Raw genomic sequence first — 72089 nt, 5'->3', positions numbered from 1 at the left:
GGGTATGAATCATCCTGACCTGCACGCTGGGTCGGCTCCCCGACCTACATCTATCCGCTATTATCCATGGTTTGAACGTCCCGACCTGCACGCTGGGTCTGCTCCCCGACCTGCATCGCCTCATCGGAAGTCTTATTCGGTATATCCATCCCATCAATAAGAGGGCCCCCTAGTCGCACCCAACCCCTGGTTATACCTGACCCATGGGTCCGATCCTCAATTGAATTTGGCCCTGTGGGTCAGGTCCGTTTTTGATTCCCTTTGAGATCAGATCCGGCCCAACTCGTAAATACCGTCCTTTGACCAGTTCATCAACTGAAGCTTTGACTTTAGCCACGTGGGCCGGAATCTTGATCTCCTTGTAATTCTGATTCCTGACCTCCACGATGGCGTGACTTTTGACCAGCCACGGAGGCTAGACTTTTGACCTCCAGGCGGGTGTAACTTTTGACTAGCCACGGGGGCTAGACTTCTGACCTCCATGCTGGCATGACTTTTGACCCTTCTATGGCTTTGACTCCGCGCCATATCATCTCACAAACCCCACAATCATGCACCATATCACTTCACATTCCCTCTTTATTGCCTATTTCCATATCCTCCTCTGTTGAGAGATAAATCATTCACCACTGTGGACTTACCGTATAAGGCTAAAAGAAGTTCAGCATGTCACAGTCCCTTCTTGAGACTACTGCTCTACCAACAGCATCTATGGATTTACCTGTTGCTCTCTAGAAAGGTGCACATGAGGAGGAGAAAAAAGCTCTTGAGGGGGTAGCTGAGCTCCCTTTGGATCAACAAAGACCTTGTATTCACCTTTCCTACCTATGAATCGTCCTTTAGTCATATCACCCTATCAACCAGTGCAGATACCCTACAACCTTAATCACTAGACCCACGTTTACCTTGAACCACCAAAACCATCTACTCTTGTTCACCTTGCCAATTTTAGCTTATCTGAATTTCTATTCCTCAGGCGAATTAAACCTTCTTCTAACTTAGCTTAGCCAAATCTCTTTAAACTTACCTGTTTTAGCCATGTTACCAACCAAAGTTCAATCTAGGCTCTTAAAAGGCTAACAAATTTTAATATTCTGTTTTCATTTTTACCAGACATTATTTTAATCTGAAGGGTTGATGTAACTCCTGCCAATCTATTCTCTTGTCTACTTGTCTTCACTGTGGTTCATTGATTAAAGAGAAAGCTCGGCAATCTCAGTTACCTAGTGTTTGTGAAATGAGAATTCGACGATTTCATCTTTTTTTTTCCGTTGTCTCTGTTATCATGTGCACTACATAAAGCAATTAGTACCTCTAAACTAGATTAATTACTCGACCACTTTATCCACTACATTCACTGCATGCTATAGAACTATCCAGTACTTACATTACAATTTACAAACAAGTTGCATTCCTTGATGTCCATCTTGCTGATAAGCTAGTTTGTTGAGGTGACAACAAAATTGGCTTGATAGGATAGCTACAATGTCTATTTGAGTATTTTATATATATATATATATATAAACAAAATTGAAAAACATAGTGATGCAGTGCAAAAGTAGGTTAGAAACTCTTGATGGGTGACTCATATTTAAATGAAAATTAATAATACGAGTGATGTCATGAAAAAAAAATCTGTTAATTTTTTTTCAAAAGTCTATTATGATTTTTTATAATAAAATTCTGTTACAATTTTTCATAATAGAATTCTGTTATAATTTTTTATAACAGGATTCTGTTGTGAAAAATCACAACCGGCATAACAGAATTTTATTACGATTTTCATAATTGCGGTTTTTCATTATAGAAATATGTACGATTGTATCAGGTCTGGGATTTAGACATTATTTATCGGGATTATTATAAATCTATTGGATTACGAGAATCATTTAATGTGATTCTTTTGAGTAGAGAAAATTCTAATAAAACTTCGGTCATTTTTGTGGAGTAGACACATCGTCGAACCACGGTAACTCTGTTGGGGCAATTTCCCTAAGTCAAGTTTGACCAGTTTGACTAAGCTTGAGTTGAGTTAAGCATGAGTCAGGATTTGAGTTTTGATGTTTGACAATATAAGGAGATTGCTGGAACAATCGTCCGGTTATGGAGATGGTCAAAGGGTTGACCAGGTTGGTGAGAATACAAGTCAAGTAGATCAAGGTTGACAGGAGACTTGACTGAGAAAGTCCTAACTGGATGTTAGACATTTGAGAAAGTCCTGGTGAGGAGCCAGGCAACGGGAAAGTCCTAGTGAGGAGCTAGGCAGGAGAAAGTCCTAGTGAGGAGCTAGGTAGTTGGAAAGTCCAAGTGTGATCTTAGCAAAGGAGAAAGTCCTGGTGAGGAGCCAGGCAACGGGAAAGTCCTAGTGAGGAGCTAGGCAGGAGAAAGTCCTGGTGAGGAGTCAAACAGTTGGGAAGTCCAAGTGTGATCTTGGCAAAGGAGAAAGTCCTGGTGAGGAGCCAGGTAATTGAGAAGTCCAAGCATGTGGTCTTTGTTGGTTGCTACTCGGAAAACCTAATGGTTCCTCTGTACAAAAATTTTGTACAAAGGTCTGAACCTTTTCCTAGCTACCATGTGTTCTTTTAAATTAAACTCGGATTGCCTGCGGAACTTAACACGTTTGATCCTAAGTTTAATTTATTTGTTCTTTTAGGTTTGACTTGGATCTCCTGCGGAACTTAACACGTTCGATCCAAATCACCTAGGTTATTAATTCCATTAAATATTAATTTCTAAAATTGGCTTCCAGGACTGTATGACGAGGCACATGGCCTTCTTGGATATGGGAACAACCACCACCGCCTAGACAAAGCCTTTTAAGGAAAGCTAATATTTAATTTCCTTAAATAACTTTAGGTCAACCAAAAGGAACAATCAAATCACAAGGAAAAGAAAAATAAAAGAACACAACATCGAAAACTAATTCGAAATACTAGAAACGCATGTCTCCTGTATTTGGTATTTTTACATGGAGATAAAATTAACATGATGCGGAAAACTATATTAGTTATACCTTACTTAGTAGCTAATGACCTCTTGATCTTCTACCGTATTCCTCTTCTAATCCCGGACGTTGTGTGGGCAACGATCTTCCGAGACGAGAACCACCAAGGCACCTTCTTCTTCTTTGCAAGGTTCGGCCACCACATGACTCCAAGGAAGGATGAGGTTCGGCCACTACCACCAAGCTCCAAGGGATGCAAGAGCGAAGCCTCCTTTCTCTCCTTTTCTCCAAGCTAGATCCGGCCACCACAAGAACTCCAAGAGAACAAGATGGTTCGGCCACAAGAAGGAGAAGAGAGAAGAGGAAGAGGCCGGCCACCAAGGAAGAGAGGGAGGAATAGAGTCGTTCACCATGAAGGCACCTCTACCCCCTCTTTTATAATCATTGATCTTGGCAAATAAGGAAATTTAAATAAAAACTTCCTTAATTCTTTTGCCAGGAAAAGGAAAAATTTATTTAATTAAAAATAATTTTTCTTTTCATTATAACATAGCCGGCCACTTATTTCCCCAAATCAAGGAGAGTTTTAATTAAACAAGAATTAAAACTTCCTAATTTATTTCCGGAAATTTATAAAAATTTCTCCAATAACTTTTATCCCTTCATGATTGGTTTATAAAAAGGAAATTTAATAAATTAAAATCTTTCTTTTAAACATGTGGATAAAAAGAAAGTTATCTCTAAAAATTAAAATCTCTTTTAATCTACAAATAAGGAAAGATATCAAATCTTTTCTTAATCTTTTGTAGAAACTTATAAAAGAGAATATTTAATTTTAAACTCTCTTTTAAATCATGAACATGGTTAAAAAGGAAAGTTTTCTTAAAATTTAAAATCCACCTTTTAATCAACAAATAAGGAAATATTTCAAATTTTTAAACTCTCTTTTAAACATGTAGATGATTTACAAATAAGGAAAGTTTTTACCAAAAATTTAAACCATCCTTTTAATCTACAAATAAGGAAAGAGATTAATCTCTTCTCTTAATCTTTTGTAGAAAGTTATAAAAGGAAATTTTTAATTTTATAAACTCTCTTTTAAAAACATGATATCCACATAAGAAATAATTTTAATAAAAATCCTTTTTAATATTCTAGTGGTCGACCACCAACTTGGCTCATCCACTTGGTCTTGGCCGGCCCTAGCTTGGGTTCCAAGCTAGCTTGGCCGGCCCCATTGGATGGGTAAGAAGGTGGGTATGTGGTGGGTATAAATCTCTATACACAAGAGGCTACGATAGGGACCGAGAGAAGGAATTGGTTTTGGTCTCCCGATGAAATTAAGCATCCCGTGTTCGCTCTGAACACACAACTTAATTTCATCAATAATAATTCATTCCACTAAAGAACTATTATTGAACTACCGCACCAATCCCAAATTACATTTTGGGCTTCTTCTTATTATGAGTGTGTTAGTCTCCCTGTGTTTAAGATGTCGAATGTCCACTAATTAAGTGAGTTACTGACAACTCATTTAATTAATATCTTAGTCCAAGAGTAGTACCACTCAACCTTATCGTCATGTCGGACTAAGTCCACCTGCAGGGTTTAACATGACAATCCTTATGAACTCCTCTTGGGGACATTATCAACCTAGATCACTAGGACACAATTTCCTTCTATAATCAACAACACACACTATAAGTGATATCATTTCCCAACTTATCGGGGTTATTGATTTATCGAACTAAATCTCACTCATTGATAAATTAAAGAAATAAATATCAAATATATGTGCTTGTTATTATATTAGGATTAAGAGCACACACTACCATAATAACTGAGATCTTTGTTCCTTCATAAAGTCAGTATAAAAGGAACGACCTCTAATGGTCCTACTCAATACACTCTAAGTGTACTAGTGTAATTATATAGTTAAGATAAACTAATACTTAATTACACTACGACCTTCCAATGTTGTGTTCCTTTCCATCTTGGTCGTGAGCTACTGTTTATAATTTATAAGGTACTGATAACATGATCCTCTGTGTGTGACACCACACACCATGTTATCTACAATATAAATTAATTGAACAACTACATTTATCATAAATGTAGACATTTGACCAATGTGATTCTTATTTCTAGATAAATATTTATACCAAAAGCTAGACTTTTAGTATACATCCTAACAGTCTTGGCAAGGTAAGTCCTGGTATGACTTGGCAAGGAAGACCCGACAACTATGATGAGGCCGAAGGAAGCTCCTGAAGGCAAGGTGTGAAGGATGGGGAGATATCCGAGGGACGCATGGCTGATGGAGGAGGCTAGAAGGCTAGTTCGAGATTGGTCAGGTGTGGCCAAATGCTAGGCATGGAGACCCAACAGGTCACGGTTGACCGGAAGTTGGGTTTGGGACTTTGGACTTGAGTTTGAGTCAAGTCCAGGCTAGTCAATCGATCGGGAGATCGATTGAACCAGGGTCCAATCGATCAACTGATCGATTGGAGTGTGCTGCGGTTGTAGGAAGGCCCAATCGATCGGTCGATCGATTGGGATGTGGAATCTCGAGCACAGAGGCTTTCCCAATCGATCGGGCGATCGATTGGGAGCTGCCAATCGATCAGTCGATCGATTGGGCAGCAGAATCTCTCACGCGGATGCGAGAGCACAGAAAGGTTCTGAATCGATCGGGCGATCGATTCAGGAAGTCCCAATCGATCGATCGATCGATTGGGAAGTGACAGTTACGCAGGATGCAGGTGATAGATGACTGCGATGGAGCGACGCTGATGTGACAATCGATTGGGGATGAATTCGATCGATTGGGAGCACTGTTTAAAGCCTGGGCGAAGCGTTTTCTTCGCCAGATCTTTGCGATCTCTTTCCTGTGAGCTTACAGCGATCTTCAGCGACTTTTTCCGATCTTCTCCGCCAGTTTTTGAAGGCTCTTGGGAGTGCTCTCTCAAGGTTCAAGAGGCAACAACAAGCAACAAGTAAGCAAGAAGAAGTAGTGTTTTCATTTGTATTTTGTACTCTCTTCTTTTATTTTTGTTTGTGTTATTGCGTGAGTTTGTACGAGGCTTCTCCACCTCCGGCTGCGACCGAGAAGGAGTGTTTCATTAGTGGAGATAGCGTCGTGTGTGGATCCTTGGATTAGTGACCTCATCTTGAGGTGGATACCAAGTAAACCCTAGGTGTGGATGCTTGTTAGTCACCTCATCTTCTTACTTCGTGCAATCTCTCTTTCTCTCTTCCTCTTTTTACGCGTTAGAGGTTGAGAGTTGTTACCCCCTATTTGCGCAACAATTGGTATTAAAGCGAGGTTTTTACGGATTTCTTTAACATATGGGAATGACTTTTACGAAGTTTGATATGGTGAAATTTGACGGAACCGAGAACTTCAGATTATGGCAGAGAAGGGTCAAAGACTTATTAGTGCAATAAGACATGATGAAGGCGCTAGGAGTAAGAAAACCGGAAAGCAGGCAGAGATCAGATTAAGAAGAACTTCAGGCGAAGGCAGTGACAACAATCAAACTTTGTCTTACTGATCGGATGATGTGATGTATCATGTCATAGATGAGGATTCATTAGTGGCAGTTTGGCAAAAGTTGGAAAGTCAGTAAATGTCAAAATCACTGATAAATGAATTGTATCTTAAGCGGAAATTCTTCAAGCTGAAGATGATAGAGGAAACCGATCTGAGCCAACACATCAACGTATTCAACTAGATTGTGAGCGATTTGAAAGAGATTGATGTGAAGATCGAAGACGAAAACAAGGCGTTGATGTTATTGAATTCTCTAGAATTTGGTTACTACTTTGATGTGTGGTAAGGAAACTCTTAAATTGGAAGAAATCACAGGTACAATGCTAGGTTTTTCACCAAAGAAAAAAAAATAAGCGATGAAATTTCTCAAAGAGAATGACTTGTGATAAATAGCAACCAAGAGCGTGGTAGGAGTAAATCTCGACATAGATATGGTAATAACAATAAAACTCGTGCTACAAATATGGATTCAAAGGTTATATCAAGAGAGATTATCTAGAGATAAAGAAACATGTTGCAGGAACAAAGGTAGTTCAGCAAAGTCTGCAAATATGGTTAAAAAAATTCAAAAAGCGGTGATAGAGATATTCTATCAATTATGTCGAGTTCAGATCAATTGATGGATATATGAATTTTAGACTCTGCATGTTTATATCACATGACTCCAAACAAGGAGTAGTTTGACACTTATAAGATAGTAGATTCTGGTTCAGTATTAATGGAAAATAATGTGTCATGCAAAGTTATCGGCATAGGAAACGTCAGAATCAGGATGTTTGATGGTATGATTAGAACCCTATGTGACATCAGATATATACCAAAGCTATGGAAGAATTTAATCTCACTAGGCACACTAGATGATATTGGTTATAGGAGCTCTGGCGGTAATAAAAGGATAAAAATTAACAGGGAACATCTATAAGTTGATAGGGACTACAATGATGGGTGGAATCGCCTTGGTGGAGTCTGAATCAGATAGTATTATCTTGTGACATATGCGAATAGGGTATATGGGTGAACGTGGGATGCTAGAACCTCATAAGAGAAATTTGTTGAAGGGTGTCAAGACATGCAAGCTTAAATTATGTAAATTATGTGTTTTTGGGAAATAGAGCAAACTACAATTTAAGACAGTAACAAATAAGATGGAGAGGATTCTGGACTATGTACAGACAGATATCTTGGGACCAGCTAGTATAGTATCACGTGGAAATACTTGTATTTTATGAGTTTTATTGATGATTACTCTGTAACTCCCAAAAATTCTCCAATTATTTTTAGAAATATTCTATGATTTTTCTGGAATTTTTAGATATTTTTCCGAAATTTTCCGAGTAGCGGAAGCCGCAAAAATAATTAGAACCGCAAAATAGCTTAGGCGGGAATCGAACCCGAGACCTATGGCTTAGGGATAATGTTGGGAACCAGTTGAACCCAGCAAGGCCGTGCTGAAAGGAAAGGGAGACGATTTAATTTATATTAGAGTTGGGCCGGAATTACCACTTAATATAAATAGAAGGTTTAAGTGGGGTTTGGGTTTTCTTTTATTGGTTCGGCAAAACCCTTCCTCTCCAAAGCCTCACGCCGACACCTTCCTCTTCCTCCTCCTCTCTCGGCGCCCAAGCCCCAAGGGCTCTCGGATCATCTTCCGGCGACGACTCCAACACGAAAAAGGTTCTTCTCCGCGAGAGGAACGCGAAGACGCGAGCGGATCGTCGAGAAGATCATCTCCACCGGAATTCTAACGGATAGAATCGTAAGAAATTACGAACAGGAGGTAAGAAACCCCTCACCTGCAGTATAATAGCTTCCGTTTGAGTTGTATGCTTTAGTTAGGATGTATGCGGTTTTTATCGATATCTAGGGTGTATTTAACTCTCTTCGCAGATTAGGGACTTAGTTGAGCACCTTTAGATGGGCCGGGCATGTCTTCTCTCTTCAGATAGGAGGTTAGATGTTGTCGGGTGCCTAGAGGTGGTCTCCCTAATAAGGAAAAGAGTTAGAGCATCCCAGGTGTTCGATAAAATAGCTAGTTTAGTAAAAATGCACCATAGGCATTTAACAGCTCAGTTAGATACTTTAGAGGTATCTATTCAGTATTCTCAGTTTATTACAGCTTATATGGATCAGATATCCAATGGGTGGGCTCCCACAGTCGTCTCTAGGTTTAGATAACCTAGCTCTAGGTTCAGATAACCTAGAAACAATAGAATAAGCAGGTATTAGCTATTTCAGTATTTTATTTTCAGTGACACTGTACTGGATCAGATATCCATCGGGTTGGACTCCCACAGTCGTCCCTAGGTTTAGATAACCTAGTTAACCCTACTAAATTCGGGACTTGCAAACCCGGGTCTAGTTAGGGATGCGCGCACAGCAAGTACAGTTGCCGGGCCCAAACAGCATGATTATGTATTTTCACTTATTATGAATTAGTTTTCAAAACTCAAAATTAGTTATGTTAGTTGAGTTTGGATTCAGTATCAGTTTAGCTTCAGTTTAGCTTATTATATGTTCAGCCAGTTTTTCTATGATTGGGTATGATAGCTCTATGTTCAGTTCATGTACACATGCTTTAGATGATAGTATGCCATGACTAGCTTTGATTGTTATGTATTGTATGATAGTATGCCATGTTTTAGTTCAATCGGCACATATTTCAAACAGCATGTTTTAAAAGCATAGTGCATCGAATGTATGTTTTTGTGAGGTAGATGGAATCAAAGATCTTTAGGGAACTTAAACATTCTAGCTTAGAAATATGAACTTTTAGTATTTTGCTTTTTATGCATTTTAAGTTGTTCAATGCTAGAAATTAAAGAACCATGCACTATAACAAGTTAGATTGCTAGTCTTATGTTATTAGAATGTTTATTATGCATTAGATAGTTGTAGTGTGAGGTTTTGGCACGAACCAGTGCTGAAATCAGAGTTCTGATACGAAATCAGAGTTCTGATACGAAATCAGAAACTCCTGATCGGTCAGCAGATCGATCAGGGGGTCTCGGATCGGTCGGTAGACCGATCAGGGAGCTGGTTTCGGCAGTCCTAACTCTCTGTTCGCAGCTGGATTGTTCGACAGATCGATCCAGCCGCGAAGCTGCGCCCAGCAGGCAGACGCACGGAGGCTCACTGATCGGTCAGTCCGATCGATCAGCGGGGTCCTGGATCGGTCGGCAGACCGATCCAGGTGCGTACAGAAGCTCTAGTGAATCATGGATCGGTCAGTCGACCGATCCAAGGGTTCTTCCCCGTGCCAGTGTCAGTGGACCGGTCCGTGGACCGATCAGAAGTCCGGTATCAGGGGGAAATACCTCCCCTAGCATGTGTACAATTATTAGGTACATGTAGAACATTCAGTTTCAGCGTTCCCAGCAATTAGATTAGCAAATTTTTAAATTAGATCAGTTTTCCGCACAGTTAGCCAGCATATAGACAGCATAACTGTAGGGACCGGCCTTACAGCCTAGTACCCAGAAGGTGGGTCGTTACATACTCACAAAAGATCTGGGTATGCTTTATGCGTCATAAGTCAGAAACTTTTGTAAAGTGTAAACTGTGAAAAACTGAAGTGGAGAACCAAAGGGAAAGAAAGATCAAATGTCTTAGGTCAAATAATGGGATTAAATGTACAAATTCAAAGTTTTAGGAATTTTGTGAGCAACATAGGATAATGAGGTATTTCTTGGCTCAACAGACACCTTAGTAGAGCGGGGTGACGGAAAGGTTGAACAAAATAATCATTGGGAAACTAAGATGTCTCAGGTTGAATGCAGAGCTAGCAAAGAATTTCTGGGCGAAAGTGATTAACATAACATGTTATCTCATTAATCGATCACCAAGGGCAATACCAGAAGGAAAAATATCAGAGAAAGCATAGATTGGAAATCCAGAAGATTACTCTCTTCTTTGAGTTTTTGGATGTCCAACATATATGCACATATCCAATGAGGAAAGATAAAAAATGGATACAAAGTCAAAGCAGTGCATTTTTTGGGGGTATCAAAAAAAAGTTAAAAGCTTCAAGCTTTGAGATCCTAAGGAAAAAAAGGTGCTGATAAGCAGAGATATGGTGTTTGACGAGAAGGCTATGCTATAATGTACTCATGTTGTTTGACGAAAAGGCTATACTATAATGTACTCAAGAAGAAGGGAAGGAAATACCACAAAGCAACATGGAGAAAAATGTTGTTCAGGTGAAGCTAGAGACTCAAGACTTTGATGATTTTAGCTCATAACACACTGAGCATCGCACTATAATTTATGGCAGAACGAGAAGAATCATAAAGCCACCCACCAAATAAGAATTCAAAAACTTGATATCTTATGAGTTTATCACTAGTAGCGGAGACCTAGATCTTTTTAGGAAGTGGTACCAACTCTAAGAATGACAAGTGGACAGGTACTATGATGGGGGAGATGAAGTCGTTGCATAAGAACTAAACGTGGAATCTAGTGAAACTTCCTAAAGGAAAAAAAGCTATAGGGTGCAAGTGGATATTTAAGAAGGAAGAAGCAATGTTAAAGGGAGAAGTGAAGTTCAAGGCTTAGTTAGTAGCAAAGGAGTATTCACAAAGAAAGGGAATTGAGTATGAAGAAATTTTCTCTCCAGTAGTAATATACATCAATTAGAGCGGTGTTGGCTTTCGTCATACATCATAATTTGCATCTGAAGCAAATGGATGTGAAGAAAATATTTCTTCATGGAAATTTGAGGAGCAGATTTTTATATCACAACCTGATGGATTTAGTCAGTCCGAACAAGAGCGGTTAGTTTGCAAGTTGAAGAAATCGATCTATGAATTGAAACAATCTCTCAGACAATGTTACAAACATTTTGATTCATACATGATTTAAAATAGGTATAAGAGATGTAAATATGATTGCTACATATACATGAAAAGTCTTGAAGATGAATCACTGATTTTCTTACTACTATACCTAGATGACATACTCATTGTTGCGAACAAGATGAAAGAGGTCAACAAATTGAAGAGGATACTGAGAAAGAAATTTGACATAAAAGATTTGAGAGAGGTCAAGAAGATTCTTGTGATGGAGATTCACAGAGTTAGACCTGTAAGGAGATTATGATTGTCTCAACGTAACTATTTGGAGAAGGTACTTGATAGGTTCAACATGAAGAATGCAAAGTCAGTGAGCACACCCCTGGCGTATCACTTCAAGTTATCCAGTACACAGTGTCCAATGATGGATGATGAGATCCAAGAGATGTCAAATGTTCCTTATGCCAATGCAGTTAGTTGTCTGATGTATACTATGGTTTGCACGAGATCAGATTTGGCGTAAGCAGTTAGTATGATGAGCAAGTTTCTCTTAAATCTTGGTCGACCACATTGGGATGCAGTGAAGTAGATTTTTAGATACTTACGAAATACAATCGATTATGACATCATATTCAGTAGACAACTGGAAGATCATTCAATTATTGGATACGTAGATGCATACTATATAAGAGATTTAGATGATAGGAGGTTTACTACAAGATACATATTCATTGTGATAGGATGACCTATCTATTGGAAATCTATGATATAATCTATTGTTGCATTGTCTACTACGGAGTTGGAGTACATGGCAGCAGCTGAAGCAGCGAAGAAAGCTTTATGGCTTACAGAGTTGGTCATATAACTGGGCGTTCAGCAAGGTGAAGCCAAGTTGTTATGCGATAGTCAAAGTGCTATTTATTTAACGAAGAATCAGGTGTATCATGCGAAAACCGAACACATTGATGTGAAGTTTCATAAGATCAGAGAGTTGATTGCTTTCGTAGAAATTTAACTTGAGAAGGTTTACACTGTAGATAATGTTGCAGACATGCTGACAAAGCCAGTGATCACAGAGAAGTTCAAGTATTGCTTAAACTTGAACCATATCTCTAGATGCCAAAGGAAAGAAGCCTAGACTAGGTGGAGTTTTGTTCAGATACTCATGTTATTCGAAAGAGTAAATATTCGCCAAGATGGAGATTGTTGATGGATGACTCATATTTAGATAAAATTCTATTATGATTTTTTATAAAAGAATTTTGTTACTTTTTTTAACAGAATTCTGTTACAATTTTTCATAACAGAAATCTGTTACGATTTTATCAAGTTTGGGGTTTAAGTATTATTTGTAGAAATCATTGTAAACCTATTGGATTATGAAAATCATTAAATGTAATTCTTTTAAGCAGAGAAAATTCTAATAAAGCTTCGACCATTTTGTGGAGTAGGCACGCCGTCGAACCACGGTAACTCTTCTTCTTCTTCTTCCTCTTCTCCTTGCTCGTGTTTACTACTTTTGTGCGTCTTTGTCTTGTTGCTCCGCGCAATCTCTCTTTCTCTTCTTATGCATTAGAGTTTCAGAGGTTTTGCCTCCTCTTTCTGCAACAATTGATATCATAGCGAGGTTTTTATGGATTTCTTCAACATGTCAGGGACGACTTATACGAAATTTGATATGATAAAGTTTGACGAAACTAGGAACTTCAGATTATGGCAAAAAATGATCAAGGACTTATTGGTACAACAAGACATAATGAAGGTGCTAAGAGAAAGGAACTTGAAAAGTATGGAGAGATCATATTAAGAAAAACTTCAGGCGAAGGCAGTGATAACAATCAGACTTTATCTTACGAGCACTATATGAAAATGGATAATAGACTTCCGATAATATCCGAAGTAATAGATAAATAATTACTGAAGTAGACGCACATGAAATAAAAGGATCAATTTATTACTTCACCATACAATTACCAAAGTCTATCATCGGTCCAGAATCAATTCGAAATTGAACCGATTTTAAAGTAAAAAAGTTTTATTACTTTATCGAGATCCGTTAAAGTACTGAAGTGGTTGATCATATATTATTTCATAGGTTACATTAATTAATGAAGTAAAATATATATACAACTTCATAAGTTTTGTATTATGGTATAGTAAATGTTTAATTTTACTTCTGCATGATTTAACTTGGTCAAAGTATTTTGTGTTGTATTATTTCATCGTAATGTAGATCTAATAGAACATATTTTGCTACAATAAAAATTTCAATTTAGCAAAGTAATTTATACGAATGAATTCACAAATTTAATGACGAAGTAAATATTTTCTTTATCTACTCCACTATTTAAATTTGTCAAAATCTTTTATATTGTATTACTCCATCATTTATTCGTAATGTTAAAATAATTAACCATATTTTACTATAATACAATTTTAATTGACAAAAATATATATCACAATATTTACTACAACATAATATTTTTCACCATCAAAATTAAACAAATATATCACAAATATTTATCAAATACAACAAAAAAATATATTCATAAAAGACGTGTTTAACCAGCTTCACCTAAAAACTTTTGTATTCATAAATATCTAAATACAACCCAAAATTTATATCACAATATATACTTAGTGTTGGTTGCTACTCGGAAAACCTAGAGGTTCCACTGTACAAAAATTTTGTACAAAGGTCTGAACCTTTTCCTAGCTACCATGTGTTCTTTTAAATTAAATTTTGGATCGCCTGCGGAACTTAACACGTTTGATCCAAAACTTAATCTATTTGTTCTTTTAGGTTTTGACTTGGATCTCCTGCGGAACTTAACACGTTCGACCCAAGTCACCTTAAGTTATTAATTCCATTAAATATTAATTTCCATAATTGGTTCCCAGTACTGACGTGGCGAGGCACATGGCCTTCTTGGATATGGGAGCAACCACCACCGACTAGACAAAACCTTTTATGGAAAGCTAATATTTAATTTCCTAAAATAACTTTAGGTTAACCGAAAAGAACAATCAAATCACAAGGAAAAGGAAAACAAAAGAACACTATATCGAAAACAAATTCGAAACACTAGAATCGTATGCCTCTTGTATTTAGTATTATTTCCAAAAATAACTAGTATGATGCGGAAAGAAAAATTACTAGTTATACCTTTTAGAAAAACCTCTTGATCTTCTACCGTATTCCTCTTCTAACCTCGGACGTTGTGTGGGCAACGATCTTCCGAGATGAGAACCACCTTTCCACCTTCCTTCTTTCTTCTAGATTTCGGCCACAATAAATTCCTCCAAGGATGAAGAATTTCGGCCACCACCAATGCTCCAAGGGATGCTAGAGACGAGGCTTGCTTTCTCTCCTTCTTCTCCTTCCTTGATCCGGCCACAAACAAAAGCTCCACCAAGAGATAAATTTCGGCCAACAAGAGGAGAGGAGAGAAAGAGGGCCGGCCACCAAAACCAAAGAGGAGAGGAAAGAAAAAGAATAGAAGTTCACCTCTTGAAGGCTCCTCTACCTCCTCTTTTATAATCCTTGGTTTTGGCAAATAAGGGAATTTTAATAAAAACTTCCTTAATTCTTTTGCCATGAAAAGGAAAAATTTATTTAATTAAAAATAATTTTTCTTCTCACTTTTATTTGGCCGGCCACACCAAAGCTACAAACAAGGAGAGTTTTAATTAATTAAAACTTCCTAATTTGTCTCCAGAAATTTATAAAATTTCTCCAATAATTTAATCCCTTCATGATTGGTTTATAAAAAGGAAATTTAATAAATTAAAATCTTTCTTTTAAACATGTGGATAAAAAGAAAGTTATCTCTAAAAATTAAAATCTCTTTTAATCTACAAATAAGGAAAGATATCAAATCTTTTCTTAATCTTTTGTAGAAACTTATAAAAGAGAATATTTAATTTTAAACTCTCTTTTAAATCTTTAACATGGTCAAAAAGGAAAGTTTTCTTAAAATTTAAAATCCACCTTTTAATCAACAAATAAGGAAAGATTTCAAATTTTAAACTCTCTTTTAAACATGTAGATGATTTACAAATAAGGAAAGTTTTAACCAAAAATTAAAACCATCCTTTTAATCTACAAATAAGGAAAGAGATTAATCTCTTCTCTTAATCTTTTGTAGAAAGCTATAAAAGGAAATTTTTAATTTTTTAAACTCTCTTTTAAAAACATGATATCCACATAAGAAATAATTTTAATAAAAATCCTTTTTAATATTCTAGTGGCCGGCCACCTAAGCTTGGGACCCAAGCTTTGGCCGGCCACCAACTTGACTCATCCACTTGGTCTTGGCCGGCCCTAGCTTGGGTTCCAAGCTAGCTTGGCCGGTCCCATTGGATGGGTAAGAAGGTGGGTATGCGGTGGGTATAAATCTCTATATACTAGAGGCTACGATAGGGACCGAGAGGAGGAATTGGTTTTGGTCTCCCGATAAAATTAAGCATCCCGTGTTCGCCTAACACACAACTTAATTTTATCAATAATAATTCATTCCACTAGAGAACTATTATTGAACTACCGCACCAATCCCAAATTACATTTTTGGGCTCCTTCTTATTATGAGTGTGTTAGTCTCCCTGTGTTTAAGATAACGAATGTCCACTAATTAAGTAAGTTACTGACAACTCACTTAATTAATATCTAGCTCCAAGAGTAGTACCACTCAACTTCATCGTCATGTCGGACTAAGTCCACCTGCAGGGTTTAACATGACAATCCTTATGAGCTCCTCTTGGGGACATTCTCAACCTAGATCACTAGGACACAGTTTCCTTCTATAATCAACAACACACACTATAAGTGATATCATTTCCCAACTTATCGGGCTTATTGATTTATCGAACTAAATCTCACCCATTGATAAATTAAAGAAATAAATATCAAATATATGTGCTTGTTATTATATTAGGATTAAGAGCACACACTTCCATAATAACTGAGGTCTTTGTTCCTTTATAAAGTCAATATAAAAGAAACGACCTCAAATGGTCCTACTCAATACACTCTAAGTGTACTAGTGTAATTATATAGTTAAGATAAACTAATACCTAATTACACTACGACCTTCCAATGGTTTGTTCCTTTCCATCTTGGTCGTGAGCTACTGTTTATAATTTATAAGGAACCGATAACATGATCTTCTGTATGTGACACCACACACCATGTTATCTTCAATATAAATTAATTGAGCAACTACATTTATCATAAATGTAGACATTTGACCAATGTGATTCTTATTTCTAGATAAATGTTTATACCAAAAGCTAGGCTTTTAGTATACACTCTAACAATCTCCCACTTATACTAAAAGACTAAGCTGTCATATCTGCTGCCATACATCTGATTCCCAACCCTCTAACATGCCCATCAAAAGCTCTTGCCTTAAGGACCTTAGTGAAAGGATCTATAGGTCATCACCTGATGCAATCTAGGCGGCAACAACTTCTCCTCGTTTATACGATTTCTCGTATTGGGTGGTACTTGCGCTCTATTGTGTTTACTTGCCTTATAGACTTATGATTTCTTCGAGTTTGCTACTGCACCAACATTATTACAATAAATTGTAATAATCTTTGGATAAACCAGAAATCATATCTAAATCTATCTTGAGGTTATTGAGTCATTCAACTTTTATGACTACCTTAGAGGCTTGCCATATACTAAGCTTCTATGGTGGAGTCCAGATAAACACCTATGCTTATCACTCTTCCATAGTTATGACTTTACCTTCTAAAGTAAACACAAAACCCCGAGGTTGACTTAATATTGTCCCTATCCAATTGGAAGTCAAAATCCATGCAACCCACAGGGACCAAAATAACTGCCTTGTAAACTAGCATATAATCTCTAGTGCCTTTGAGGTACTTATATGCTTTACTGCAGTCCAATGTCCTTGTCTAGGGTTACTTTGATATCTGCTAACTATGCCCTTGGCAAAATAGATTTCTGATCTCGTGCATAGCATACATTAGGTTGTCTAACTGCCGAAGCATAAAGAACTGCCTACATGTCCTCAATCTCCTTTGATGTCATCGAAGACATCTCTTTAGATAAAGACACTCCATGCTTAAAAGGTAAGAAACCTTTCTAGGAGTCTTGCATGCTAAAAACGAGCAAGGATTTTTTCGATGTATTAAACTTGGGATATATATATATATATATTTTTCTTGCGATCCCTTATTACTTTGATCAAAAATATATATATTCTCCCAAGTCTTTTATATCGAATTATTTGGACAACCATACCCTTACTTCTGACAACATTTTGATATTGTTTCCAACTACCAAAATTGTTATCTACGTATAGTACAAGAAACACCACCACGTTTCCATCACACCATTTGTATACACAAGACTTATCCGTTTACTCAATAAATCCAAAGGTCTGGATTACTTTGATAAACTGGATGTTCCAAGACCTTGAAGCTTCAGTCCATAGACCGATTGAGCTTTCACACAAGATGCTCTTAGCCCTTTGTAATGAACCCTTCTGGTTTGCTTTATGTGGATGCTATCTTCAAGACTTCCATTAAGGAATGTTGTCTGGACATCCACTTGCCAAATAGATAAAAGAGTCTGGATAGACTTAAACATGAGTACGAGTGAAAAAGTTTTCTTTTTCATCTAGCCTTGCTTTTGAAAGTTTCTACCTTCCTGTCTATCCCTCTTTTCCTATTATAGACCTTTTTACACCCAAAGGCTTTTACACCATTTGGTGTTTCTACAAGCTTCCAGATTTTATTAGAATACATATATTCTAATTCTGTTATTCATTACTCTTTGCCAAGATGTTGCATTTTTATCTTGGAGTGCTTCGTCATATGTCCGGAGATCAGGTTCATGTCCTCCAGGGATCAAGTCAAAAAACTCTCCCAAAACATGAATCCTTTTAGGTTGCTTATCAACCCTCCCACTACGACAAGACACTTTCTGCAATTGTGTATCATTTGTGATACGTGTTGCAGTTTCCTTGTGGTATCTCATCTTGTACAGTTGGTACTAGATTAGACATGTCTTCTATTATTTCCTTAAGAACAAATTTTCTTATGGGCACATGGTTTATTACATAGTCATTTTCTAAAAATCGGTCATTGATAATGACCTTCTGATTTTTAAGACTATAAACCTACTTTTGTTTCTCTAGGATAACTCACAAACAAGTGAACTCCTGCCCAACTTATCAGTGTCTCTCATGTGCTAGACCACCCAAATCCGAATATACTAGGCTTATGCCCATTCTGCAATTCTATGGGAGTAGAGAGTTCTGACTTTAGAAGGTATTATGTTCACTTCTGTTTCTAGTGTATATCCTTAAAACAAATTTGGTAATAACTCATCATCGATCTAATTATTCCATAAGAGCCTTATACCTTCCTTTTTCTACACCATTCCGTAGGGGTGTACCAGGTGTAGTTAGTTGGGATTGAATCCCTACTTTTGATAAGTGACTCCTAAATTCTCCCAAGAGGTACTTGCCACTACGATCTCACCGTAGTGTCTTAATACTTTTACTTTGACGTTTCTCCGCATCAGCCTTGTACACTTTGAACTAATCAAAGTACTTAGTCTTGCGGCACATTAAGTAAATGTATTTGTATCTTGAATAGTTATCTATAAAATAGATGAAATATTCGATACTACCTCTTGCCTGGATAGTCATAGGATCACATAAATCAGAATGAACCAATTCCAACATATCTTTGGCTCCATACCCCTTAGACTTAAAAGCTTCTTGGTTATTTTTCCTTCCAAGTAAGACTCGCAGGTTGGAAAGATTTCCACTACTAATGAACCCAAAAGTTCATCAGCTACCAATGAATCCTACTCAAGTTAATATAACCTAGCCTTAGATGCCAAAGATATATTGGTTCATTTTCGAAGGTTGCTTCCTCTTAAAGTTAGAAGATGTGTTATAATTTCCATTTATTACATCGTGGGAGTTATTGGATTATAAATTGTCAACCAACATACCAGAATTGATAACTTCTCTATTTTTCTTGATAACAGCTTTGTTATCAAAATAGACACAATATCTTTTCTATAATAGTTTAGAAACTGAAATCAGATTCTTTCTAAACTTAGTACGTAAAGACAATTTCTGATAATCCAAATTTTATTCCTTTTAGAGAATAAACCTCTCCCACTGCAATAGCTGCTACTTTTGCAGTAGTGCCCATGTGGACGGTGTTTTTTATTTTCATTTAGTTGTCGGGTTTCCTGTAACCCTGCAATGAATTGCAGACATGATCAGTAGCTCCTATATCTACACACCAGGTACCGGTAGATAACTCCACTAAACATGTTTCAACTAATGAATAAAATTCACCTATATTGTTCTTAGTTCTAAGAGGACAGTCTACCTTAATGTCCAAATCCTATTTCCAATCAATTATAATTGGGACCACTAAGCCTATCCTAAAGTATATCAGCTAGGGATTGACCATCATCCTAAGAATCACAAAAATATTTGGTTAAGACCAACTCCTTAAAAATTCCCATGAATTTTGTATGTCACGTTAGTGTGGACGTATACAAATTCAAAAAGGAAATTTTATCATTTAATTTTATTATTTCGTCATCCTTTCTTTATGACGAATAAAATTAATAGTTGGTCTATCTTTAATCAAATATTTGGTCAAGACTCTAAATTTAAAATAATATTGATTCCTCTAACAATATTATTTAAATTTACCAACACCTCAAAACACCGTGAATTTTGCATGCCACGTTAGTGTGGACGTATACAAAATCAACATTTGTAAGAGGAGGGTTTTTACCCATTAACTATCTTGTCAACGTAACTTTATGACAAATAAAATTATCTCAAACACCGTTAATTTTGTATGCCACGTTAGTGTGGACGTATACAAAATCAATCATTTGTAAGAGGGGGTTTAACCCTTTAATTTTATTATCTTGTCAACCTAGTTTTATGACAAATTAATAGTTGGTTTCATTTGGTCACACAAATAATAGCAGTGACTCCGATGGGGAGGATACTATTAGATGTGTCTAAGTGTATACCATTACTTGACACTAAGTCCATTAATAAGATTATGCCCCTTCCGTTGGGGAAGATCACACGCTCTTAATTAACTTCCTATAGTCATCCAAAAATGGAAGTCTGTTCTAGTGATCCGCAAACAAGCTCATCCGTTATGGAGGAAGGCACTCAGAGCCAACGCGCAAGCTTGTTTGCATCACTTACAAACCAGTAATGGAGACCATGGGATTTACTTAAAAATCCCTCTCCCACATAGTTATTTATTAATGAGGAATTTTAACTATGCTAGCCTACTAAACTTGTAAACTAGCATACACACACAGCACAATATAAAAGCAATAAATAGAAAATCTAATTTTCAACTATTATGGCTTTTATCTCTAGTTGTCTTCCGTGTGTTGTCATCCCAAGCTGCTGCCATATTTGGCCACTGCCACCGGGTCTAGCTGTCGCATCCATCTTGCTCCTAGTTCCGCTGCGCCTCTGGTCCATAGAAGGTTCCACGCTTTGCAAGATTCGATCCGCGACATAAATAAAATTTTACATTTTTGATCCTATATTCCATAAAAGGAATGCACATGTATCTAGATCAAAAATAAAATCCTAATAAAACTAAATACAGCTTCTGCTGTATTTTAATACAATCATGCACACACATATAAATGCCCTTGACATGTCCAAGGGTCTAATCACACACATAATAACTATAAGCCATAATAGTTGGATCCTGCATCCACAAAGTTAGCACATCCTACTATTAACCTGCCTAAATTATGTATGACATGTGCATAATTAAACTAATACCAAATACACAGAGGCAAAACCCTAGCTCTGATACCAATTGTTGGTTGCTACTCGGAAAACCTAGAGGTTCCACTGTACAAAAATTTTGTACAAAGGTCTGAACCTTTTCCTAGCTACCATGTGTTCTTTTAAATTAAATTTTGGATCGCCTGCGGAACTTAACACGTTTGATCCAAAACTTAATCTATTTGTTCTTTTAGGTTTTGACTTGGATCTCCTGCGGAACTTAACACGTTCGACCCAAGTCACCTTAAGTTATTAATTCCATTAAATATTAATTTCCATAATTGGTTCCCAGTACTGACGTGGCGAGGCACATGGCCTTCTTGGATATGGGAGCAACCACCACCGACTAGACAAAACCTTTTATGGAAAGCTAATATTTAATTTCCTAAAATAACTTTAGGTTAACCGAAAAGAACAATCAAATCACAAGGAAAAGGAAAACAAAAGAACACTATATCGAAAACAAATTCGAAACACTAGAATCGTATGCCTCTTGTATTTAGTATTATTTCCAAAAATAACTAGTATGATGCGGAAAGAAAAATTACTAGTTATACCTTTTAGAAAGACCTCTTGATCTTCTACCGTATTCCTCTTCTAACCTCGGACGTTGTGTGGGCAACGATCTTCCGAGATGAGAACCACCTTTCCACCTTCCTTCTTTCTTCTAGATTTCGGCCACAATAAATTCCTCCAAGGATGAAGAATTTCGGCCACCACCAATGCTCCAAGGGATGCTAGAGACGAGGCTTGCTTTCTCTCCTTCTTCTCCTTCCTTGATCCGGCCACAAACAAAAGCTCCACCAAGAGATAAATTTCGGCCAACAAGAGGAGAGGAGAGAAAGAGGGCCGGCCACCAAAACCAAAGAGGAGAGGAAAGAAAAAGAATAGAAGTTCACCTCTTGAAGGCTCCTCTACCTCCTCTTTTATAATCCTTGGTTTTGGCAAATAAGGGAATTTTAATAAAAACTTCCTTAATTCTTTTGCCATGAAAAGGAAAAATTTATTTAATTAAAAATAATTTTTCTTCTCACTTTTATTTGGCCGGCCACACCAAAGCTACAAACAAGGAGAGTTTTAATTAATTAAAACTTCCTAATTTGTCTCCAGAAATTTATAAAATTTCTCCAATAATTTAATCCCTTCATGATTGGTTTATAAAAAGGAAATTTAATAAATTAAAATCTTTCTTTTAAACATGTGGATAAAAAGAAAGTTATCTCTAAAAATTAAAATCTCTTTTAATCTACAAATAAGGAAAGATATCAAATCTTTTCTTAATCTTTTGTAGAAACTTATAAAAGAGAATATTTAATTTTAAACTCTCTTTTAAATCTTTAACATGGTCAAAAAGGAAAGTTTTCTTAAAATTTAAAATCCACCTTTTAATCAACAAATAAGGAAAGATTTCAAATTTTAAACTCTCTTTTAAACATGTAGATGATTTACAAATAAGGAAAGTTTTAACCAAAAATTAAAACCATCCTTTTAATCTACAAATAAGGAAAGAGATTAATCTCTTCTCTTAATCTTTTGTAGAAAGCTATAAAAGGAAATTTTTAATTTTTTAAACTCTCTTTTAAAAACATGATATCCACATAAGAAATAATTTTAATAAAAATCCTTTTTAATATTCTAGTGGCCGGCCACCTAAGCTTGGGACCCAAGCTTTGGCCGGCCACCAACTTGACTCATCCACTTGGTCTTGGCCGGCCCTAGCTTGGGTTCCAAGCTAGCTTGGTCCCATTGGATGGGTAAGAAGGTGGGTATGCGGTGGGTATAAATCTCTATATACTAGAGGCTACGATAGGGACCGAGAGGAGGAATTGGTTTTGGTCTCCCGATAAAATTAAGCATCCCGTGTTCGCCCCGAACACACAACTTAATTTTATCAATAATAATTCATTCCACTAGAGAACTATTATTGAACTACCGCACCAATCCCAAATTACATTTTGGGCTCCTTCTTATTATGAGTGTGTTAGTCTCCCTGTGTTTAAGATAACAAATGTCCACTAATTAAGTAAGTTACTGACAACTCACTTAATTAATATCTAGCTCCAAGAGTAGTACCACTCAACTTCATCGTCATGTCGGACTAAGTCCACCTGCAGGGTTTAACATGACAATCCTTATGAGCTCCTCTTGGGGACATTCTCAACCTAGATCACTAGGACACAGCTTCTTCTATAATCAACAACACACACTATAAGTGATATCATTTCCCAACTTATCGGGCTTATTGATTTATCGAACTAAATCTCACCCATTGATAAATTAAAGAAATAAATATCAAATATATGTGCTTGTTATTATATTAGGATTAAGAGCACACACTTCCATAATAACTGAGGTCTTTGTTCCTTTATAAAGTCAATATAAAAGAAACGACCTCAAATGGTCCTACTCAATACACTCTAAGTGTACTAGTGTAATTATATAGTTAAGATAAACTAATACCTAATTACACTACGACCTTCCAATGGTTTGTTCCTTTCCATCTTGGTCGTGAGCTACTGTTTATAATTTATAAGGAACCGATAACATGATCTTCTGTATGTGACACCACACACCATGTTATCTTCAATATAAATTAATTGAGCAACTACATTTATCATAAATGTAGACATTTGACCAATGTGATTCTTATTTCTAGATAAATGTTTATACCAAAAGCTAGGCTTTTAGTATACACTCTAACACTTAGGTGCCCACATAAAGTAAACGGATTCACTCTGTTCATTTGTTCACCATACTAACATTTATTGTAATATTGTTTATTTTTTTGATACTATATACTAAAACATTAATAAAAGTTTGAGGCTCAATGAAAAATAACTCAATTTTCATAAAAATAATATTTCATAAATAAGTAATTCATTTTCCTCTCTAATTATGGATCTTCATCTAAAATTATCTTTTTCATGTACCATATTACGCAATATCTACATTCAACATCATAATTTTGTTTTAAATTATCCTAATAAAATTGAAAATCAAATGTAATTAGTCACAATCCAAATAATAAGAATTCTCAATTGATATCTAACTATGTAGTCACAATAAATACCGTCAATTGTTAAAAACCTAGTCCTTTTAAAATACCCCTAGAGGCATTATACATCTTGACCCAACTAGATTATAACAAATAAAAAGTTATTTTTTCACAATGAGCATAATTTACTACCTACTTAGTTATAATAGTTTGCTAAGATATATCCTGTTTACCACAGACCACAAACATACGATATCGTAGCCATAACAGAGAGGTTCACAATTAGGGGGTGTTTGGTTTAGGGGTTTTGGAATGAGAGAATGGAATAATAGAAATATATGACATTTGATTAATGGGTTTGGGAATAAAAATTTGGGAACCATTTCTAAATATTTAGGAATGAACAAAATCCAATTAACTAGGTGGATTTAGAATTCATTCCTGTGGATTCCTATGGATGGGTTTTGTTCCCGATATTTTTTTTTGTTTTCTTTTCTTTCCGTTATTTCCCCCTAATCGACTTTGTGCGACACCACCATCCTCGACTTTCTGTGAAAACAGCGCCCCGCGACAACAACGCTCCCAACTTCGTGTGACAACATCGTCCTCTTCGACGCAAGTCATCATCGGCTTTTCGAGCGTGTTCGTCGTCGCCGCCTCTTCGACTCCCTCCGCCGCCACACTCTACAGTAAGCAGGTAATCCTTAACCCTAAACCATTAATGAATCGCTTGTTGTTTGTTTCGGTTGTTTTTAATTCTTGATTCTGTTAACAGAATGCAAATTGCTTCTGAACTGTAGTCAAAGCAGATCAAAAATAGAGTCACAGCAGATCAAAAGTATATACATATTTGTTTATCAGATCAAAAATATTTAGGAATGATTTGGAATACATATTTGCTTTGACTTGGTTACTACATATTTGGATACAATATGCGTACCTATACATATTTGGAATGATAAGCAAATATGTTTATCAGAAGCAATTTAACAAAACACAATCGCTTGTTGATTCCTTACATGTAGTTTATATTTCTTGTACTAAATTGCTTCTGAACTTTTCTATCAACGCGAACAAATTAGGGTAATCATACTAGAATCTGAATCCTCAAGTCATTGTGATAGAAATACTGAAAAGAAGATGGTTTTGCATTAGATAAATTACAATTTTGTTTTACATTTCCAATGATATTTCTGTGCCTTTTTGTAGCGGTTACTCTTGAACTACAGAAAATCACGTCTTCTTTTCTGTTCCTTCCTGATTCTAGATCCTTTGTTGATTTGAAATAGTCTTTACAAAAGCTTATGATTTTCTTAGAACTAAAATCTTTCCAGAAATTGTTCTTGGATTTTTTTTTTAATTCTTGATTCATTACCTATAATTCGTTACTCAAAATAAGTGAGATTAGAATTGAGTGAACTTTCTTATTTTGTATGTAACTCCTTATGTTAATTTCTCTTTATTGCTATGTAGAAGATAATGATCCGTATTCCTACTGTTAGTAGAAAACGTAAAATCATTCGAAATATTCGAATTATAGCATCAATGATGAACGTGTTCAGTGTTATATATGTGATGTGGTACCGATTGTTGTTGCTACATTTTCATATTATGAGACCTCCACTTAAAACACAAAAAGAGAAAACACTTAAGAGAGTGAATTGGGTGTTTAGACTCACTCAAGACTCTGATACTGCTTGTATTCGCGAGCTTCGAATGGATAGACGGACTTTTGGAATATTATGTGACATGGTAAGAGATATTGTAGATTTAAAAGACACCAAAAATATGTCTCTACAAGAAGTAATTGCTATTTTGTGTACCTTTTGGCTCACCACAAAAAAAAAATAGGACAATGAGTCTATTATTTTTATGAAGTGGAGAAACTATCAGTCGTCACTTTAATAGTTGTCTTCTAGCTATCTTGAAATTGCATTCCATTTTGCTTAAAAAACTAGTTCCTATTACTGAAGATTGTCAAGACGATCGTTGGCGATGTTTCAAGGTACTTTGCATTTATATTTATTAAAATTATAATTTATTAGAAATAAAAAAACCATCTTATTTATCATGTTTTTCAAAATATTTAAATAACAGGGTTGTTTAGGTGCTTTGGATGATACATTAATCAAAGTCACACCTCTTTCTGATCAAAAACCTCGATATCACACTAGAAAAGCAAATATAACTTCAAATGTATTAGGCGTTTGCTGTCCAAACATGTAGTTTATATATGTTTTACCTGGATGGGAGGGTTCTGCACATGATGGTCATGCGCTTAGAGATGCTATGATTAGGTCTGACGATCTTAAAGTTCCTCAAGGTAGAATCAGTCTTGCACTAGCTAGTTAGCTTTTCAATATAAAACTTCATTCAAACTCATAATTAATGTGATTTTTTTTTTATTATTGAAGGTTGTTATTATTTGATGGATTCTAAATATTGTAATGCGGATGAAACCATCTAAGTGAGTTTCACGGTCATCAACCACATACAGCCGAAGAGTATTTTAATATGAAACATTCAAAGGCTAGAAATGTGATTGAGAGATGCTTTGGGTTGCTAAAAGGGCGATGGAAAATATTAGCTTCCCCCTCATTTTTCCCAATTAAAACTTAAATGCATACTATTTTAGCATGTTGCCTTTTACACAATATGATTCGAAAGTACATGAGTTTTGATCCACAAGAGTTGGAACCACTTAAAGAAGATGACATGGAAGATGAACACTTTGAAGATGATGAATATGTGAGGAGTATCACTCCAACAGAAGAATGGACCAACTTTAGAAATACATTAGCACTTCAAATGTTTAATTATTGGAGTGAAAGATCACATCATTGACTATTATGGGAAAGGGGATATGTTAATGATTTTGTTATTGCATTTTCATGACTGTTTTAACATGTTTGTCATGTTTAAGAAGGCGCCTATTCTGTGAACGTAACTGTTATTCATTTATTTCAATAATTATTTTATTGTGGTTTATATACTACTCGTGAATTTTAATGATTTAACTTGTAAATTTGGGATATCATTACTATATGTTAGGATGGAGCAAAATCAAATAGTTCGAGGGCGCGGAAGAAATAAATGCTTCTGGACAGAAAATGAGGTCCAAGTAGTAATTGCAACTCTTCAAGATATGGCTTGTGATCCTTCATGGAAGACAGATGGTGGTTTTAAAAGTAATTATATGGCTGAGGTGCATAAGAGAATGCTAAGCAAGATACCTACTCTTACAAAACAAGTTACACCTCATATTGAATCAAGGATCAAGTGGTTAAAGACAAAATTTCATATTATTAATGACATGTGTAGACAAAGTGGATGTCAATGGAATGATGTGGAGAAAAAAATAGCATGTGAAAAGCAATGATTTGATAGCTACTATCAGGTAATTTTATATATTAGTGTCCGAAAATTTTTACTCTCTCAAATCTTTCATTACATATTTCCTTAAGTTTTTTTTCAATCATGTATATTTTATATTTTGCAAACTCACAAAGAGGCAAAACGAATGTGGGATTTTAAATTTCCATACTTAAATCAGCTTGAATTAATCTATGGAAGGGATAGAGCTACTGCGCTGTTGTTCAAGGGTATGTAAATGTTATTTACAATTTGAAAGTTGATCAAAATGATGAAAGTGGATGTGAAAATCTGGACGCATTCTATCATTCTTCAAATGTGTATAAAGAAGACAATAATGTGTATTTTGAATCAGAATCAACCCCCCCTGCTTTGCACAACACTGATGTAACAAAGTCAGCTACAAAACGAAAGCAACCATTAACATCTGGAGATAAAGTTACAAAAAAAACCAACAACAACACACTTGGATATTGGGACACAACTACAAGACATGAACAATGGATTTCACACTTTTGTTGATGGTTTCAATGCAAATTTTGCAACCATTGCAAATGTCATGGCAAAAGAGAATTTACGAGAAAAAATGGCTTCAGAAAGAATAAAGGATGTGATTGCTGAGCTAATAAATCTTAGTCATCCTAGTGGTGATGTATTCAAAGCAGCTAATATATTCATTGCAAATAAAGGCAATATTGATGTGTTGTTCAATCTTCCTTTAGAGTTGTGAAAGAACTACGTGGTTAGCCTGCTCATTTCCTCTCTAAATATGTAGATAATGGTACTGGATTTTGTGAAAATTACTTTGAAGATGACTATTATGCTGAGTTTTGTGATAATATTGTTGAGTTTTGTGATAGCATTGCAGGATTTTATGGAAACATATTTTTTTTTTGGTTGTTTTGGAGACATTGATCATTTTTGTTCTCTACTAAATATATGAATATCAAATTGTGTGGGATTAAACAATTGGATGTTAGTAAGATAATTCTATAATCAATTTGTTGTAATTTCTTTGATACTAGTCGATGTTCTAAATTCTAATAATTGTTATCTCGGTGATCGGATTTCATAAATACTACTTGGTGTGCTGCTCCTCTATAGCTTATTCAAAATGTTAGATGCTTAACAGCCCTGTTTATTCCAACATTGCTGAAATGTTTACTCAAGTGGATGGATAGGAATATGAAAATAGCTAATTGGTGTGCTGCTCCTTTGAAACAGGTAATGAGAATAGCTAATCTTCTTATTTTCAAGTTTGCACATTCAATCTAAAAAATAATAAAAATACATATATCAGCAAGAACACTCTGTTCTACTCGATCATGAATCACTCACTAATTTGATTCTCTTCTAATTCATTGTTGGTTGGTAGGTTAAAAAGCTCTTTGCAAAAGAAGTTCCAGATAAACATTGAGAAACTGCCCAGATTCAGGTGAATAAAATGAGCATTAATTAGTGAATAAAATGAGCATTAATTAGTGCATTCGAATCATCAATTTATAGCAAAGGACAAAATGCATCTGCAAGTGTTTAAAGTTTTGATCTTTTGGGAGCAGAGGAGGAGAAAGTATCATTAGAAATCTCATCCTTTTAGGTCGTTAATCGAGGGAAAAATCCTTGGAAGTTTCGATCAGGAGTTTTGATAGAGAAAGAGGAGGAAAGGCCTTCTCCGAGGGATCTGATCATGTTCTTCTTGATTTCTGCAATTGATCAAACAAGAAATCTTTGCGAGTGTCGAAGATTCGATCTTTTGGGAGAGGAAAGGGGGGAAGGCCTCACCTTTCCATCTTAATCCTCTTTCTCGTGTTCTTGATTTCTGTCAGTAATTGAAGAAGAAAACAAAATCAAGTTCGGATCTTTTCTTTGTTTTGTTTGTTAAATGTATAGCAAACCGATTAATGGCGCCACCATGGATGGAGGTTCTCTCGTCAGCGATGGCAGCGCTTCGCTACCCCAGCACGATCTTGTTCCTCTGCCCGAAGGGGTGCAACACATGAGCAGAACAAGAGCTTCGAGAACGTGCTGACCAAGTTCAACGCCAACGCCCCCGACGGTGGGAGAGGATGGTTATATGCGTCTCCGGCAAGACCATGGCCGACGTGCTCAACCACCTGCGAAATAGTGTTCTTAATTGGTTGCTTGTTCATCATCTTACCGGGAATATTATTATTTATTTTAAAAATAATATTATTGTATTTATATTCCTAAACCTTTGGTAAACCAATCAGCAGTATTGATAATTATACCTAATCAAAGCTTATAAACCAAACAACAATATTGGAATGATTAAACTCATTACCATTCCAATCTACTATCAAATCCATTCTCATTCCCATTCTTGCACTCTACACCAAATGCCACCTTAATTGGGGGTCATACGCTAACATTGTACAACTGATCAGGCAGAAAATATGCCTCTGTGTACACCCTTTCAAAGCCACTTATAAGTGTCATAATCTGGAAGATAAATTTCATATGTTGAATATTCAGACCGAAAAGTCCATAACGATGCTCAAAAAGGAAAGGTAGATACAAACAGATGGTTAGTTTAAGACTCAAAATGGCCAACAGCAAATCTTGGGTTGGATTGGAGTTTGAAGAACTCGATCAAACATAAAAGACATCATTAAAATACAATTTGGGTCCAACAAGGCAAAAGTTTGGTCAAGTATATAATGCTTAATTGGAATTCAGACGAGCTGTTGTGCTTCCTGCACATAACAAAATAAAAGCTTGCCTGGGCATGATGTGCCTGGGAATGGCCTATGTTGAAAATGTGCCTGGGAATGGCCTACGTAGAAATCTTTAGAATTTGTAACAGATTATACATAGCTTATCATAGCTTGCTAGTCGTGCCCAATTCTTGCCAACTCCAATCCCAAAATGCCGAGAAAAATAGTCAAAGGACTACATAACATTATGATCAAAATACTCTTATATAACAAATTTTCAAATTTGAGAGACATCCACATCAAAAGGATCCTTTGAGTTAATACCTAAAAAGACCATGTTGGAGGAAAACAGAAGGACCAGACATTTCTCCCAAAGTTTTTTCCCCATGATGAACATGTTGAATGGACAAAAGATAACCATCTTTAGTCTCAAGCTACCGTTTTCACTAGTCTATCAGCAGTTGGAGTTGTGTTTCAAGAAACCGAAGAGAAGTTTTTTTTGTTTGCTAACCCATCAAGCTAAGTAGTATCATCAAAAGAATAACTTAATTTTGCGCTAACTAATGAAGTGCATATGAGTAGAATGGAAAAACTAATAACACAGCAATACTTTTCACATCTTGATAAATCTGAAAAAAGATCAACAAAGTAAATGAATGAGAGAGAGACAACATCCCAATTCACCATTTCGCTAAGCTCGATACCAATATCTTGAGGTATCAATCACAAGAGAAGCATCCAGTAAAATTGAGTTACTTGTATTATGACCATGCAACCATTAAGCAAAATCAAGATAAGAAAGTAAAATAAGATAAGATAAAATACATCTAACATAGTGGTTATCACATAAATAAGACAAAAATCACATTTTGTAATCAAAATATTGATAGATAATGAGTTGGACCAAAATTGACATGCTTTATAACAAACTGTATAAGAGCAATCATAATCCTTCTTAAGAGGGAGTTTGAGGCATAGGATTACTAGAAAGTCCATTGTAAACAACCATGGTATCTCTCTTACTGTCTAATACACACAAAAAAGGTGAAATTTACATTTTAAAATAAAAAATTACTGCTAGGCAATAAAATGGAACACTTTCCAAATCTTAGATGTTCTCTAACAAACTTTACAAAGGCAATCATAGTTGTTCTTAAGAGGGAGTTTGATGCATAGGATTATCAGAAAGTCACCATTTTGCAGTCCAGAATTGTAAATAACCATGGCATCTATCTCAGTAAACATTTTTGCTGAGATATTTACACAATAATGAGTAATTTCGATAGACAGATCTATTTATCCTTTTCACCCTTTTATCTATTTGATCCTCATCTTAGACAAATTCTCTTACATTAGCAATGTCTTAACTTTCCAATGTAAAATATTTTCCCGAAGTTAAAAGAGCCCCTAAGAAACAACCACTCTGTTCATTTTCATTTCCTTATATGTTTAAATATGAGTTCCTAAGATCCTTAAGTTTCTGACAGATATTGTCAGTGGCTCAATTCATACATTGAACTAAGCTTGGCGTGGGAGGAGAGGAAGGGCGATTTGGAATCAGGTAATAGTTACTCATCCATGGTTATAGACAATGCAAGCAGGAACATATGATCGATAATAGTTGCCAAATATCAACAAAATATAACCAATCAACAAGTCTGCAAGCAATCAAGCACTAATCCAGAGTTTTCTCGATAACAAATTCGAATCTACAGTCCCCCAATACTCACGCCATTGCTTTTGTGGACAAACATTTTCGTTAAAGAGAGGTCAACAAACAATCACACTCCAACAAATCAAAGAGCAAAAGAAATAGATTTCAACACCGTGTGTTCGAAGCAGGGGTAGCCGGAAGGGCGGACGAGAGAGGTGCATAGGCTATTGGTCGCAGGCGGCGGCGCAGTCTGGCCGAGGGTAGACTCACTCGATTAGGATGGGGAAAAGGAGGCTTCGCGATCTTACCGTCGAGAGGCGAACAAAACCCTAACGCAGATCGGGGAAAAGAGGCTTGGCGATCTTATCGCCGAGAGGCGACAAAGCCCTAACGCAGATCGCTTCGCGTCACGGAAAAAGGAGGCTTCACGCGGGGGGAAAAGGAACCTTCGCGTTGCGGAGAATTGTTAACCGGTTCAACTTAAGATTTTAACCCGTCCAAACATATTCCTTTGGCATTTAAAAATTATAAAATATTTTATAATTTATTATTTCATCAAATAAATATTAAAAAAATTAAATCTACGAAATCTAAAATAGCATTTACTACATTAATTTTATAACCAAAATTAATTCTCATATATTATTTCATAATTAATAATTAAAAAATTATATGCAAAAGAAAAAACATCTCTAAAAAATTATAAGGATAGATACATAAGATAATAGACTTACAAAAAATGAAAATAGCGGACCATAAATTTATGTGTCTCCCTAAATTTTTTACTTGTGCGTATTATTACTCTTAATAATTATCAAAGTAATTAGTGATAAAGTCTATGGATAAAATTCACATAGTAAAAGGTGTTACCTTTTTTTCGCAACAAAAACTATGTTTAATAGAGCTGGTGCTGCAATTGTTGTTTGTGATTGAAAACTAACAGAAATTGTGTCAACTCTTATGGAGTAGAGTCTCCTGAATGGAAAAGAATATGCAAGTGTGGAATTTTAAGTTTTAGAAGTTTTAGATCGTAAGAATTTATTTTTATAGGTTCTCCTCTTTAGGAGAATAAATCTGTAAAGTAATCTCCAAGTTAGTAATTGCCTTAACTGGAATTGTAGTTTAAGTTATCGTAGAAGTAGAATTTAGTTTGATTTATTTTCCTCATTTTTAATTTTATTATTTCCTAGTTTGATTGGGTCCTTTTATGTTTACAATTCTTATTATTTTTGAATATTTTTAGTTTATTTTCAATTTTGTTTGGGTTTGTCTTTAAAAGAAACCCATGTTAGAACAATATGTGTGATCCCGTCCGGAAGTTGAGTCGGATGAAGACTAGTCTCAATGTATCAGGGGTTGACGGAAAGTCGCTGTGGAGTCCGGTCGATTTGGCACTCTCTAGAAGGGTTCCCACGGATGGATGACGAGGAATGATGATCAGGATGATGACGCAAGGACTCTGCACACACTCAGACGAGCTCACGAGCCGTTAGAGACCAGAAACCAGGAAAAAAGTCCTCGGGTCAGGTCCTCCGATGCCCAAGTCAGGTACTTTTTCCCCAGAAACACAGAGAAAGGACGAAAAATAAAGACGAGTAAGAAATGATGAGTGAGCGTACCTACGTAAGGGACAAAGCATCCCTTTTTATACCGCAACGGATTCTTCTAGAGTTTGACGGGTGTCAGGGAACGTCAGATATCAGGGTTTGTCTGACGGTGGGTGACACGTGACATATTCTTATAGGTCTAGGAAGGAATCAGAGTGCTGTAAATACCCGACCATTAGCATATTCTCTGAAAGACAGTGATTATTTTCTGACAGGTGGTTACGATTCCTTAGACTGCTTGTCGTGTAGCGCCCGGCCTCCTTCTCTTGTTATCCTTACCCTGGCTCTTGGTATTTGCTGATCCCGACCTGTACGCTATGCTTGTGCCGCAGGGCTAGAAGCCCGACCTGTATCCTTGTCCATGTACCTTGTGCGGCAAGGCTAGAATCCCCGACTTGTACGCTATGCTTGTGCCGCAGGGCTGGAAGCCCGACCTGTATCCTTGTCCATGTACCTTGCGCGGCAAGGCTAGAATCCCCGACCTGTATGCTATGCTTGTGCCGCAGGGCTGGAAGCCCGACCTGTATCCTTGTCCATGTACCTTGTGCGGCAAGGCTAGAATCCTCGACCTGTACGCTATGCTTGTGTCGCAGGGCTGGAAGCCCGACCTGTATCCTTGTCCATGTACCTTGTGCGGCAAGGCTAGAATCCCCGACCTGTATCCTTGATCAGCTAGTCCCGACATGTACGCTATGTCCTGTGCTACAGGGCTAGAAGCTCGACCTATATCCTTGGTTGACACATCCCGACCTGTACGCTATGTCTTGTGTCAAAAGGCTAGACGCCAAACCTGTTTCCTCGGTTGGCCAATCCCAACCTGTACGCTGTCCTGTGCCAAAGAGCTAGACTCCCGACCTATATCCTTGGTCAGCCAGTCCCGACTTGTGCGCTTTCTTATGCCGCAAGGCTAGACGCTAGACCTATATCCTTGGTCAGCCAGTCTCGACCTGTACGCCAGGTCTGTATACCGACCGGCTTCTGTCCTCTGTAATCTATGATTCGTACGTCCCGACCTATACGCCAGGTCTGTTTTACGCCAGAGGCCCTTTCCTTCCGCGCCTTTACCTGGCATGTGGGTCCTGCCTTTAATTGCCACCGAGGCTGGATCTTGTTCAACTTGTAATTTGATCTTTTGACTGCCCCGTCAGCTAAGACTTTGACCATGGTCACGCAGCTTGACTTCTAACTTCCACAGGGGCTAGACTTCCGACCATCCCATTTGACTGCCCGTCAGTTGAGACTTTGACTATGACCACGTAAGCTTGATTTCTGACATCCCAGGGGCTAGACTTATGACCATCCTACAGACTTGACTTTTGATCACGTCCTCCGCCTGAATATTACTGAAATTATGTCTCCTCCTAATATTGCTGGAACATTAAATAAATTATGCAGTTATTCCTCAACATCCCTTTTGTCATCCACTTTTCGTTACATTCCTACTTTCACTGTTAAATTCCTTATCTTCTGTGTACGATTTATATTTAGTTTGTCAGTCCTATAGGTAGTCATTGTTATGATGTTTCTATTTGCAGTCTAAACCAACGTTTTGTATGTCGAAGATTGCATCATATAGCTATGAGGTTAGCATGATCGTCTCCTGTAATTATCACAGTTAAATCTTATTCAGCTCAGTTAACATTTTTTTTTTTGGTTTATTTACTTGCTGATGTCAACTAAAATCAGGGCATGTGCAGTCAATAGGAGATTTTTGTATGGTTCTATTTCTTTACTTCCAGCTACATCTGTTTTCAGTGTAAGTAAATGGTGAAACTGATTTTTTTTTTTTTGGTTTAGTAACATATATAAATCCACAAGTTTAAAAAGAAAGTTTACTTGGACACAGATATATCCTCAAAGTGACCTTGCTCTGTCTCTAGGAATTACTTTTGGGTACTAGGAACATTAGTGGTTCCATTTAACACATGATATTGCCGTACTCGATGTATTATGACAAAAAAAAAATTGTTCATCTTTGCATATGATTTACACTCGATACATCAGTAGTTCATATTCATTTGTAAACTTCTTTCTTATAGACACAACAATAGAAGGAAAAAAGTATCCTAATTACTGTGGGATTAAATACCTTTCTTTCGTCTTCAAGCTAAGTCATGTTTCTTTCAATTGTTTAGCAATTATATGTATTTTATCATTTATATAAAACTATATCACGAGTAACCTACCGTCATGGAATTCCATCAGATGGAACATTACAATTCAGCAAGACTGACTGATAGAAAATTACCATTGAGCTTTAATGTAACACAAAAATTATTTGCACCAGATGATATTTTCTTCCTACAATAAATTTCACATCTTGAACCCTTGTGCCGGCAATGAATCCATTAAAATCTATGGTAATTCCACTGTCATCCGCTTATGAAGCTTATTAGTGGCAGTAAATCGCCCATATTCTTGCCACAACCTTCCTAGATCGTAACAAGGTTGCTTCTACGGAATGGGCTCCTCTGAACAAGGTTTATATGCCCTGTACAATTTTCTGCCGCCACCTTATTATTTGAATATCATTCACTCAAATTCAGAAGGAAAGCAAATACTTACAACTTATACCTGTGGGAGAGGATTAATGCTTGATTGTTGCATATGTTACTCCAGATATTGTTTGACAATAAAATATGGAGAGGATTAGTTGCTGAGGATTTATGATAGGTAATTTTATGACTTTAAATTCTCATCGTTTGACTGGCTGTAAAGGAAGTACCAAGTGATGCACATATATGAAGGCAATCGATTTTATTTTATTGGCCGGCATGGACATCCGCCGGCGACTATTCTGCTAATAGCAGCTGATCAATCATACAAGCCTAAGCGTACCGGCGTGCCGGTTTGAGGGATCCAATCATCTCCCTGTATGAAGGGCGTCGGGGTGAAGTTGACTGCGTCGTTCCGGCTGATCACCTTGAAGCCCGGCCATTTGACGCGCTTCGAGGTGTCCGCGCCAGCTCCCCTGTTCCCGTACTCCGCGTAGTAAAGTGTTTTGAGGGCGAAGTCGCCGTCCCACGGCATGTACCCCTCGGGACTGATGAAATCTCCGATGTCGGACTCCATGACCACAGTGCGGGAGAACTCCTTCCAGGGACGGCCGATGTAGCTGGGGATCTTGCCGACCGCCGCCACGAGATCGGGCTCGGCGGTGAACTGGCTGTTGTGGACCACGAACCCCGTGTCATCGTAGATGCATGCGCGCCCCTGCGCCAGCACGACGTTCTGCTGGTTGTCGAGGGGGCGCCGCAAGCTGAAGATGCAATTCTGGAAGATGGCGGCGGCGTTGCCGAAGATGAAGTCGATGGTGCCGAGGATGACGCACCCGCGGTAGAACTGACGGTGGGTGTAAGCGTAGAGCGTGTCCTGGTACGCCTCGATGCAGCAGTTGAGGAAGATGGCGCGGTCCGACTGAACCCGGAGGGCCACCGCCTGGTGCTTCGCTGCGCCCGCCGTGTTTTGGAAGCCGATCGCTATTGCAATGAATCCGTTCCCGATCGCCGCTTAATTATAGTCCCACCACACAATTCAATTCATCATTAATCTTAACCAAAAAAGCGGTAATTACGATCGGGTGCTTACCAAAGGTGGCGGTTTCAGATGTCTGGGTGCCGTCGACGAAGTTCTTGCTTCCGGTGATCACGCTCTTCCTCGAGCCATCACCGTACATGGTGACGTTGATCATGTTCGTGTCCACCACCACCTGCTCCTCGTACACGCCTTCTTTCACGTAGATCAGATACCTTCATCGATTTCCAAGAGCACATTAAATATTTCTAATTAACAGGGGATCTAGAGAGACAGAGATGAAGCTACCGGCCGTTGTAGGATCTTGGTATTTTAGCAAGCGCCTCGGAAATGGTCTTCAAGTCTCCGCTGCCGTCCTTGGCCACTGTTACGTTAGGGGTCAGCTGCTTGACTGCGCCGCCGAGGAGAAACTGTTTGACGTCGCCGTCGCGAAGCCAGTTGGGAACCCCATCCTCCTCAATCAATCGGTCCTTGGCGAGGAGACGCCGGCTGCTGCTCCCGCCGCCGATTTTGATGAGCGAAAGGAACGAGGACAAGCGGCCCACGATGGCCAAAGCGTTGCATGTCAGCTGCTTGGCGGTGGTCATGGCGGCCAGTATCTTGTCCTTTTGCTCCCCGTCAGGGAAGCCGTCGATGCAGGTCTCTTGGTAAGTGGCGGCCGCGCTGAGCCAGTTCTTGAGCTCGTGCACCTGCTCCGGGAGCTGGTTCAGATGGTAAGCGTCGATGGCATTCAGCGCGCTGTTGAGCTCCGCCACCTGCTTTTGGCAGACCTCCACGGCGCTCTTTACCGCCATCGTCCCGATCGTGTCGGAGTGGTCGAATGCTTTGCCGACCTCGTCGACAATGATGGCTACAGTAGCACGGACGAGGTCTTTAGGAGTAGACGTTGAGTTGACTGCGTCTTTCAATTTGGATTCACAGACAGTGCGGTTGTCGGACAGCGAGCAGAGGACTTGAACGGCGTTGGGAACTTGAAATTCTTTGGTGGAGTTGGAGGAGGACAAGGTCGAGGAAGAGGAGGAAGATTTAAGGGAGGAGGCGGAGAAGGAGGAAGAAGAAGCAGCAGAATTGGCAATGGCAGCTGCCGTGCAAACCGCGAGAACGAGGATCACTGAGACGGCAATCATCATGAGCTTGCGGCGTTGTGGGATTAAGAAACAAGTCGGCAAACTGTATATATATAATGTTGTATCGATGTTGTTTAATGTACTTTTACCTATCTTATTCTAGGTAAAAGTTCCCCTATATGCTTATGCTTATGCTCTACTAGAGAATTATTGGTGCGAAAATTTGAAAGGTTATATCGAGTAGAAGAATAAGTGGCATTATCGATCAACCAATTTTAAGAGAAAGATGGGTTGGAGTTGATGGCAGAAGAACAACAATGAATGGAGAGGCAACTTCAACGGGTGCATGCAGCAAACTATCCCAAGCTTATTTGTGTAAATCTCTTTGCATAATAATATTTGAGAAATAACCATTTTACATTCAACTAAGATGTAGAACTGCCTGTAAAACTTTGGTACTACAAGAGATAATACTTTGTGTCTTCTTACAGGTACATAACAAGTCCTCATCTCTTTAGTGGGGATGCAGAAAAGGTATTTTGGCTTGTAAGAAATAAGACCAGATAGTCGTTCTCTTGTATACTCAATGAGATAGAATACATGTGACAAACACTTATATGTATCTTATTCCAGGTAAAAGTTCCCCTATATGGGTGTGATTGTTATGCTTATGCTCTATTGGCTTGGGATTTTGTTGATCTTGTTATAGAGTCCGGGCTTAAGGTGAGACTTTTGTTCTCAACAATTCTCTTTGGTATTCAATCATGTAGGGTAGTCACTTCATTTGAAAATTTTCATTCACCACCCTGTACTTACAGGGGACATTTTTTTCTTTCAAGGGTCTAAATTGTCATATACAATTTCAATCAATCAAACAAGTTATTTGATGGCTGGGGTTAATGGAATTTACTTTAACAAATTTGTGCAGACATGAGTGCAACACACCATCCCCTGTCAATGTGTGAACAAGTCATTGTTATTATCTCGGGTCATAATTTTTTTTTGCTTGTATTCTTGTGGGTTTGATCAAAGTGGACTGCTAATCCTCAAACCAAAAGTTTTGTCTTGCCCTTTCTTTTGGACAGTAAAAATTTTCCATGTAAATTGATAAAATTGAAGTTTTCTGAACTAGCAAAGAACGAAGTGCTTTTGTTAAACATACTTCAAGCGGTATGAATGCCATGTATACTCCAATATTTCTCTTGTAAAAGAATGTTGAAAAATATTGTAATACAAACTACTATTATGAGCAATACATCTCCAGTGTTTTCTGCTCATTTATTTTCTCAATCCTCAGCACTACGACGTCCTCTCATTGGTACCTGTAATAGAAGACGCTGGAGGATCAATAACTGATTGGAAAGGGCTTGACGTTCAATGGGATGCCACTCTCATTTCACATCCAGCAAGTATGACTTATTTATTTTCCACAGTTTAATTTAATCTCATGGCATAAAGGGCATATTTTGTTCTCTGCGGAAGTCAACTCTTTTGATTTGATGCAATTGTCGTTACTATTCCATCCATACTCTGTCCATGCAATTTGAAGTGTAGCCCACTACTAGTCTTTTGGAAACTCAATTATCCACTTGTCAATCTGAACTTCTCATAGTCTAATGGTTTACGAACATTAACTTTGATATGGAGCAGGATAGTGGCCTTAGTTGCAAATTTTATAGCTTTATGATTTTTGTACCTTGTAAGTTAAGCCCTAAGCAGCATGGTGGTGCATAACTTATTTCAGGTTTTAATGTCATCGTGGCAGGGGACTCCAATATCCGCAAGCAAGCTTTGGATGAATTACAGTGGAAGTAAACTCGACAGATAGATATTATAATAGTTGATTAGCACTTGAAAGAGTGAAGGATGACATGATTTAGCCAATATTTGGTCAATGTTGGGAATCATTCCCCAGTTGTGATGAGTATGGTTTCATCACATGAACCAAATTCTGGTGTCATATATTTATTTATAGATGCTTCATGTGTTGTGCTCAACCATATCACTTCTAATGCAATTTTTAATGGATTCATTTGTAGATGCTCCATGTGTTCTGCTCAACCATGTCAATCCGAGTGCTATTTTGAATGCATTGTCTCATATGTATTTCACTTTATCGCATTTATAGAGTAATTCTAACTAATTCAACTAACAGATCTTTAATGTTTATAGCTATTATTTGGTGGTATTGCAGATGTACTGCAGCCCTTTTTACAACACCCTTTGATGTGATCAAGACTAAATTGTAGACACAAGTGAGTTTTTAATTGTGTATGTTTTTTTAATGGATGGTCTAGATACGTATACATTGAGCATGGACAAACTTCTATCACAATGTTGCCCATTCAATGTAATTTCTCTTTTTAACCAGGTTCTTGGTTCTTGGGGAAATACAATGGAGTTTTCCATGCACTGCAAGAGATTACTCTTCCAAGGCATAATCTGACCATGACTATTTTTTTTTTTTTTGCACCAATGTCTTTTTTTTTTTTTTTTTTGACACCAATGATTCTCGAGTAGAAGAATAAGTGACAATAGGAGTCATAACTGAACTTACCACTATTGAGAGTATGGAGAATCATCTACTGGGGATCAAGATGCAAATGGAACGGTTATGGTTGAGCAATGTGTCCAAGTTATTTGTGGTTGTAAAAATGGACCGGGAATTAAAGTAAGCGTCACCAAGGAATGATTCTCTTGCAATGCACAGCTCACTGGCTAAGTTTTGCCAAAAACTTGAAAGTAAAATTAGATTTTGGCACCAGTGTGTGAGCTTACATTTAAAAAAAAAAAATAGTTGATAGGAATATCCTAGGAACTAATGACTGAAGAAAAGCATAAATTGAACTGAACAATTTTTCCGGACTACGCAACCATTACTAACTTTTAAGTTATTTACTACCATTGTTCGTTCACCTTAACAATTGGGGAATGATTCCCAACAGACATCCGTGGAACTGTGATCAAATATTGGCTAAATCATGTCATCCTTCAGTCGAGCCGAACTCGAGCTGACTTAAGTTCGAGCTTTGCTCGACTCGATTTATATTGGCTTGACTCGAGCTTGAGCTCACTTGAGCCTCAAGAGTTAAGCTCGAGCTTGATATTTAATTATAGGTTTGAACTCGAACTCAATTTTTTTTTAAATTTTTTAAATTATTTTTTAATAAATAAATTAATATATTATATATTATAAAAATATATATTATTATTGGTTCATTTGAGTAGATAAGTTGAGTCAGTAATAATAGGCTCGAGTTTGGCTCGATTTCTAATCGAGCTGGGCTCAAACTCGATTAACTTCGAACTCGAGTTGAATTTTAACTGAGTCGCTCACTCATAAGCGACTTGTCATTTGCACCCCTATGCCCTATGACTCGTTTAGTAAATTGATTTCAATGAATTAAACTTAATAAAATGGATTAAAATCTATTCAATAAAACTAATCAAGTTGAAAAAAAATTAATAGGATTAAGAATCATTTAAATAATTAAGTAATGATACAGTATGTTAATTAATTAATTCATCAATTAATTTATTTTACTCTTTAATATTATAATTATTTATTTTACTTTATCTGATTAATTAATAGTATAAAAATCACTATAGTTTAATTATTTGTAATAATTAGGGATAAATCATAGAGGGTTTAAGACATATTAGAGTAACCATCTATACAGTACTTATAGAATTTTCAAAAAATATCTCTAAGGTGTAACATAGTTCGAGGCGCATGATTTCGTAACTGAGAGGTCCAGATCCAAAGGGATTTGATATTTTATTTCAAAGAATAGTACTATTCCCTTGATTTTTTATTTTAAAGAATAGTATTATTATGGTGTTTGATTTTCAAAAATCAACATCGTTTTAGTCTCGCATAAATTCTAAAATTAGTACTATTGTAGTGTTTGTTTTTTTTAAAATCAACACTATATTATTGTTTATTTTTAAAATGCAGTATCGTAATAGTGTTGTTTTTTAAATCCAATACCACAATGGTCGTTAGATGGGGTAAAATAAAAATCAAAAGTGCCCTTTAAAAAATACGAAGTTAAGTGTTTTTTTTTTAAGTAAGTTTTGCAACTTTAAGTGTGATCAATTGTTGCTAAATAGAAGTATAATAATATAAATTATTTAAATAAAAATCAAGTAAATTTTAATTTACAAAACTAATTATTTGTCATAAATCTATATATATTTACAAAACTAAGTAATTTTGTAATTTTAAGTGTCATCTTAAGTCTTTTCAAGAGGATCTCACATTCTCTGAGAAGAATATAAATTAGGGAGGACATTCATCTTACCTCAGAGCCGGACCTAGGCTAATCTCATGAAGTCATTGTTGTAGGCTATATATATATATATAAAAAGCTCAAACTCAAATTAAAAAAATAAATAAAAGGTCAAAAAAAAAACACACACCAAGGGCGGATGCACATGATCCTCCCTAGTTAATGCCTACAACATATGTTATGTCTCGATTGGAAAAGAATTCTTTGATCTATTATAGCTATTTTCTATGTTAGTAAAATAATACCCCTGGGCACATCCTAATTTTATGATTGCTCTAGTTGCTACTAAAACCTTGATCCATATAATGACTTTATTATTGTACTACATGCATTAATATGCAGAATTTTCACATGCTCACCTGAAGCATCGAGACAGAGTTGAGTAAGCATAAGCTACCTTGCCTTATTCATCCTGTCCAACTCATTTTATTTCCAATGCTTTTATTTTCACTCAATAGCTCTGAGTAAGCATAAACTTCAAATTCGAGTTCAAATTTGTGTGCAAGCCAAGTTCCAGTTCGAGTTGGCGTCCAAGCACTTGTTATGATGACCCACTCAAAAATCTCAACAAGATGTTGCTAGCTTTTAGAGCCTGTATTTGGCAGGACTTCTGCTTGCTCCCTTCAGCATGTGATATGTCGGTTTCAATGGAGCGCACTACTTTGGAAGTGGCATAACAGTTCACGAGCTCTTGTACTAATTAACATGCATGAGAGTGCCAGCCAAGCTCAAAAGTTATAAATAATTAAACCCATTGACCATAAACTCCATTATTCTAAGTGTTTCAGGTTACTTCTAACTGACAATCCCGAGATGTTTCTATGATTATGTCCCCATCCCCCAATCAGAAAGCGCCTCACCGGCGGCGAACCGATCACATCATCACTGATCAAAGTGGTCTCGCTTGTGCCTTGTAATACTTTGTCATCCCTCCTCGTTGTATTGATGCATTATTTGATGTAAATATGATATATTTAAATATTATTATTATATATAATAATTAATTGATTTGTGTTCCTTATTGACCTCTCGATATCTAGTCCTAGCTCCGTACAAACAAAAACTCATAGATTTAAGTTATATTTAGGGCTTTACGTTTTCTTAATCTCTTCTATCTAACTAAAAGAAAGAGCGATTGTGGGAGACGGCAATGCCCGACGACAAAAACAAAGACAAAGACAAAGGTGATCAATGATTTTAATTCTAAATTTTCTCTTATATACTAATTTCAAAACTCTTCGATTTGTCTAGTTGAATTAATATTATACATATGTTATGTTATTGGAAATATCTCAAATAAATCTTACTCAAATTAACAATTTTAAAAATGAATAAATCTTGAAAGAATATTTTAATATTTATTTTAAGAATTTGATTTTTTTAAGATGTAATATTATCTTGATTGTTGGTTATTTTATATCTAAATTAAAATGTACAGTGACAAAATGACGAATTACATGAATTAAAATGATTATTCAATTATATATATATATATATATATAAATAATTAAACCCATTGACCATAAACTCGAGATGTTTCTTGATGATCGTGTCCCCATCCACCCATCTCCCAATCAGAAAGCGCCTCACCGGCGGTGAACCGATCGCATCACCGATCAAAATGGTCTCGCTTGTGCCTTGTAATACTTTGTCATCCCTCCTGTATTGATGTATTATTTGATGTAAATATGGTATATTTAAATTTTATTATTATATATAATAATTAATTGATTTTTGTTCCTTATTGACCTCTCGATATCTAGTCCTAGCTCCGTACAAACAAAAACTCATAGATTTAAGTTATATTTAGGGCTTTACGTTTTCTTAATCTCTTCTATCTAATTAAAAGAAAGAGCAATTGTGGGAGACGGCAATGCCCGACGACAAAAAGAAAGACAAAGGTGATCAATGATTTTAATTCTAAATTTTCTCTTATATACTAATTTCAAAACTCTTCGATTTGTCTAGTTGAATTAATATTACACATATGTTATGTTATTGGAAATATCTCAAATAAATCTTACTCAAATTAAAAATTAAAAATTAAAAAAAAATGAATAAATCTTGAAAGAATATTTTAATATTTCTTTTAAGAACTTGATTTTTTTAAGATGTAATATTATCTTGATTGTTGGTTATTTTATATCTAAATTAAAATGTGCAGTGACACAATGACGAATTACATGAATTAAAATGATTATTCAATTATATATATATATATAGAGAGAGAAATACTCTCCTGCGATGTATTTCTTACGGTTTTGATGCGGTTACCTTCTTGATCGGTCTGGTGACCGATCAAGAATTTCCCTGATCGGTCAGGAGGTTCCCTGACCGATCAGGAGTTTCCCTGATCGGTCTGTAAACCAAACAGGAGGTTCCCTGATCGGTCCAGAGACCGATCAGGAAGACAACCGCACCAAAACCGCAAGAAATGCACCGCAGGCTAGCATTCTCGTATATATATATATATATATATATATATATATATATATATATAATATTGATATCCTGTGCGACGCGCATAGTACGTGATTGTGCACGACTGTACGCGTCGCGTAGGATATCAATTTTTTTTTCTTTTTTATTTTTTTTTATTTTTGAATTAAAAAATAATTAAAATATTTTTTAAAATTTTATTTTACTTTCCAATTGGGTTATATTTGTAAGTTATTTTCTTTTTTTTTTTTAAGATTTTATCTTTAGGGTTTAGATTTTTCAATTATGTTATAGTATTTAGTAAAAAAAATTAAAAATGAAATAAATTTAAGTATTTATGGAGTATTGTAATGTGTTTAGAAGATATATTTATGGATTAAGGATTTATATATAAGGAAATGTTGATTTTTTTAAATTTAAAATCTAAATAATAGATATGTATGTTATTATTTGTTATTATTATTTTTTAAAATTTTGAATTAAAAAAATTAATTAAAATATTTTTTAAGATTTTATTTTAGGGTTCATGCATCTCAATTGAGTTATAATTTTTAAGCTAATTTTTTTAAAGATTTTATCTTTAGAGTTTAAACATCCCAATTGGATTATAATATTTAGTAAAAAGAAAAATTAAAAATTAAATAAATATAAATATTTATGGAATATTATAATATGTTTAGGGGATATATTTATATATTAAGAATTTATATATAGAAATATTAATTTTTTAATTCAAATTATAAAAAATAAAATAAAAAATATCTGCTGTGTGCGCACAGTCATCTACTGTGCGGCACGTATATATATATATTATTTTAGGCAATTATAAATTTATAATCACACTAACATTTTATAAATTCTAATTTTTTTTAGGTATTGCATAGAAAATAGCCAGATGTGTTATAGTTAAGTAACTGTGGATAATCTTTTAGTTATGATTTAATTACATCACTTATACTTTGAATATTATATGCTATTTAATTTATATGTTTTATTTTATATTTTTTAGGTTTAATTAAAAACATTATTATTAATTTTAAAGGACCCATTTTTAAAATTCCATTCAAACACAAAAAAAAAAAAAAAAAAAATCACAGTTAACAACAATCTTTTATACCGAAAAGATTTAACACCTAATCAAAAGAATTACTTTCACCTCATCTATGGCATCTAACATCCGATATTAACTGCGCCATCCATGCAACACGTAAATCTATGCACAGTTGAAGATAAACTTAATAGTGAAGTAGTGAACAACAGAAATTGTTCCGAATCAAACAATTAGCATCCTTGTATTTATTACGTATTATGGTAAATCAAAATTCGAATTTCAATAGAATGAATATTCTAATGATATATCTGGGAAGTGTATAAATCATACTACGGAGGTAGAAAAAATTATTTAAATTTCAATATATTACATATACCTTATAAAATATATCAAAATATTTGATATGGTACAATTTATATCAAAAATTTTAATATACTATTTTGATATCAAAATTTAACTTTATACCATATGAAATTTGTATCATACTAATTTTTGATACACGAAAAATTCAATATGAATTTTTATTATATAAATTTTTTTAATAGGGTATACAATTTAGAATTTTAAATAAATTATAATTAAAATATCAATTTAAAATAATTTTTTAATATGTATTTTATCTTTAAAAAAATATCAAAACAGATTTTTATCAAAATTACTAAATTACCTCTATGTTGGAAACATTTGACCAAATTAAATCAATTTTAAATAAATTTAATTAATTATAATTAATATTTAAACAATTTTAATCAATAATAAAATAATTTTAACTATAATTACTTAATAATTTTAATATATTAGAGCAGCTCTAATTAAAATTATTATAATAATATTAAAATATACCGTGCCCTTTCAATAGATTTTTTAAAAATAAAATGTAATGAAAATAGAGAGAAAAAATAGCTCTTTTATTTTCTATTGGAGGGGAAAAAAAATTAATATCATTCCAGGGTCACACGGCAAAATATCACGAAAGTCATTTTACTCGGCTTTGTTAAATTCCGGAGACACCATGCTTTACCCGGCCCAGCATTCATCGCTGATTTACCTCCTCCTAGGATCCCTATGGGGTCAGGCCTAGGGGGCCGCTGGAAGGCGGGATCCGCCTTTTGCACAACGAAAGTCATTTTACCTAGAAAGCTCTTCTATTTTCTAGATATAATGTTTGGTGTTAGTGTAACACATAGCCGATACAAAGTTTGGTGTAAAATTATTGGAAGATATTGGACCACACATGGTATATTTTCCATCGTCTCTAACAATTGATAAATAAGATGTCACTTCAGTCACTATCTAAAATACCAAGGCAACCCTTAGTTACAACCATAGTTTGTAGAATCGCGATCCTACGTAGGATCGATTTAGGGCCAGGATCGGATCGGTCAAGATCGGATCGTAGAATCGTACGATCCTACCAAAAATCCTTAAAATTTTATCATACATGATTAATAATTAGAAAAAATACCTAAAAAACTCATTTACATATAAATAAATAACTAATTTTGTATATATATGTAATTATTTACACTCAACACATCAAATTACATTACTACAGGTACAAATTTAAATTAACTTGTAGTTCAACTATCATTCTCGCATAGTAATAATATTTATATTTTCATATCATAAAATGAAATAATATAAAATATCTATTAACACAATAATAATAACACATACAATGTCAAAAATATTTCCTTGATTTATAAGATAATTCAATTTAAATGTCAACAAAGCATCTAATGTATATAACAGAAGCTATTGAATCCTTTGATTCAAATATGAATGCCGGAAATAATCTTCTAAAGACTGGTTGATGTCACACAATACTAGACAATAGACATCCAAAAACTTATTATTTTGAGAAAAATAAATGAATAAAAAAACTAACTCAAAAATAATTAAACATATATTTAAATAATTTAAAACTCTAATAAGATGAAAAAAAGATAATGGTTAAGGATAAACTTTGAAATTTATTAAAGATCTCTGAACGAGCTTTAATTTGATATATTATAGGCCCCGTGGTTCAATCCGAGTCAAAAGTTATGACCTCTCAAAGCTTCCACCGATCCTGCTCCGATTCTGCTCCGATCCTGCTCCGATTCTACCGATTCTACTCCGATCCTACCGATCCTGCTGCGATCCTACTGCAAAAATGATTCTGCACGATCCTGGATCGATTTTGGGTTTTCGGATCGTAGGATCGTACGATCCTATGATCCGGATCGCGATTTTGCAAACTATGGTTACAACTGATCCTATAAAATATATCAAATTTTATATACGATATTATTTATTGTATCAAAAATTTTGATATAAAAAAAATTGTACCAATAATTTATCAAAATTTCGATATAGTATACATTACATATTGATCATACCGAAGATTTTATTATACTAAAAATTTTAATATAAAATATTGATAAAATTGCAAAAAAAAATAAAAATAAAATCCAAGCGGTAGGAAACTCCTAACATGTAGAAATTATTTCCTCTTTCAACTCCTACCATTAACGCTACCACATGGTAAAATGAAATATTACAAAGTTGGAATAAATACACAATCTCTATGCAAGACAATTATCAAATGAAAACTATCGTAATTAACTAATTCTCTTAAATAAATGATCCATTAAAATAATCCTTTATTAAGTGTAAATGACCCTTTGACCTTTTAGTAATCAAATTCTTAGTTGTATTTTTCTCTTCTAGGCATCTTATTTGTAAGCATAAGGAACAATTATTGGATTTGACTAGATCCAATCCATGATGTTGACCTACAGATTATAATTAGATTATAATTAATTAGGTTATTTCTTAATAATTTATTTAATTAGTTCAATCACTAAAGTCTTGATGGGTGGACTAGTGATTGTATTTCTTATTGGGTCGGTCCCATTTTTGCTCTACCTATTAAGAATTAGGATTTGTTGTTATTGTAAATAGGCACTTAGGTCTAGCCTATTTGAATGCTTATTTACATCTTCTTACACACGACGGCTTATGACAACCCTAAGAAGTACACACGGGAATCCATCTTCCCTCATAGAGTGAAAGAGATGAAAATCGAGTCTTCAATGATGTCGGTGCTCAACGCAGGTAATTCTTATTCTCTAAATTCGTTCATATACTTGATAAGATCTGTTTTATAGTAGAAATCTTGATTATGGGATCAAGCTTATGTCACGTTCTACCTTCTTAAGTTAAATCTAACATTTGATATCAGATCAAAGGTTGATTCAAGTATATGAATTGAGATAATACGTTATTACCTATCAACATGTTATATCTAGTCGTTTGATACCTTATAACGAATTACGAAGGTAAATAACTTATATTCACAATGAAGAATATATTTCAATCTCGTTTGTTTGAATCTGAATTAATTGTGATTTTAGTCTTAAAACGACGTGCATGCATTAATTGTGATTTGCATGCAATAAATTTCTTTTACTAAACATGAGTGTTTGTTTTGAATGGTAATATAATTATGTCTCAAAACAAATATTTGATAGCAATTAATGACATAATTAATTGCTAAATATAAATCAATGTTGAATAAGTTATTTCTATCATAATTATCAATGTTGTTATAGTATACGTCATTAATAGTTGGCATATTAATTGTCATGTTATTTATTAAGATAAATATCTTATGTGATTAATGTGCTTTTGATAAATCATTTACCATAATATATTAATAATTATGGTACGTATGATTGAAAGCATGACATAAATATATTAAATTTAATGTTGGGAAGATTTATCAATTAAATAAATAGGAATAACGAAACCACACTTATGTTACATTCTTATATTAAAATTAATAATTGACCCAACCGAAAATTAATGGAATTTATTATAGTATGAATTTATCTTCTGTGGGGTGAATTCAACTATAATTATGCTAAAGTTTTTATGGAAAAAATTTATGTGCATTTATTACAGTCGACTCAACGGAAAGTTATAATATTTTGCTATTTTTTAATGGAAACTTATGTTTAATTTTCTATAATACTTTAGTATTAACGCACAATTTAATCGTAGTTCTAAATCAATTCTGCCCAACGGTGATTTGAGTTTAGTTCTATGATTAAGTCACCAAGGAAAGGTTGAAAAGAGCAAGATAAGAGGTCACCAAGGAAAGGTTTAGACCAGGTAGGGGGGTCGCTACACGTATGATAGACAGAGATCGACTGAACGTAATAAACTGACCGAGCATATGAGTTCGGTAAGGCATGTTCGACCGGGCTCCATAGACAGGCCGAGCACTGAGGCATTTATTCCCGCATGATCCTTAGCATACGGTTGACTAAGGGGAGACCGACTAGGTGAAAAGGCTTATATACGCCTGACTGATTAATCTCGATCGGCAAGGCATGCTCGACCAGGCTCCATAGACCGGTCGAGCACTGAGGCATTTAGTCCTGCATGATCCTTAGCATACGACTGACTAAGGGGAGACCGACCAGGGGAGAAGGCTTATATACGCCCGACTGATTAATCTCGGTTGGCAGGGCATGCTCGACCGGGCTCCATAGACCGACTGAGCACTGAGGCATTTAGTCCCGCACAATCCTTAACATAAGACTGACTAAGGGGAGACCGACCAAGGGAGAAGGCTTATATACGTCCGACTGATTAATCTCGGTCGATAAGGCATACTCGACCGGGCTCCATAGACCGGTCGAGCACTAAGGTATTTTGTCTTGCACAATCCTGGGCATATGGTCAACCGAGGAAGAGTCTACTGGGTACCAGTGTTTGTATACGCCCGACTGGATAATCTCGGTCAATAAAGTAGAACCAGACGGGTTTAATAGACTGGTCGAGCATGGAAAGCAGATTAAACATAAAGGTCTCCAACCTTGCATGGTTTCCTGGCATATTTATAAATAGTAGAGTCATCATCAGGTATAAATAACTAATCAAGTATAGAATACCGGACGAGACTAGTACAACAAAAGATACCCCTCACATACAGAATAGCCTTATGTGGTTAACCATATGAATGTAACAGGTGAATTACAAGAATATGTTATCATATGATATCTTTATTAATTTGGCGGCAAATAGCTTCTAGAATTTTCCACAGGTATGCTAAACGACAAAGAAGGTACATCTGGGGTAAGAAAAAGATTCCTTAAACTATTATTGCAGTTTTAGCTTACGTCATCTCTTAACAAACTTTAACAAACCGGGGTCCACCTCATGACTGTGGAGGTTAGATAACGTGGAATAAAAAGGGGAATCCTCTCTACGGGCCAGGTACACAAACATAGGCATTGCATCACAATCAAATCTTAATTTTCATCTTCTTCCACACTGTTTCCCTTGTTTCTCGCCGGAGACTAACTTGAGCGTCGGAGAGCCTAGCCAGGAATCCCCCCCCCCCCCCGGTCTTAGGTCACTAACGCTTTGTTGGTTGATCTCATTGTGTGTAGGGAGAGGAGATAGTTCACTAGATTGCCGAGACTTGGTCGATCCACGGAGGCATCTCACTAGAGTTTATTTTTGCGAGGTACTGTTCATAGATCCACTTTGATTTTCTCGGGTCTATCATTCTGCACTTAGGCTCTTGTGAGGTCCGCTGTGGTTTTCTCGGATCCTCCCTTACTCGTCTGCATTAGAGTTATTATTGATCACCGCTCATCGTCGCCCAGTATTTCATCTCGTAAGCTCTCAGACATGATCAAATGTATTTTTTGCGAATCTGTGGGAGCAAATTTATCATTCTCGTACTGTATGTGGAAGATATTTTACTTGCCTATAATGATTTAGGCATGTTACGAGAGACAAAAGATTTTCTATCAAGTAAATTTGATATGAAAGATTTCGGTGAAGTCTCTTATGTTATAGGCATTGAAATTCTTCGGGATAGATCTCGTGGAATGTTGGGTTTATCTCAAAGAGCCTATATTGAAAAGGTTCTTAAAAGATTCAACATGCATAATTGTTCTTCCACAGTTGCACCGGTCTATAAAGGTGACAGGTTCAATTTATCACAGTGTCCTAGGACCCAGTTGACGCTTAATGAGATTGAGCAATTTCCCTATGTATCTGTTGTAGAAAGTCTAATGTATGCTTAAGTGTGTACGCGTCCAGATATTGCATATATTGTTGGCATGCTTGGTCGATACCAAATTAATCCAGGAATGGATCATTGGAAGAATGCAAAGAAAGTTATGCGATACTTACAGGGTATAAAACATTTCATGCTCATTTACAGGAGGTCAGATTTTCTCGAGACCATTGGATATTCTAATTCTGACTACGCAGGATGCCTCGATACTAGAAAATCTACATTTGGATATGTTTTTATGTTATCTGGAGCACCTGTTTCATGGAAAAGTACAAAGTAGACTATTACAGCTTCTTCTACCATGGAAGTGGAATTTGTAGCCTGTTATGAAGCGTCGTGTCATGCTATATGGATTAAAAATTTTATCATGTAACTTCAAGTGGTGAATTCTATGTCCAGACCATTGAAAATATTCTGCAATAATCAAGATGCCGTATTCTTTTCTAAGAATAACAAGTCAGGTAGTGCTTCCAAGCATATTGATATTATATATCTTGTTGTGAAGGAAAGGATCCAAAACGTGTTAATATCCATTGAGCACATTAGTATTGGTGCTATGGTGGCAGACCCATTGACAAAAGTCTTGCCTCGTCCCAAGATGTTTCGCGAGCATGTGCATAACTTGGGACTTTTTGCAAGCTTTAATTTAGAGAGGGTATTTATTTGATTTGGATATTGTTTTGTGATCACATTTGTAATGGTTTGGATCATGTTTATGATCATGTGATTTATTGTTTTTATTTGTGCATTAACGTTAAGCATTATAAATAAATCACTGAAGGACCACTTATGTTTATTGAACTATAACATTGACAGTGTAAGATTGTGAGTTATGAATGAATCTATTACATATGATTTTAGATCTTGGCCTATATTTGATCAATTGTGGCAAAAAAAAAAAGACGAATACGCTCGCCCTCAGCGCCCCCGCCAACCCGTCCTAAGGTCAACATGGAGGAGGTAAATCACGGGCAACTACTAGCCTTTGGAATAGTGACTAGCACATAAGGGAGGTATTTACCTCGGCTTTGTCGAGATTCGAACCCCAGACCTCATTGTGGCAACACTTCATGTGCTAGCCATTAGACCCATCCGAGGGGACAACCTATATCCGATGAAACATTTAGATGATGTGGATTATTAAGGATATAGTGTTGTTGGTATATTAAACTCATTTTGAAGCTAATTATGTCTGATCCGGTGGTAAGAATCTGGAACCCCATAACGAGGGGTCAACGCCACGGGGAGGTCAAAGGGCCCAGTGGCCCGCCGGAGAAGGACGAGCCGACCGGACTTGGAAGAAAGGGACATCTGGTAGTAAAAGGCACCCTGGTAGGGACCAGGGTTCCGACGCTCAATGAAACAGTACATAATGACCGAGCGGAAGGACGTGCCGCCCGGCCGACGCAGGGAATTAAGGAAGTCCGGACGACGTTCTTCGCCCAGTCGGCCGGACGGACTTCTCGGCCGGGCGGTGGGTGAAGGACGGGAACACCTTCTGACAGCCGTCAAGTCGTATGGCTACGCCATACTCCTAGTCTGACAACGGGGTGTCCTGTTATCCCATCGAAGACATGCTCGGACTGTAGCAGTATGGTGTCAGGTAAGCTCTCTGACAAGTGCATACCGAGGTATGGGTTGCTGACACGTCTGTACCTCGGTGAACGTGCATTAGTTCTCTCCTCACTCTATATATAGAGCCTCTTACTTCGGCGGAGGTACGCGTAAATCATCTCTGGAGCCACCTTTTACACTGTTTGCTTGCCTGACTTGAGCGTCGCAGGGTCGCCGCCGGGAACTCTTCCCGGCCCGACTTCTGTGCAGGTTCGCCGGAGCTTCGCGTGACCCGACGGAGGCCTACGCCATCGACTAGGAGCGCGCCACGTGCCCAGCGTCCTTTGGTTCGGCGATTCGGACAGGATCAATTTGGCGCCGTCTGTGGGAACGCTCCTGCATCCGATCGGAAATAATGGACGAGGCTGGACGACAACACATGGTGACGCTTTCGAACGAGGAACTCGACGCTCTGATCGAGACAAGGGCCGCCAAGCTCGTGGAGCAAAAACAGAAAGCCGCATCCGAGCGGCCGGAGCAGCAAGCAACATCAGCATCTGGTGGCCGAGCGGAAGCACCACCTGCCACCGCCTCATTTCATCGGGCTCTGTTCCGCACCCCTGAAGCCGTACCAACTCACAGAGATAGGGGGTCTTCTTCGGATGAAATGCCTAGACGAGATGACAGCAAGGGGAAAGCCCCCCGAGCGGACGCATCACCCGAGCGGATCAATCGCCAATTTTCAGAGGCTATTCTACGAGACCCTTTGCCCAAGCACTACATGCCTCCGACGATCGGCGAGTATAATGGGACAACCAACCCGGATGATCACCTGGGTAAGTTTGATAACACGGCAACCCTCCATCAATACACAGATGGAGTAAAGTGCCGAGTTTTTCTCACCACTCTCTCGGGATCGGCTCAACGGTGGTTCCGGAGGCTGCCGGACGGATCCATCACAAGCTTCAAGGACTTCCGAGCGGCCTTCCTCCACCACTTCGCCAGCAGTCGGCGCTATCAAAAAACGAGCATGAGCCTGTTTGCCATCAAGCAAGAAGCCCGGGAATCGCTTCGAGCTTACATCCAGCGATTCAACTAGGTGGCGATGGACATTCCAACGGCCACTTCGGAAATCATGATGAATGCCTTCACACAAGGCCTAGTGGATGGAGATTTCTTCCGATCGCTAATCCGAAAGCCGCCCCGAGACTATGATCACATGCTACACCGGGCGAATGAATACATCAACGTGGAGGAAGCGCAAGCGGCCCGGAAAAAAGAAACTCCAGCCGAGCGGCCTCCTCCATCCGAGCGGAAGCAACATGCCGCTCATCAGCCGCCTAGAGGACCAAGAGCTGAAGTAATCCGATCCCCCCGCGTCAGGTCCCATGTGCAAGAGGTAGCCGCCGCCCGGCCCAAGCCAAAGAAAAGATGGACCCCGATGTTTTGCTCCTTCCACCGGACGGATACACACAACACAAGGGATTGTCGAAGTCTTCCCTTCGTGGCTCATCCTGTGCCACGGAACGCCGGACGACGGTCTCCCTCAGCCGACAGGCGACAGAGAACTCATGAAGCCGACCGGACGCGAGCTGACAGGCAACGACAATAGACTCCTGAGCGGCATCGTTCTCCAAGGCGAGAGAACCGCTGAGCATCCAGAGAACGGTCTCGACCGTCAGTTCGGGAAGAAGAAAATAGAAGCAATACTTCTCGAGGCGAGATCAACGTTATAGCTGGCGGGCCAACCGGAGGAGACTCCAACCGAGCTAGAAAGTCTAGCGTCCGGCAGCTCCAGATTCATGCAGTCGGCTGTAGCCGAGAACGAGCGGAAGGACCTGAAATTAGTTTCGGGCCCGGGGACTTGGAGGGAGTTGAAGTACCCCACGACGATGCTCTGCTCATCAAAGCAGTGATAGCCAATTACATTATTCACCGCGTATTTGTTGATACAGGGAGCTCAGTCAACATCATATTCAAGAGGGCGTTCGATCAGCTGCAAATTGATCGAGCCGAGCTGCTACCCATGACGACTCCGCTCTACGGGTTCACGGGTAACGAAGTTCAGCCGGTCGGCCAAATCCGGTTGGCGGCCTCGCTAGGAGAAGAGCCGCTCAGGAGGACAAGAACAATAAACTTCGTGGTGGTTGACTCTCCCTCGTCCTACAATGTCATTTTGGGACGACCGGCGCTCAGCGAATTCCGAGCGGTCGTCTCAACTTTCCATCAGAAGATTAAGTTCCCCGTGGAGGACAGAGTGGGAGAAGTACGGGGAGATCAGCTAGCAGCTCGGCGATGTTACATCGAGATGGTCCGAGCAGAGGCCAATTCTGCTCGGAAAACGCCCCGGATCGAGGTAAACGCCATCACCGAAAAGTCACCCACTTTAATTTATGAGGAAAAAGAGAAAGTGCAGATTCATCTAACCCGATCGGAGGCCACAACCTTTATTGCGTCCGATCTGGAGGAGAAGCAGAAAGAGGATCTGATCCAATGCCTCAGAAGAAATCATGATGTCTTCGTCTGGTCGACACATGAGCTGCCCGGAATTTCGCCGAGCATCGCGCAGCACAAGTTACATGTCCGACCGGACGCTCGGCCGATAAAGCAAAGAAAAAGAGATTTCAGCGCCGAGCAGAATGCCATCATCCGGGCGGAGGTGGAAAAGCTTCTGGAAGCCGGCCATATACGCGAGGTGCAGTTCCCGAGCTGGCTGGCGAACGTAGTATTAGTCTCCAAGCCGGGCAACAAATGGAGAGTGTGCATAGATTTTCGGGATCTTAACAAGGCTTGCCCGAAAGATTTTTATCCACTACCCCGGATAGATCAGCTGGTGGACTCTACGGCCGGCTGCGAATTAATCTTTATGCTCGACGCCTACCAGGGCTATCACCAAGTGCCGCTCGCCCGTGAAGATCAAGACGGCCGACGGCACTTATTGCTATAATGTGATGCCGTTCGGACTGAAGAATGCGGGAGCCACATATCAGCGTTTGATGAATAAAGTATTCAGAGAGCAGATCGGGAGGAATCTAGAAGTTTATGTGGACGACATTCTCATCAAAACCGTCTGAGCGGCCGATCTCTTCAAAGACATGGAGGAAACCTTCCGAACGCTGCGCAAGTATGGAGTCAAGCTAAATCCCCATAAGTGCCTGTTCGGAGCAAAAGGAGGGCGATTTCTGGGGTACATAGTGACCGAGCAGGGCATCGAAGCCAATCCCAGCAAGGTGAAAGCTCTACAAGATATGCCGCCTCCAAGAAATACAAGGGAAGTGCAGCGCTTGACCGGTCGGATAACCGCTCTGTCCAGATTCATCTCCAAAACCGCCGACCGGAGCCTTCCTTTCTTCAAAATCTTGCGCAAAGCCACTAAGTTTCACTGGGATGAAGAATGCGATCGGGCGTTCGAAGACTTGAAGACATATCTGAACTCTCTTCCGGTGTTGGCCAAACCGACGGCGGGTGAGCCACTTTATATGTATTTGTCTTCAACTGAGCATGCGGTTGGCTCAGCATTAGTGAGGTCAAGCGGAGAAGAGCCTGTGTATTTCCTCAGTTACATTTTAAAAGATGCTGAATCTCGCTACACTGGGCTTGAAAAGCTAGCATTCGCTCTGGTCCTCGCCGCTCGGCGCCTTCGTCCATACTTCCTGGCGCACACGATCGTTGTCAAAACCAATAGCCCGCTCGGATGAGTGCTACTAAATCCAGAGGCATCCGGACGGCTCATCAAATGGACGACGAAGCTGAGTGAATTTGACATCCAATACCAGCCCCGCTCGGCGATCAAAGCTCAATCCTTGGCCGATTTTGTGACTGAGGTGCAAAGGCCGGAGCCGGAAGCTATGTGGAGAATATATGTGGATGGATCATCCACTCGGCTCGGAAGCGAAATCGGAATATTGCTGCTCTCTCCTCAAGAAGAAAAGATGCACTTATCCGTCCGGCTGGATTACAAAGCTACCAACAACGAGGCAGAGTATAAGGCCCTCATAGCTGGCTTGCAAGCTGCCCGGCATGTGGGAGCCGGTTGGGTAACTCTTCACTCGGATTCGCAATTGGCCGCTCAGCAGCTCTCCGGCACCTTCGAAATCAATAGCGCTCGGCTTAAGCTCTACGCTGAAGCCTTCGAGAAGCTCAGAGCTGATTTTAGAGAAGTTATTGTCCAGAAGATACCCAGAGCAGAAAATCAAGCAGCCGATGAGTTAGCCAAACTTGCGAGCTCCATAACGCCGGTCGCCATTCAGCAGCCCATTGAAAAGGTACTGTTGGTAGCGCACGTTGATCGGATGGAAGATCTCACATTTCCCAGCGACTGGCGGGCACCCATCATAGAGTTCCTCCGCTCGGGCGCCACACCATCCAATGAGTATGAAGCCCGGCTGCTAAGAAGGAGAGCAGGTCGGTTCACACTCATCGGCGATCAGCTTTACAAGAAAGTTTTCTCGCGCCCGTTGTTGAAATGCGTGAGCTCGGAGGACTTGGCTTACATCCTCCAGGAAGTACATCAAGGATCATGTGGGGGACATCCGGGCGGACGCTCGTTGGCCAAGAAGATCCTCTTGGCCGGGTACTTTTGGCCAACCTTGCAAGCAGACGCCGCTCGGACAGTATCTACATGCCTTTCGTGCCAGAAGTATCACAACTTCTCCCACCGACCGGCCGAAGAAATGAAGGCATCCACCGTTTCATGCCCGTTCGATCAATGGGGAATGAATATTGTCGGTCCATTTCCAATGGCGACCGGACAGAGGAAATTTTTACTAGTGGCGGTCGACTATTTTTCTAAGTGGGTGGAGGCAGAGCCGCTGGCAAAGATCACGGAACAGATGGTTAAAAAATTCATCTGGCAACACATCATCTGTCAGTTCGGCATCCCTCGCCGATTGGTTTCCGACAACGGGCGGTAGTTCACAGGGAAGGTGCTAGAGGACTGGTGCAAAAGCTACGGCATCGAGCAACATTTCACGTCCGTGGCCTATCCCCAGAGCAATGGTCAAGCCAAAGTAGCCAATCGGGAAATTCTTCGTATTCTACGCGCTCGGCTCGACCATTTGGGAGGGAGTTGGCCGGATGAAGTGCCGGGCGTCTTGTGGGCCATCCGAACAACGTCGAAGGAAGGGACGGGCGCCACACCGTTCCATTTGGTGTATGGTGGCGAGGCAGTCATTCCGGTTGAAGTCGGCGTCGAGTCCGTCCGGATCCAGAGCTATGATGATGGGAACGCCGAACGGAGGAACATGGAGCTAGATTTGGTCGAAGAGGAGCGAGCTAAGGCGTCCGTTCGGCTGATGGCATACCGGCAGCGGATGAAGCAGAACTACAACCGCCGAGTAATCCCCAGATCATTCCAGGTCGGCGATCTCGTCTGGAAGAAAGTCAAGCCGGTCGGCGACGTCGGCAAGCTTGAAGCTCCTTGGGCGGGTCCCTTCAAGGTTATTGAAAAACTCCGCTCGGGTGCCTACTACTTGGAGGATGAAGACGGGCGGCAGCTGGATCGATTGTGGAGTGCAAATCATCTCCAGCCTTATCGAGCTGGATGAAAGGTGCACAAATGTAATTTATTCTGGTGTATATGCTATTTGCCTATGTACTTATAATGCAGGAAGCAAAAAGATGAAAACACATTGAGCATTCTCCGCCGAACGGCTTACTGCGTGAAGACCCCTTACCGTTCGGTCGGGGCATATAAATTATCCGAGCCAAGCGCTCGAAGAACGAAGGACCCGTGCCGTTCGGCCGGAGGTAAATTATCCGAGCCAAGCGCTCGTAGAGCGAAGGCCTCGTGCCGTTCGGCCGGAGGTAAATTATCCGAGCCAAGCGCTCGAGAGCGAAGGCCCCCGAGCCGATCGGCCGGAAGGAGTATATATTTACTCGTGAGCGAATGACCCGTGCTGTTCGGCCAGGCATAAATATTGTTCGAGCGCGGGATAAGATACGAAGGCCAAGGCCGCTCGGCCTGGTAAGGAGTTAGCCTTGAAAGGTCGACGAGCCCCGTCGTTAAAGATCGAGAGCCGCGCCGACCGGCTATAAATACCCGCCGCTCGGCCTGGTAAGGAGTTAGCCTTGAAAGGTCGACGAGCCCCGTCGTTAAAGATCGAGAGCCGCGCCGACCGGCTATAAATACCCGCGCCGTCGAGCCCCGACGTTAAATATCGAGAGACGAGTCGGCGTCTATAAACGTCCGAGCGGGAGGTCGACAAGGCCCGTCGTTAAAGATCGAGAGCCGCGCCGACCGACTATAAATACCCGCGCCATCGAGCTCCGACGTTAAATATCGAGAGACGAGCCGGCGTCTATAAACGTCCGAGCGGGAGGTCGACGAGCCCCGTCGTTAAAGATCGAGAGCCGCACTGACCGGCTATAAATACCCGCGCCGTCGAGCTCCGACGTTAAATATCGAGAAATGAGCCGGCGTCTATAAACGTCCAAGCGGGAGGTCGACGAGCCCCGTCGTTAAAGATCGAGAGCCGCGCCGACTGGCTATAAATACCCGCGCCGTCGAGCCCCGACGTTAAATATCGAGAGACGAGTTGGCGTCTATAAACGTCCGAGCGGGAGGTCGACGAGCCCCGTCGTTAAAGATCGAGAGCCGCGCCGACCGGCTATAAATACCCGCGCCGTCGAGCCCCGACGTTAAATATCGAGAGACGAGCCGGCGTCTATAAACGTCCAAGCGGGAGGTCGACGAGCCCCGTCGTTAAAGATCGAGAGCCGCGCCGACCGGCTATAAATACCCGCGCCGTCGAGCCCCGACGTTAAATATCGAGAGACGAGCCGGCGTCTATAAACGTCCGAGCGGGAGGTCGACGAGCCCCGTCGTTAAAGATCGAGAGCCGCACTGACCGGCTATAAATACCCGCGCCGTCGAGCTCCGACGTTAAATATCGAGAAATGAGCCGGCGTCTATAAACGTCCAAGCGGGAGGTCGACGAGCCCCGTCGTTAAAGATCGAGAGCCGCGCCGACCGGCTATAAATACCCGCGCCGTCGAGCTCCGACGTTAAATATCGAGAGACGAGCCGGCGTCTATAAACGTCCGAGCGGGAGGTCGACGAGCCCCGTCGTTAAAGATCGAGAGCCGCGCCGACCGGCTATAAATACCCGCGCCGTCGAGCTCCGACGTTAAATATCGAGAGACGAGCCGACGTCTATAAACGTCCGAGCGGGAGGTCGACGAGCCCCGTCGTTAAAGATCGAGAGCCGGCCGACCGGCTATAAATACCCGCGCCGTCGAGCTCCGACGTTAAATATCGAGAGACGAGCCGGCGTCTATAAACGTCCGAGCGGCCCTCATGCGAAAATCCAGCGAAAACCCCTTTGAGGTGAGACGCGAAGCAAAAGATGGTTAACCGGAATTAAAAAGGCAAACAAGTTAAACGAGCGACGTTCGCGCGTCGAGCGGCTGCTCAGTCGCATTATGAAAGACATTAAAGACAATTCACTTGTCTGGCATAGCGTGGTGCCGAGCGGAAGAGTTTTAAAGAACACTTAGTTATGATGAGGGAAAAATTTCTTGCCAAAATAAAAAGTGAAAGGAACAGAAGACTATCTATTAGGCAAGCCAAAAAAAGTCATTACAGAGATAAGCAGGGCCGAACGGCGGAAATACAAAAAAGTTCATAAAAACGCTCCTCACACGTCAAAGTCAAAAGAGCGTCGGGGATGGTGTCCATCACACTCGCTAGATCCTCGGGGGGGATGGTCAGCTCGGCAGGCAGGTGGCCTTTGGTCTTCAGATAGCCCACCGCTGCCTTGATCGCCTCTTCGAAAGTGAGGGAGATTTTGTCGGTAAACTTCTCTCCAAAGTATTCCGAGCGGAGAAAGGCTTTCCTCACTTCGTCCGAGCGGGCCGACTCCCTCTCTTTGTATTCCTGGAGCGCGGCGTGGGCAGCGTCACTTGCGGCTTGAAGCTCTTTCAAGTCTCCATCGAATCTTTGAAGATTCGCCGAGCGGCTCTCCTTCTCGGTGGTCAGCAGGGCGTCCAAGTCCTTGATGCGTTGCTCCAGCCCCCTGATCTCCACCTTCATGCGGTCCATATCATCGATGGCCCGTTGCTTCCGAGTGATCGCCGTTTGGATCTCCTTGTCTCGTTGCTTGAGCATCGCCTCAAGCCGAACGACCTTACTCGCCAGGTCGGAAGCCCTTTTCCGTTCGGCTTCCAGCGATTTTTTGGCCTTCTCCGGAGCGGCCGTCGATTGCCCGTTATTCCCCGTAGCTTTTTTTTTTTCAACTCGTCCTCCAGTTCGGCCAATCAATCGCTAATAGCGATCTGCTCCACCCAGTTCTACCAGCAAATGTGCACAGGTTAAAAACATAATTCGAATATGCAAACAAAGAAAAGGAGAGCATACCCCGGTGGCCTGTTGTAGGTTGCTATCGCCGAGCTGCCCGGGAGTCATCTTGGCTATTCGGCGCCGAGCATCTATCCAAGCTTGGGCAACCGGGCCCGTCAGGGTGATCTGCTGCTCAGGTACCATTGGCCGATCAGCAGCAGCCATGTACGCCTCCGAAGGAAGGCGTAGAATAGTTTTAATTAAATTTTGGCCGCTCGGCTCGCTCTGAGAAGCAGCGGCCTTACCGGACGGCCCACCGGCGGACGAGGAGGGAAGCTCACCCAGACGCCTGATACGGCGCAAAGTTCTTGCAGGGCTGGGCGGTGGCACCTCAGAGCTGGCCCTCGGAGAACCCTGAGGGGTCGGGGTACTCTCGAGGGAAACCGTCCCGGACAGCACCGGTGCATCCGCGCCCCGCTCGGGTTGTGGCTCATCAAGTGTAGAGGCAGGTGCGGATTCTGGTCGTCGGCGTTTCCGAGTGCGTAGCGGCACATCATCGGCCGAACGACCCTCCACCACAGCTTCGGTAGGAGGTTCTATGTCGCCCGCGGCCTCATCATGAGGGGCAGGGGCGTCTGAGGCTTCAGGGACAGTTGGTGTCCCCTCACCTTCTTCGCCGGCCGGATCAGCCGAAGCAAGGCCCCGTTCGGCGGCCTCCTTGCTCATCACCGCCTCAATCTGAGCGGCCTTCAATTTGAGCCTCTCGGTAGCTTTGGCGCGCCACATGACTTCAGCTACAGAAGCAGAAAATAAATCAGTTAGAACAAAATAAAGGGGGAGATAAGGGAACTTACTCATGCTACAGGGCAGATTGGCTGGGGTAGAAGACAAGCCGAATATATGCATTACTCCCGGAAGGAGCATCTTGTCAATATGATAGCGTTGACCGACTAGCCGTTCGGCTGCATGGAGATAGTCCGCGTCGCCTCTAAACTTGCCGAGCTCCGGTTGCACGGGCATAGTCGTCTGCCACTTGGTGCGGAAAGTTGGCCGCTCGGGAAAACGTATATAGAAAAAATGCTCCTTCCAATGTTTGTTGGAGCTCGGCATATTATCAAAAAGGACGAAGCCTATCCTAGACTGGAAAACAAAGGTACCCCACTCGGCTTGCTTGGGATAGTAGAAGTAGTGGAAAATTTTTGGGGTTAAGGGGATGCCGTTCAGTTTGAACAAAACTATCACTCCGCTCAGCAGCCTAATAGAGTTAGGAACCACCTGGCCGAGCGGAATGCGAAAATAGTTGCAAACTTCTAAGAAAAACTTATGGGGTGGAAAACGCAGTCCGGCCAAGAATTGGTCTCGGAAGAAAGAACGGGTGCCGGGTGGCTAACACTATTTGATGGTCGGTCGGCAGGTCGTATGTCCGAACGAGACGCAATGCGTCTTCCTCGTCAAAACGGCTCTCCATGGTCGTATACCACAGACCCGGAGCGCCGCCGGCCGACTGCGAGGTACTGGTCATGATCGAAAGACAAGAATGCGGGATAAAAGAGGAGGGGTCAAGCAGAGAATGGAGGGAGACCAACTGAAGGGGACGATTAACAGAAAGAAGAAAACGTCGAGAGCAAGAAAAAGGGCCTTACAAGCGAGGGAGATGGTCAGAAGAAGCCGTATGGTCGCCGGAAAGCCTGAGCACAAGGTTGCCGGTGAAAGGAGGAGCAGCAAGGTGTCTGGAAATGAGGAGGACGAAATGCGGCGAAGAACATGGGTCGGGAGCTTTATATGGGCGGCCGCCATTATTGTCCACCGTCCGATCCAGGTCACGGATACCCAGATCATCATCCAGCCGTTCATTTTGAACGGCGGCTGTCCCATCGGAAGTGACACCACCGCCATACGCTGACAAGCACACGATCGCCACGTGTCGACGGGATACTGGCCGCATTTAATGAGCTCCCCTTACCGTGCGCAGTGCACGTGATAAATAGTGTGGGGGAGCATTGGACATGGATTCCAAGAGAAACACAAGGCCCGGACAAGATACTGCCGAACGGATGAGCATCCTTATGCCTGGCCGAGCGGACTAATGCAAGGATCATTGCTCAGTCAGATCGGCAGTCCAGTCAGTCAGACTTCGCCTCCTTCGACTAGACTCGTGGGGGAGGCAAGTGATCCGGTGGTAAGAATCCGGAACCCCATAACGAGGGGTCAACGCCACGGGGAGGTCAAAGGGCCCAGTGGCCCGCCGGAGAAGGACGAGCCGACCGGACTTGGAAGAAAGGGACATCTGGTAGTAAAAGGCACCCTGGTAGGGACCAGGGTTCCGACGCTCAATGAAACAGTACATAATGACCGAGCAGAAGGACGTGCCGCCCGGCCGACGCAGGGAATTAAGGACGTCCGGACGACGTTCTTCGCCCGGTCGGCCGGACGGACTTCCCGGCCGGGCGGTGGGTGAAGGACGGGAACACCTTCTGACAGGCGTCAAGTCGTATGGCTACGCCATACTCCTAGTCTGACAACGGGGTGTCCTGTTGTCCCATCGAAGACATGCTCGGACTGTAGCAGTATGGTGTCAGGTAAGCTCTCTGACAAGTGCATACCGAGGTATGGGTTGCTGACACGTCTGCACCTCGGTGAACGTGCATTAGTTCTCTCCTCGCTCTATATATAGAGCCTCTTACTTCGGCGGAGGTACGCGTAAATCATCTCTGGAGCCACCTTTTACACTGTTTGCTTGCCTGACTTGAGCGTCGGAGGGTCGCCGCCGGGAACTCTTCCCGGCCCGACTTCTGTGCAGGTTCGCCGGAGCTTCGCGTGACCCGACGGAGGCCTACGCCATCGACTAGGAGCGCGCCACGTGCCCAGCGTCCTTTGGTTCGGCGATTCGGACAGGATCAATGTCCTTTGACCAAATGAGAGAATGTTGGATTCAACGAGATCCAATCCATGATATTGACCTACAGATTATAATTAGTTGGTTATTTCTTAATAATTTATTTAATTAGCCCAATCACTCAAGCCTTGATGGATGGACTAGTGATTGTATTTCTTATTGGGTCGGTCTCATCTCTTGCTCTACTTATTAAGAATTAGGATTTGTTGTTATTATAAACAGACACTTAGGTCTAGCTTATTTGAATGCTTATTTACATATTCTTACACACACGACGGCTTACGACAACCCTAAGAAGTACACACGGGAATCCATCTCCCCTCGTAGAGGTGAAGATCAAGTCTTCAATGATGTCAGCGCTCAACGTAAATAATTCTTATTCTCTAAATTCATTTTTATACTTGATAAGATCCATTTTACGATAAAAATCTTAATTATGAAATTAAACTTATGTCACATTCTACCACCTTAAATTAAATCTAACAACAATCACTTCACCAACTTTATCTAGCATGGTTTTTTCATTTTCTTTGCTCGTCCCTAGCAATGAGTCAACATCTTCCACTTTTCAAATCTTTTATAATTAATAAAAAAAATGGTGCAACTAATAAGACGGTAGAAAAAGTGTTTACTTCTTCGCAATAGTCATACGAGTGGAAATGATAATGTTTCTATTATTTTCTAGAAGAAAATATATTAAATGTGTGTTTCCTACGCGAGAAGGAAACATGAGTAGAAATAAGATGACAGACAAAAATTAGCCAAAATCGATGAAGGAAAACCTAGAGAAAATTTCTTCAATTTTCTCTAATTTTGCTGATGTCATATTTGGATGGATAGGTTATTGATTTGACAGGGTAATCGACTGATGGATAATATCAATTTATTGTCAATTAGAAATTAGCCCTGACTTAAAGACTATAAAAGAATGATTTCAAAGAAATTTTCGATATCAATTTTTGAGGGTTTAAAAACGAAGTACTACTGCATTTCTCATCACAAAGAGATAATTCAAACTAACAAAAGAACAAGCAAAGCAAAAATTTTATTGTAAAGTCATTTTACTTTCATTTGTACTTGCATTCTTATTTTTTATTGTATTATTGTGAGAACAAGTTGGAGGTTTTTCCGCTCTCGGAAGGCATCAGATAAGAAGAAGATTTAGCAGCGGCAGATCGTTAGAATTAGACTTTAGATTAGAAACACTAAGGGATGAATATTAAGTAAAGTAAAATTAAGGTGTTGTATATGTGATGTCAAGTTTGATTTAAGTATTCTGTTACATATTCAAATGACGAGTTCGTAATCGAGACGAAGGATCGAAGTTATTCACTTTCCGCTAGCATCTTTAACATAATCAACATTAATTTTCATATTAGAAGTTGAGTGATCAAATTAAAAACTAAGTAAACGTTAATTTAATTTTCAAAATGGACTCAATTTTGCCAAATTAATTTTTTTAATAGTTGAAAATTAAACATGTTGTTGAGATTGGATCTCATTACCATGAACTAACGGTTGAGATCAGATCTCATAAACCAAGCATTTGAAAATATCTCAATGGATGAGGATAAGAAGGAAGTTTCAATAATTAGGATAAGAAGAAATATTTTTGAATACTATAATAATGTGAATTAGAAACCTAATCTATTAGATCAAAGCTAAAACCTCTTTCTGTTTTCTCTCTCTCTCTGTCTTGGATTAGGGGCCATTGTAGTGAACTATGGATTGACATCCTTCCCCTCATGTAGATGAATCCTATTTTAATTGTCGATGAAAAAATTTTAAAGGTTCAAACGGATTAACTTCAAGATTAGTTGGACAGTAAAAATTAGATATTTATATGATGAAAATATTTTTATTTCTTTATTTATATATGGCAAGACCTCTATTCGGAAATCAAATATAAAAAAATAAAAACAAATAAATTATGAAAAGCACTAGCGTAGACGTTGCCTTCTACTATAATGTTCCCATACAATAGTATTAAAGTGGTTGATTAACATATTGTCATTTATCAGTTATTTATTTTTAAAAATTACTAACAAAAAATATATTTGATTGACCTTTTGTTTGGTCGATAATTTCTTTAAAAAATCATTAATTATTTTGACCAACGAATGATATTTACCGATTATAAATTATCAATCAAACCCAGGTGATTTGTTTTACTAATAGTATATGATCCTAACATGAAACTGAGAAAACGAAATCATCGAAATGATATAGTTAAAATATTGACTAAATCGCTATGCTATGAAGGGGAGGGTATAACAAGTTATTTTTTATGTTGACCGAGTCGTCACAAGGTCTTTAGTCAATATTACCTATAAATAGTGACCGGGTTACTCCGGTCCCAAGTATCTCGATGTTCGAGGAGGCTACCATGAATATATAAGGAATAGGCTAATAGTAAAATTATGAAATAAATAAAGAATGAGTATGGTGATGTAGTCAGGGCGTCTCAATCATTCTTGAGGCCCTAGGCTGAAAAAAATTAAGGCCTTAATATATTTTTAAAATAAATGTTAAAAATATTATTAGAGACATTTAATTATATTAGTAAAATTTAAAAGGACAGTTTTTATACATTGCCAATGATTATTTATGTAATCGGAAGGAGTGACCAACTAGATCATGTAGGAATAACTTTATCTTGTGACAAACCTAACTTTTTTTATTAGTAAAATTTATAAAAAATAAAAAATATTTTATGTTAACTAATTTGATAATAAGTAATAAATTATTATAATACTATTAATATATATTTTAATTTCTATTTTTTAAAAAAAATTATCAATTAATTTTAACTTCGATGAAGATAAATCTTGATACAATGGTAAAAATTATTATTGTGTGGCCTAGATATAATAGGTTCAAGTAATAGTCTAGTAGATATAGACATTGTGTATAATAGACTCTTCCTTAGAATCTCACGTTGGCAGGACATTCCTAAACCAAGTTGTCTTTTATCAATTTTAACTTTGATAAATCATTAATTAAATTTATTTAGTTAAAATTATGAAAAATAATATGCTCAAGGAAAAAATCTCAATGAAAAGTTCAAAGATAGACACATAAATTGATGAGGTCCACAAAAAATGAAATAGTGGACCATGAATTTATGTGTCTATCCTTGAACTTTTCCTTGAGATTTTTTACTTGAGCATATCATTGCTCTAAAATTATTTAGCTAGTAAATATTGACGGTAAATTATTAAAAAAAAATGTGCATAATAACTCGTCAAAGAGTAAAGACACCATAATAATAGTAAAAAATTGGTAATAAAAGAGCATGAGAAAGAAAAATAAAATTTAAAAAGAAATAATATAACCACTTTTGAAAGACTTTGAAAAGTATTTTAATAAAAAAAATATGAATTAAGTATAACCAATAAGTATTTTTAATTTATTAACCAAACTTAATTTAAATTATTAAATTAAATTTTTATCAGTAAAAAATTAAAAATTACGAATCAAATTTTAATTAAAAATAAAAATAAATTACCAACCAAATCTAACTTTAATATTAAAAAATTAAATTATCAATCAAATCTAATACAAGTAAACAAAAGAAAACGATCAAATTTAACTTTAATCTAAAAAAAATAAAAATTATTAGTTAAATCTAAAAATTTTAAATTATTGAGCAAATATAATTTAATTAGTAAAAAATTAAAATTAGCGGTGAAAATAAATATTGACTAAAATTTATTTAGCCATAATTTTTAATATTTAATATCCAAATTAATATATATATATATATATATATATATATATATATATATATATATATATATATAAAATTTGATGGACCCCAATATAATAAGGGCATAGGCATAGGCCTTAATGGCCTATGCCTTGAGCTTGCCTTAGATGTACCTTGACCCAGTAGGTGCTCTGTACTAGACCGGTGAGCTAGTCGTAACACTTGGCCCGTAGGTGTGGCCGGAGATGATAAACTATCTCAGGTTAGTCTCCTTTGATATTAACATATAATGACAGATAGAAATGACATATGTAAAAATGGGAGCTGTAGCCTCCTTGTACCTTGGCCCGTAGGAGTAGGACTTTATATAGCTTGAAGGATCGGATTGGATGGAGAATTGGTCGATGTGAAACTGGGGGCAGTACAAGACCGGAGGTCACACAAAGCCTAAGAGCTGGAACATATCAAAGGTTCGAAGGTTGGAACTATATCAGCTCACAGGCCGGACACCATATCGACTTGAAGGCCATAGCAAATAAACAAGACGGAACCGAAACAGGTGATTAGTGCCGAAACGAGACAGTGGGCAAATCTAAGAACCCAGGCGACTGCTGCCCGGAGGGTGGTGGCTATGGAGGAGGTGGGTGGAGGTGGTAGTCGCTGGAGGTGACAGTGCTGGAGAGTGCCCTGGGTGGCCGACAGAAGCAACCAGAGGTGCACTGAAGGCGGTGGCGCATGGGCTGCATGGTCCAATCGACAGTGAAGGCGATGCAAGGGGCAAAAGGCGAAGGAGGTGAAGCGGGGAGTGGCGCTTGGCCGCTGGATGCGATGGTTGTCGCTAGGGAGAGAGGAAGAGAGGAGAGGGGCGATCCGGTCACGGAGGTGGCCGCCATCAACGACGGATGGCGTCGGAGGCTGCGCTTGCAGGAGTGAGGTAGTCTTCCTCAACGTGAGGCGGCAACGCTGGAAAAACACGAAGAAGCGAGAGAGAGAGAGAGGCGTATGAGGTTTCCAATGAGGTGGCGGCGCTGAACGGGGGGCAATGTCGTCCGTGCCTCGTGGCTGCGGCGGAGGTGAAATAACCCAGCCTAAGCCCCACTTTCTTAACTCCATTAGGACTTCCATTGTTTAATTCCCAACTAGGTCTTCCACTATCTAGCCCCGCTAAGATTTTCTATTACCTTGTCTAACCTCTAGTTAGGACTTTCTCAGTCAAATATCCGATTCTAGCTTGACCTATTTGATTTTTCTCTCGTATATTATCAAATATCAAAATTTAAATTTAAACCAATTTAAACTTAATTAAACTGATCAACTTTTGACTAGAAAAATGATAACACCAATATATATTATAACAATTATTCTTAATTATTGCAATAAAACATATCATGGGATCCTTTTTTTTGACTTTTTATTAAGAATATTCTTTTAACTATTTATATAACTTTTAATTCTTATAAAAAAATTATAATCAAGAAAATTACTAAAAAAAATCTCAGTTTATGTTTCATTAAAATACAGAAGCATGCTAAACACCGATTATGAACAGGTAAGAGAAGGAGTGCTGGTCATTTTCTTTTCGCTAATAAGACGCCGCGTTTTAAATTTTACAGGTCTGTGCGAGCGCAGATGCTACATCGGTTAAATTTCATTGCCGATTTATTCACGTCGCATACGTGCGTGCACACTTGTTTGCAACTACCAACGTCCAAAATTAAAGTAGACAGAAATGAAGAACCCTCACACTGCATTTACTAGAAGCTCGACAGTGCCAACCACCCGGGCCCAAGACTTTGTCAATGCATTCAGATCGAATCAGCCAAGTAACTCAAGTTGAGTCAGCCGATTCATGGACGAGCTTGATTTGAGTTAGTCCATGTCACATTCAAGTTAAGTCCAATTGTCCAAATCTACGACTAGACTCGGATCAAATCTCTCCCGAGCTCGGATTGATGTAACACGGCGGTTATAATATAATGGCGTCAGTTATCAAAGGCCACGCCCTTTGATGAAGAGGAAAAATGTAGGTTCCTTGGAAATTCTGACCACCTCTTCGCTCTATGTATAAAGTCAACGGCGGAGTCCAGCATTAGCTTACCAGGCTATACCTCAGGGGCTCATTCAAATGATTATTAGATTAATTTTACTTGTTCACACCTAGTATTTTGAATTTTCAAATGGAAAGAAAAAGCTTTTAGCCCGGGAGCGCATTCAGATGTTTTAGCTCGGACAGGTTCCCATTCCTGACTCCGCCAAAGTATAAGGTAATGGTAGCAACATTGAGAGGTACACGATGACATTTAACATTATTATTTTCGCTTCATTATCATCTCCTTCCAACTCTTCTTTAAAATTTGATTTGAGCGTAGTAGGAATTTCGTCAAGGTCCATCTTGACTTCCCTTCTAATCCTTTCTTTAGTTCTTTCAATAGTCATATTTAGAGATCTTCATTAGAGTCCTTACATTGTTCGGCCCAACAACTGTTGGCGCTACAACCGCAAGATCTGACCACCGCTTGATCCAATAAGAGCCAACATGATAGAGCCAACCCGATAGGAGTCGACCTAATGCCCATCTGACCTATCGAAAGAGCTCTGTCATAAATATATCAAGGAGTCAGTTCATCTCCAGATCTCAACTGAATCATCCTTAATTGCCCTTTGTGTTTTACCATGGTATCACATCTATAGGAATATTTGTAGGGATCTAGAGCGCTAAAGAAGCTTAAGCGTAGCGAAAAATTAACTAGATCCTCTCCAGAAGATTCATATGAAGGAGAAAATAATCATATACTAAAATTTACATGAGAGGTATACCTTTGTTGCATGTCCTTTACTATCCCGACAACAACCTTTTCTTTGGATCTAAATCTCAGCCTGATCAAGCGTCCGCGCTTCTACGGTATCCACACGAACATATCCTTCGCTCGTCACATGAACGAAGCCTTCGGAGAATAACCATCTTCTTGTGCTAGCAAGAAATATGGTTCGGCCAAAACTTGAAGAATCGACCATGGAGGAAGGAGGAAGAAGAAGATCAAGAGTAACTTTCACATCTCTTTCCATCTTATGAAAAAATAAATCCAAAAATCTATTTATATTCATCCCATGAATACCAAGGATTTTTATCTCTTTGTATTCCTCTTAATGGGTTCAATTTATTATATTGGATTAACCATTAATCTAATAATCAAATAAATCTAACCTATTGAGTCTAATCCATTAATCCAATGTGTCTAATTCGGATTGGACTCAATCCAATGAATGAGTTCATTTGAGTCTAACTCAATGAGTAACCCAAAAGGCCTAATCATCTCATGATTGACTCTTAGGGCTAATAACTAATAACATTGTTCTATTTTTTTTTTTGATAATCTAGGTAATAACTCTTCGAACCGATTAATTTTGAAAGTCATCAATCCAATCCTATAAAAATTTTCTACCACAATCAAAATAAATTAAAAAACACTCATGGATGCCCATCCATAATCAGCTTTCTTAGATTTATCATCCCACGGACAAAAATTCTTACGAATATGTCTCAGGTTGAGATTCAAACGATATACAATTAACCATTTAAAAGGTTTGACCTCTATACATAGCCCAGAGACATAATCCCAGCGTGATGTTCTAAAGCAATACTTGAAACAAGGAATTGGAGGACGTAGCACATTTTACAATTTGCACCTATTTATTTTCTAAAACCACCCATTTGTGGATTCATCATTAATTCATACCTGCCTAAGGTATAGCAGAGTTGA

General features: G+C 38.7%; 2 protein-coding genes and 1 long non-coding RNA gene across 4 annotated transcripts; 1 reads left to right on the top strand and 2 right to left on the bottom strand.

Annotated features, from left to right (window-relative positions):
- Nucleotides 1-28926: 28926 nt before the first annotated feature.
- LOC121976102 lies at nucleotides 28927-32286 on the bottom strand. Of its 2 annotated transcripts, XR_006110537.1 has the most exons (3): nucleotides 29793-32286; nucleotides 29386-29604; nucleotides 28927-29309 (listed from the first exon to the last, which is right to left on the bottom strand). It is a non-coding gene; the product is annotated as an uncharacterized LOC121976102 (long non-coding RNA). The 2 variants fall into 2 exon arrangements; XR_006110536.1 differs by having other exon boundaries at nucleotides 29386-32286.
- Nucleotides 32287-36240: 3954 nt separating this feature from the next.
- Nucleotides 36241-38105, bottom strand: LOC121978555 (pectinesterase-like; the record flags this gene model as incomplete). Its single annotated transcript, XM_042530884.1, has 3 exons — nucleotides 36241-36935; nucleotides 37015-37175; nucleotides 37249-38105. Coding segments are annotated over 3 exons (1713 nt in total), but the record flags the coding sequence as incomplete, so codon positions are not given.
- Nucleotides 38106-38154: 49 nt separating this feature from the next.
- Nucleotides 38155-39842, top strand: LOC121978554 (bifunctional phosphatase IMPL2, chloroplastic-like). Its single transcript, XM_042530883.1, has 6 exons — nucleotides 38155-38166; nucleotides 38258-38400; nucleotides 38519-38583; nucleotides 38659-38750; nucleotides 39325-39436; nucleotides 39772-39842. The coding sequence occupies exons 1-6, from the start codon at nucleotides 38155-38157 to the stop codon at nucleotides 39840-39842; spliced, it is 495 nt and encodes a 164-aa protein (XP_042386817.1).
- The last annotated feature ends 32247 nt before the right edge of the window (nucleotides 39843-72089 follow it).

The sequence above is a fragment of the Zingiber officinale genome, chromosome 4B (genome assembly GCF_018446385.1).
Source record: "Zingiber officinale cultivar Zhangliang chromosome 4B, Zo_v1.1, whole genome shotgun sequence".
In the NCBI taxonomy this organism is placed as follows: Eukaryota; Viridiplantae; Streptophyta; class Magnoliopsida; order Zingiberales; family Zingiberaceae; genus Zingiber; species Zingiber officinale.
This window is presented reverse-complemented; position numbering and strand designations above follow the sequence as displayed.

Bases quoted from the DNA above. Each gene is read 5' to 3' on its own strand.
- LOC121978554 (XM_042530883.1), top strand. The intron at 38,401-38,518 runs GTGTAAATCTCT...GTCTTCTTACAG, and splicing joins AAACTATCCCAAGCTTATTT to GTACATAACAAGTCCTCATC. The intron at 39,437-39,771 runs GTATGACTTATT...AACTTATTTCAG, and splicing joins TCTCATTTCACATCCAGCAA to GTTTTAATGTCATCGTGGCA.